Consider the following 72,089-nt stretch of genomic DNA (forward strand, 5'->3'; position numbering starts at 1 on the left):
CTTTTGCCTTTTTAAATTCAGTTGGGGTAATTTCTATAACATCATCGGAATTCTCGTCGGAATCCGATTCATCGGAGAATTGGTAATCCTCCTAATATTTTGCTTCCTTGGCGGAAACACCATTGACCATAATTAACCTTGGTCGGTTGGTTGAGGATTTTCTTTTACTTAACCGTTTTATTATTTCCCCCACCGGTTCTATTTCTTCATCCGGTTCCGATTCTTCTTCCGGTTCCGATTCTTCTTCCGGTTCCGACTCTTCTTCCGGTTCCTCTTCGGGAACTTGTGAATCAGTCCACGAATCATTTCAATTTATATTTGACTCTTCATTATTATTAGGTGAGTCAATGGGACTTGTTCTAGAGGTAGACATCTATCACATAATATCAAACGCGTTAAGAGATTAATATATCACATAATATTCACATGTTAGAAATATATAGTTTCCAACAAAATTTGTTAAGCAATCATTTTTCAAGTAAACACGGTCGAAGTCCAGACTCACTAATGCATCCTAACAAACTCGATAAGACACACTAATGCAAAATTCTGGTTCTCTAAGACCAACGCTCTGATACCAACTGAAATGTCCCGTTCTTATTGATTAAAAACGTTCCATATTAATTGATTTCGTTGCGAGGTTTTGACCTCTATATGAGACGTTTTTCAAAGACTGCATTCATTTTTAAAACAAACCATAACCTTTATTTCATAAATAAAGGTTTAAAAAGCTTTACATAGATTATCAAATAATGATAATCTAAAATATCCTGTTTACACACGACCATTACATAATGGTTTACAATACAAAAATGTTACATCGAAATCAGTTTCTTGAATGCAGTTTTTACACAATATCATACAAACATGGACTCCAAATCTTGTCCTTATTTTAGTATGCAACAGCGGAAGCTCTTAGTATTCACCTGAGAATAAACATGCTTTAAACGTCAACAAAAATGTTGGTGAGTTATAGGTTTAACCTATATATATCAAATCGTAACAATAGACCACAAGATTTCATATTTCAATACACATCCCATACATAGATATAAAAATCATTCATATGGTGAACACCTGGTAACCGACATTAACAAGATGCATATATAAGAATATCCCCATCATTCCGGGACACCCTTCGGATATGATATAAATTTCGAAGTACTAAAGCATCCGGTACTTTGGATGGGGCTTGTTGGGCCCGATAGATCTATCTTTAGGATTCGCGTCAATTAGGGTGTCTGTTCCCTAATTCTTAGATTACCAGACTTAATAAAAAGGGGCATATTCGATTTCGATAATTCAACCATAGAATGTAGTTTCACGTACTTGTGTCTATTTTGTAAAACATTTATAAAACCTGCATGTATTCTCATCCCAAAAATATTAGATTTTAAAAGTGGGACTATAACTCACTTTCACAGATTTTTACTTCGTCGGGAAGTAAGACTTGGCCACTGGTTGATTCACGAACCTATAACAATATATACATATATATCAAAGTATGTTCAAAATATATTTACAACACTTTTAATATATTTTTATGTTTTAAGTTTATTAAGTCAGCTGTCCTCGTTAGTAACCTACAACTAGTTGTCCACAGTTAGATGTACAGAAATAAATCGGTAAATATTATCTTGAATCAATCCACGACCCAGTGTATACGTATCTCAGTATTGATCACAACTCAAACTATATATATTTTGGAATCAACCTCAACCCTGTATAGCTAACTCCAACATTCACATATAGAGTGTCTATGGTTGTTCCGAAATATATATAGATGTGTCGACATGATAGGTCGAAACATTGTATACGTGTCTATGGTATCTCAAGATTACATAATATACAATACAAGTTGATTAAGTTATGGTTGGAATAGATTTGTTACCAATTTTCACGTAGCTAAAATGAGAAAAATTATCCAATCTTGTTTTACCCATAACTTCTTCATTTTAAATCCGTTTTGAGTGAATCAACTTGCTATGGTTTCATATTGAACTCTATTTTATGAATCTAAACAGAAAAATTATAGGTTTATAGTCAGAAAATAAGTTACAAGTCGTTTTTGTAAAGGTAGTCATTTCAGTCGAAAGAACGACGTCTAGATGACCATTTTAGAAAACATACTTCCACTTTGAGTTTAACCATAATTTTTGGATATAGTTTCATGTTCATAATAAAAATAATTTTCTCAGAATAAAAACTTTTAAATCAAAGTTTATCATAGTTTTTAATTAACTAACCCAAAACAGCCCGCGGTGTTACTACGACGGCGTAAATCCGGTTTTACGGTGTTTTTCGTGTTTCCAGGTTTTAAATCATTAAGTTAGCATATCATATAGATATAGAACATGTGTTTAGTTGATTTTAAAAGTCAAGTTAGAAGGATTAACTTTTGTTTGCGAACAAGTTTAGAATTAACTAAACTATGTTCTAGTGATTACAAGTTTAAACCTTCGAATAAGATAGCTTTATATGTATGAATCGAATGATGTTATGAACATCATTACTACCTTAAGTTCCTTGGATAAACCTACTGGAAAAGAGAAAAATGGATCTAGCTTCAACGGATCCTTGGATGGCTCGAAGTTCTTGAAGCAGAATCATGACACGAAAACAAGTTCAAGTAAGATCATCACTTGAAATAAGATTGTTATAGTTATAGAAATTGAACCAAAGTTTGAATATGATTATTACCTTGTATTAGAATGATAACCTACTATAAGAAACAAAGATTTCTTGAGGTTGGATGATCACCTTACAAGATTGGAAGTGAGCTAGCAAACTTGAAAGTATTCTTGATTTTATGTAACTAGAACTTGTAAAATATATGAAGAACACTTAGAACTTGAAGATAGAACTTGAGAGAGATCAATTAGATGAAGAAAATTGAAGAATGAAAGTGTTTGTAGGTGTTTTTGGTCGTTGGTGTATGGATTAGATATAAAGGATATGTAATTTTGTTTTCATGTAAATAAGTCATGAATGATTACTCATATTTTTGTAATTTTATGAGATATTTCATGCTAGTTGCCAAATGATGGTTCCCACATGTGTTAGGTGACTCACATGGGCTGCTAAGAGCTGATCATTGGAGTGTATATACCAATAGTACATACATCTAAAAGCTGTGTATTGTACGAGTACGAATACGGGTGCATACGAGTAGAATTGTTGATGAAACTGAACTAGGATGTAATTGTAAGCATTTTTGTTAAGTAGAAGTATTTTGATAAGTGTCTTGAAGTCTTTCAAAAGTGTATGAATACATATTAAAACACTACATGTATATACATTTTAACTGAGTCGTTAAGTCATCGTTAGTCGTTACATGTAAATGTTGTTTTGAAACCTTTAGGTTAACGATCTTGTTGAATGTTGTTAACCCATTGTTTATTATAACAAATGAGATGTTAAATTATTATATTATCATGATATTATGATATATAATATATCTTAGTATGATGTGTATACAGTTAAATGTCGTTACAACGATAATCGTTACATATATGTCTCGTTTCGAAATCATTAAGTTAGTAGTCTTATTTTTACATATGTATTTCATTGTTAATACACTTAATAATATATTTACTTATCATTTAACATAATTAACCAAGTGTATCAATATCTTAATATGATTCATATGTACCTAGTAAGACGTTGTTATAACGATAATCGTTATATATATCGTTTTCGAGTTTCTTAAATTAATAGTCTCATTTTTATGTATATAACTCATTGTTAAACTACCTAATGAGATACATACTTATAATAAAAACATGTTAACTATATATATAACCATATATATGTCATCGTATAGTTTTTACAAGTTTTAACGTTCGTGAATCACCGGTCAACTTGGGTGGTCAATTGTCTATATGAAACATATTTCAATTAATCAAGTCTTAACAAGTTTGATTGCTTAACATGTTGGAAACATTTAATCATGTAAATATCAATCTCAATTAATATATATAAACATGGAAAAGTTCGGGTCACTACAGGAAGGTTGTCGAATGAATCGGAAACTGAAGAGGTTAAGTCGATTAGAAAGTGATCATTTAGTGATTTTTTTGAATGATTCATTGTGAATGATAGAATTGTGAAGAACTTGCATGTAGATACCTTCTTTATAAAGGGAAGAGTCATTCAAGCATTTTTCCTTTTTGAAGTAATTAAATCATAGTTAAGAATGATAGTTTGTGTATGATATGATTCAGCCTATTGAATGCACACAAATCTTTGTTTGATGGATTTATTGTGCATTAAATTCTTCTTCAAAGAAACGGACAAAAAGATTGACAGGTAGTCTGCGGTGTAGTGACTTGAACTTTTCCGTGTTTATATATATTAATTGAGATTGATATTTACATGATTAAATATTTCCAACATGTTAAGCAATCAAACTTGTTAAGACTTGATTAATTGAAATATGTTTCATATAGACAATTGACCACCCAAGTTGACCGGTAATTCACGAACGTTAAAACTTGTAAAAACTATATGATGACATATATATGGATATATATATATAGTTAACATGATACTATGATAAGTAAACATATCATTAAGTATATTAACAATGAACTACATATGTAAAAACAAGACTACTAACTTAATTATTTTTAAACGAGACATATATGTAACGATTATCGTTGTAAAGACATTTAATGTATATATATCATATTAAGAGATATTCATATATGATAATATCATGATAATATAATAATTTAAAATCTCAGTTGATATTATAAACATTGGGTTAACAACATTTAACAAGATCGTTAACCTAAAGGTTTCAAAACAACACTTACATGTAACGACTAACGATGACTTAACGACTCAGTTAAAATGTATATACATGTAGTGTTTTAATATGTATTTATACACTTTTGAAAGACTTCAATACAATTATCAAAATACTTCTACTTAACAAAAATTCTTACAATTACATCCTCGTTCAGTTTCATCAACAATTCTACTCGTATGCACCCGTATTCGTACTCGTACAATACACAGCTTTTAAATGTATGTACTATTGGTATATACACTCCAATGATCAGCTCTTAGCAGCCCATGTGATTCACCTAACACATGTGGGAACCATCAATTGGTAACTAGCATGAAATATCTCATAAAATTACAAAAATATGAGTAATCATTCATGACTTATTTACATGAAAACAAAATTACATATCCTTTATATCTAATCCATACACCAATGACCAAAAACACCTATAAACACTTTCATTCTTCAATTTTCTTCATCTAATTGATTTCTCTCAAGTTCTATCTTCAAGTTCTAAGTTTTCTTCATATATTCTACAAGTTCTAGTTACATAAAATCAAGAATACTTTCAAGTTTGCTAGCTCACTTCCAATCTTGTAAGGTGATCATCCAACCTCAAGAAATCTTTGTTTCTTACAGTAGGTTATCATTCTAATACAAGGTAATAATCATATTCAAACTTTGGTTCAATTTCTATAACTATAACAATCTTATTTCAAGTGATGATCTTACTTGAACTTGTTTTCGTGTCATGATTCTGCTTCAAGAACTTCGAGCCATCCAAGGATCCGTTGAAGCTAGATCCATTTTTCTCTTTTCCAGTAGGTTTATCCAAGGAACTTAAGGTAGTAATGATGTTCATAACATCATTCGATTCATACATATAAAGCTATCTTATTCGAAGGTTTAAACTTGTAATCACTAGAACATAGTTTAGTTAATTCTAAACTTGTTCTCAAACAAAAGTTAATCCTTCTAACTTGACTTTTAAAATCAACTAAACACATGTTCTATATCTATATGATATGCTAACTTAATGATTTAAAACCTGGAAACACGAAAAACACCGTAAAACCGGATTTACGCCGTCGTAGTAACACCGCGGGCTGTTTTGGGTTAGTAAATTAAAAACTATGATAAACTTTGATTTAAAAATTGTTATTCTGAGAAAATGATTTTTATTATGAACATGAAACTATATCCAAAAATTATGGTTAAACTCAAAGTGGAAGTATGTTTTCCAAAATGGTCATCTAGACGTCGTTCTTTCGACTGAAATGACTACCTTTACAAAAATGACTTGTAACTTATTTTTCCGACTATAAACCTATACTTTTTCTTTTTAGATTCATAAAATAGAGTTCAATATGAAACTATAGCAATTTGATTCACTCAAAACGGATTTAAAATGAAGAAGTTATGGGTAAAACAAGATTGGATAATTTTTCTCATTTTAGCTACGTGAAAATTGGTAACAAATCTATTCAAGATAATATTTATCGATTTATTTCTGTACATCTAAATGTGGACAACTAGTTGTAGGTTACGAACGAGGACAGCTGACTTAATAAACTTAAAACATCAAAATATATTAAAAGTGTTGTAAATATATGTTGAACATACTTTGATATATATGTATATATTGTTATAGGTTCGTGAATCAACCAGTGGCCAAGTCTTACTTCTCGATGAAGTAAAAATCTGTGAAAGTGAGTTATAGTCCCACTTTTAAAATCTAATATTTTTGGGATGAGAATACATGCAGGTTTTATAAATGATTTACAAAATAAACACAAGTACGTGAAACTACATTCTATGGTTGAATTATCGAAATCGAATATGCCTCTTTTTATTAAGTCTGGTAATCTAAGAATTAGGGAACAGACACCCTAATTGACGCGAATCCTAAAGATAGATCTATTGGGCCTAACAAACCCCATCCAAAGTACCGGATGTTTTAGTACTTCGAAATTTATATCATATCCGAAGGGTGTCCCGGAATGATGGGGATATTCTTATATATGCATCTTGTTAATGTCGGTTACCAGGTGTTCACCATATGAATGACTTTTATCTCTATGTATGGGATGTGTATTGAAATATGAAATCTTGTGGTCTATTATTATGATTTGATATATATAGGTTAAACCTATAACTCACCAACATTTTTATTGACGTTTTAAGCATGTTTATTCTCAGGTGATTATTAAGAGCTTCCGCTATCGCATACTTAAATAAGGACGAGATTTGGAGTCCATGCTTGTATGATATTGTGTAAAAACTACATTCAAGAAACTTATTTTGTTGTAACATATTTGTATTGTAAACCATTATGTAATGGTCGTGTGTAAACAGGATATTTTAGATTATCATTATTTGATAATCTACGTAAAGCTTTTTAAACCTTTATTGATAAAATAAAGGTTATGGTTTGTTTTAAAATGAATGCAGTCTTTGAAAAACGTCTCATATAGAGGTCAAAACCTCGCAACGAAATCAATTAATATGGAACGTTTTTAATCAATAAGAACGGGACATTTCATGCGGTCCAGCCTGCGGTCGACCGTGAAGCTGACCGCACTGCATCTGTTAGATTTTCAAATCACTCAATCAACAATAATTTATCAAGTCAAACCATTGAATGTTTAAATTAATAAATAGTCATTACATCAACAGAAATCATGATTTTACTATCAGTGTTTTCGGCTTCCTTCTCCTACATACCTTGAATAGTTTACATCGTCATTCCTTTGGCATGATATAGCTTTCATCACCTTCTTTATCAACTTCTTGATCTTGGATTGGTACCTTTCCCTCTTGAGTTGGTTCAGGTAGATTTCTCCATTTTTGAATCGGGATCTAAACTATAGAATAGATCTCTTGATTCTTCCAAGATCTCTTCCTCGTCACTGTCTGATATGTTGTCTAAGTTGACACGAGCATTTACCATATCTTCATATACTTGCTCAATTATATCAGAATCATTATCTTCAGCGTGTCCTTCTGATTCGTATCTCATTCTTGTGATTATACCTCTGTAAGTAGCCAAAGAGACGGAGGATGATGATCAGGATGGGCGATCTTAAGATAATCAAATATCTTGTTGAGATGCATCCCAAACAGAAGTGCCCTAAACGTGTCCTTAGGAACGTCGCTCATTCATGTTGCCATGAGATAAGCCATGTTAACATGTTCCCCTTTTTCTAGACACCAGAGAAGGGCAATTTGGGTGGCATGAACATTCGAGTGATTTCCCAATTTGCAGTAGATGTTGTAGTCGATCACTTTATTCCAAATGTCATACTTTTGTTGCAAGTGTTTTCCAAGAACCCCACTCTCAAGTAGCTCATTTCTTGACACTCTCTTCAGACACAGCTTCTTAATTGCTTGGTCTACGTTTATAAAAGATGGAAGATAAGTAAGACTGTGGCCTGTATGGAAAAAGCATTTTCCATCAGTAGGCACTTCCAGTATGTTTCCAAAATCTTGAAGAGAAAATGTATGTCGGTGGTCGCCGATTCTGAATGAGACAACTCTTTCTTCAAATGTGAAGCTGGCATAGAAGTCACGAATCAAAGTAGGGTATATAGGTCCTTCTAGATTAAGGAATGCATTCCATCCCATGTTCGTGAATGCATGAATCATTTCAGGAAAATCTTCAATTTTGATTATCCTTCCTTCAGCAATTTTGATTACACTCGTCCTTTGTCCCAAAGCATCTCAAATATGGAAACTTGTACTTGATTGGTGGAACCAACATAACTCACCGATCTCTAATATAGATGATGCCATCGTCAACAATCAAATTTTCAGTTGCAACAACACCGGCTCTTTTTTGTGGCAAGCAACCAAATGGACCGTGTATTATATAATTTGGAAACATAGAAACTCCAAAGTCTTCACAAAATAAGATTGGACTCCCGCGACAATCATATCCGAAATCCATTCCCAACGTTATAGTTGGATATTCAAACGTTCAAGGAAAAATAAGCAAATTGAATGGCACCAATGGCTAATCAATCTATCCTTCTATGTCACGAATTCTCCTCATCGTGTTGGAGTTGGTTAAACCACATTCTTCTTATCCAGATGGCCAATGATCCCTATTTGTTTATTATGTGGGTTTGATTAATCGGGTTGTTTGTTTGTTAACTTTGTAGTCATTTTGTTCGACACTGTTAACTCCATTCCCCCGGCTTGAAGTCTCAAGTTCGATTATCCCCTATATCTAATAAATGGCTCTCTTTAGTTCATCCACGTAAGAAAATAGTTTCCTATTACTTGTAATCCCGAATATCATTTCTATAGTTACATATAGGTCCATGTAATCATGATTATTATTAATAATAACACTTTCTTGCTTTTAAAAAAAAATGACAGCTTTTAAAGTTTTCGTTAAAATACAAAAAAAAAATTACATTTTAAAAAATGTTTCATTAGAAAGTAAATATTAACCCATACATAAAACATAATAATGCACATTAACAACCGTCATAAGGACTTTTGTTAAATAAGTTCGTATACAAATTTAATTTTTTAAAGAAAAAGATAAATAAATATTATTATGTGCGCTTTTGATATGACTTTACACACTTTAAAATTAGATCTTAAAAGAGAATTATAGTTGAAATCTTTGAAAAAGTGAAACTGAAAAATAATACCATACAAAAGAAAAGATTGAAGAAAGTGAAAAAGAAAAGAATAACTAAAAACTAAAAAAAAAGAAAAAAAAAGAAAAAAAGAAAAAGGAACTCATTTGCAACCTAACCTTGTTTTCGATTGTTATCATGGGAACCACTTGTATTGCTGGGTGAGAGAGGGTGCTTGATAGGCGTGATGGTAAACTGCAAGATAATGGGTAGCGTGCTGAGTAGCGTGTTGCTGGGTAGAGGTGGGTATTTTTAATTTCTTTTTCATTTTTCTTGAATTTAATTTATTTAGTTATATTATTTTATAGTACAATTACTTTAATAAAAATCCTAAACACATAAAATTACTACTTATTAAAAGCATAAAATTGCTACTTATTAAAACCATAAAATTACTACTTGTTAAAAACATAAATTACTACCATTCAATCAATCGACGCACCCGATTCGGGGCTACTTCCAGAATCGAAAAGGACCGGATTAACTGTCCACATGCTTAAATCCACAAGTTACAACTGAATTCGATTACGGGTTACCCTGATGTCTTTCTTAAGCTTCTTCCAAATGTTATTATGGCAGCACAATATTTCATTCTTTTCTTCGTCTAAATACATAATATTCGACCTTGGGACACGAAATTTTTTTCTGAATAATTTTTCCAACTCTTTATAATCAAATTCGTTAATGTAGAAGTCGTTAAATAGCATTTTCTGACCGCCTTCATATGACTTCATGTTGGTCAATAGGCAACCTTCGTAATGAACAACGAAATTAGCTGTCATCGGTGCTATTTGTATGTGTAGATGTTTAAAGATTGGAGATGATGAGTATGTATGAATGTTTGAAGGTTGATGTTTGCATCTTCCTGTATGTGTAGAATATGTATATATATATATATATATATGGCAAAATAAAAATACATCCGTTGCACAAAATTATAAAATATATCCGTTGCATAACCAATTAGAACCAGTCACATCGACAGAATTGCTCCAACACGCTTGAAGTTGCTGCGTGTTGAGTTCCAGCACGCCGAGGTCTGAACCCTTCAACACGCCGCGTTAGTGCGTGTTGGAGGCGTGCTCCTTGCACTTGGGCTCCAGCATGGTAACGTTAGAGAAGGTCTTAGCGCCACTTTTACAACATATATTTTTGAAAAGGTTTTAATTTGATTTTGTTTTTTTGGTAATGGGTAGTAACCGATGAAAATATTAATTTGATTTTATTAGAACCCAAAAACAAATGCAGCTAGTTGATTGACTAGCCAATAATTTTTAGAGAAAGAATTCAGAGAAAATTAATTATTAGTAGGGATGGCAAAAATACCCGTACTCGATGGGTAAACCCGAAACCCGATATTATTGGTCCGGGTTTGGTTCGGGTATATGGGTTTAGGGTCGGGTATGGGTATAGGTTTACTTTTTTTCGCGGGTTCGGGTTCGGGTTTGGTTTTAAATAAAAACTCATATACCCGACCCGTATGCCCGACCCATATACCCGATAAGTTTATTCTATATATTACATTGAAAGTTACAAATAAATACTAAGCTGGGCTTATATCCTACTAGCCCACTTCATAAGACCCACCAAAATGGGCAAAAAAACATGCATACATTACATCCGAGTACAGACATGTAACTGAGATTAATCATTGGATGCTACTATGAACAAACTGCACAACAAGATTCTTTAACATTTAATTCTTTAACATTTTAATCTCAGTTAGTAATGTAGTTTGTAAATTCTTTAACATTTAATTTAATTTGATTTGAATTAAATGGTTACCCGATTATCCTTGGGGAAATCCGTTACCCGACGGTTAATTAGTTAATGGTTACCCGCCGGGTATAGTACCGGGTTTGGGAGTGAGTTTCTTAATCGGGTTTGAGTTTGGTATTGCCTATACCCGACCAAACCCGACCCGATGCCATCCCTAATTATTAGAGAGTACTCTTCATTAATCGTGTGATCTGTGTTGTATTGTAAATAGGGATGGCAATGGACCGGATATGAATCGGATGATGTCATATCCACATTCATATTCATTTAGTTTTTGCTCATCCATATACATATCCATATCCATTTAATTTCAGTTCATCCGTCCATATCTATATCCGATGGATAAGCGGGTTAATGGATATCTGTTGGATATCAAATGAAATGTTAATCTAACGACGATTCTATCAATTTAATATATATTATAACAAATGTAAATATTTAATCATCATGTTTTTGATTTGTTACACATGTTTTGATTATAACTAGAAAAAAATTTGACCGCGCGTTGCTGCGGTTGTATTCGACGCGCGGTCGAATTTGGATATACATTGTTTGGTGCTTAATATATCTAGTAGGTTGGGTTGTTTGTTGGACGTGTATGTATATGTATGTAATATAGGCCGAAATATTTTAGTGTTTTTTTAACGATGTCCGTTTCGCGTTGTGTTCGTAAAATTATTTCGAGTTAAATGGTGGTCTAGGAAAAATTTAACTCGCACCGAGCGAGAATATAGGGCCCGTTATCTAGTGTTTTTTTAACGATGTCCGTTTCGCGTATAGTTAGTCCCGTTGGGTTCTGCTGATTTTTTAGAGTTGAACGGTGGTCTCGAAAAAATTTAACTTGCACCGAGCGAAAAGATAGGGCCCGTTAAAAATTCGGGTGGAATTAGTTTCGTTTATTTTAATAAAATTATATATTTACACTTTCTACCCCTGAAAAAGTGTAAAGTTAAGGGGCCGTTTTGTAAATTAAGCCGAACTTGAGGGACCGTTTGTACTGTGATCGCAAACTCAAAACGACACTCTGGTAAAACTGAAACTACAAATTTTGGGGTGCTATTTAGTATACTAGACTTTAAGAGCCCGTGCGTTGCACGGTTGGCTCTAATATCTTTAAGTATTAATACATTAGGTATTGATGATACTATCAAAAGAACATTTAAAATAAAACCTCATAGTAGATATTGATACCAAACAGTGTTATTCAACACAGCAAATGCAATAACGTTTTTGTATGATTTTCCTAAACATCAATATAGGTAGAAAGCGCGTTCGTCAAAATAGTAGGTGAATATCCACTTTGTTCCATACTTTAAGCGATTTTCTTTTCTGAACAGATGAAAACCGTATGTAACTGATAGGTTTGGCTTTGTCTTTGAATTTTCCTGTTTCAACCGCCATTTATATTTCTTCCTTGCTAAATTGTAACATGAAACAATTTTTCCACTTCGTAGTCCAGGAAATAACATCAATTCTTTTGGAAGACGCTTAAAGCAAAAAGAAACATTCGTTAAATCTTTATAAAGTTAAATCTGATACATAAGAAAACAAAACTGCAATATAAATAATGTGTGTTAAATCATTTGTAAGAAAAATTGTTTTAATAATTATGTTGAAATAGTATAAAGATAAAAATGTGTACTTACTAATACACGACCTCGTGGTACCGTTATGTTGCAATCATAAGTTTTAATCTCATTTTGTAAGCAGTCAAGATGGTTTTGGCTGTTCTATGACATTTCTTACAGTCAATGTACGACCACATACTGTCTGGTTCAATTGCAATGATATCAGCTGCAACAACATAAACACCCTCCTATAGAAGACCAGATTTCTTCGTGATTGGCAAGAAATCTGTAATAAATGTATAATAACTCAATAAGACAGAATAATTTATATGAAAATGTATATACCAATATGGTAAAATTATAAGCATTTACAAATGTAGACTGTTTAATAATTGCTGTATTTGAAGGACTATATAGCAGGTTAAACTGTAATAAAAATAACCTTGTACTGAAGTCATTGACAATCGGTATGTTGGTGTCTAAAAACAATCTGGTGTGACTCTAGTCAAAACCAACAGTTAGCTGACCTGCAGTAGATATGTTAGGTAGTAAATTTAAAATCTAATCGGAACGTAAGACATAACAGTGGTTAAGAAATACATTTGTAAATGTGGAGAATTATACTTACGGTTGTATTTTTTGGTTCTTCCAAACTGAATAACCAGAATGACACACTGATTTTCATCGGTTTGTTTCATATGAGCAAAAAAGTCAACCATATATTTAGCAAACAATGTGCATGAGACAATGGATCCACTATAAAAACATACAATAATTATAATTAGTTTTGATATAAGACCAATAAGGACTTAGAAATGTGGACTAAAATATTTAAAATGAGGAATTTGTTTTAGCTAAAGATGTTACTGTATATCCGTTAGTTCAAGGTTGATGTATTTTGACTTTTCATCAGAGTTTGAACCATATATTTTGGGATCACGGTCATAGTAGTGAACTTTACCAATCACATCTGTGACATTTGTCAAAAAATATTAAAATAACAGTGGCAATAGTATATGATTTAAGACTAATGAGAAATCATTTAAAAAAAATTTAAAGATCGTAAAAAGAGAAGATTGATGATACCTACAGTGTGTTTTTCAGGAAGTTGACAGGTGATAAGATCTTCAAAAGGAATGAACCTAAAACCATCACTACCAGTCCATTGATTGGAGGGCACAGGCACGATTGTTGTTTTGTTAATAAAGATTAACCTTGTATCATGAGTCCAGTGATTCAGATTGTTATTTGTGAATCGTTGTGTGCCAACATTTTTAAGAACATAAATATTCTGCTCCTTCAGAATATCCTCATATTTGTTCTTATGATCATTCTTGAGGGTAATACCAATTCGGTAACCCTGTAAGAAGACATATAAACAGAAGAAATACAACATGATATAAACAAAGACTAAAAATAAAGTGACTGTATTAATACATCAATAGCATCATTAGGTATTAAGTATTAAGTATTAAGTATATCGTATATAGTTAGAATTTACCTCATTATCAGTAGCGATTACATCAAGGAAAGGCTTTCCTTGGTCAAAATTAGATTTCAACAACGTTTCAATACTAAGTATCCTAACCATTGTACTGACAGTCGGGTACCTTGGATTGATTGCTCTTACCATCAACAATTTTGATTTCATAGGTGACAAAATGAAGGTTATTGAATACAGAAAAAAGTTTGTATGATAGAGATTGTAATTTAGATATGAGTAGTTGATGTTGATAACCGTATATATAAGAGTTTTAGATAAGGATATGCCGTTACAAAATTTGGGGAAGTTATTTTTTAAATTGATTATGTGATAATGTGATTGACTACGTCTTTTTGGAAGTGGTTGTTTTCTTCCCTAAAAAATTGGATTGACATCATAACATGTAATTATCTATATTTACTATACAAAAATAAATGATACGCTACAAATCTTCTAATAAATTTTAAACAAATATATTTAAAACATCATAATTGAATTAAAAAAATCATATTTTATTAATTTTAATAACCAAAAACATAGGCAATTCTGTTTGCAGCGTTTCAAGTAGAGTGATTATTATTTTGCCTTTTCTTGTGTAGGCTATCAAGTATAACCATTAAAGTATGAAGTATTTTTAATATCAACTTTCAATTATGAAATTCAAATATGATATTAATAGAAGCAAGCAAGTAAGCAAATTAAAAAATTGTGAAACTGTAAAAGAAACATATCGAAAGTAGTAAATTACCTGTATTCGGAATTGTGTAAGTTCATCATCAACAATGATGAACAATAACATTGAAGCTTGATGCGAAGGTGTAAAGAGGGTTTCGGATTTCGTTTATTTGGAAAAAGATTAAATTAGGGTTTAATGAGGAGGAAGTGTAACGAATTGGGGCTAATTGAATGACGATTTGATATGTAACGATGGAGACATGAATAACCGTAATTTAAGGTTACTCAAACCATAGAAACCCGTTTCCGACAAAACAGCATCGTCTACCATGATATTAGGGTAGACGATGAACATCTTCTATGTATCTGTAGGTAATTTTATGAGCGAATTCAGAATTTCAGATGTTTTTACAAAGTGTCGTTGTTAGTTTTGTTCGCCAGACGAACATAAAATCGGAACTGTGATGGAGAGGTGAATAAATCATCGACCAAACATAATTGAGATTGGAGGAGAAACGTTTACTTTTGTTTTGGTAATTTTATAAAAAAAATATAAAGAAAATCAGATAGGCTATACACATGGCATGCTCTAAATTGAGTGAATGTGGGTCTGACACATTGGATGGGGACCCTACGCTTTATGTGAGGAAAAGGATAGGTATAATTTGTCGCTGGTTGTGAATTTAATTAAACAAAATACGTTATAATATAATTAAATATACGTGTAAACCAATCTAAATATGTAACTTTGAATACTGTTTGTAATAACTTAATAATTGTGACTATCACAACCCTTATTTTTATTAATAGTTTAAGAATTTGTATGTTATTTGTATATGTATATCGATATGTAGATGTTTATACATATATTTTAGAACGTATATATGTATACATAAATGTATTTCGGATGCTAATGGATATATTCGTGGATGATATATTATCATCCATATCCGATCCACGAAATATTTAGATCATCCATATTCATATCCATATCCGTTAATCGTCCATTTACATCATTCATATCCATTATAAATGGATCGGATCGGGTGAATGTCCATGGATGGAACATCCATTGCCATCCCTAATTGTAAGTTTGTATTACTACGTAGATTGTAAGTATGTAAGGTAAATATTTATTTGTTCTTTCAATTTCTCTCAAAATTAGTTTTTTCACAACTTTCACCCTATATATGACTATATATGTTGTCAATGTTAATGTTATATGTAGACGAAGATTGGATCTTAGATCAAACGAAAAACACTAGATTAAAGGCGGAATTTAATAACCTAGGTCGAGTCGAATACGATTACACTTCGAGATCGAATAAATCAACTAAATGTTGATTAGATTGACGCCTTAGTTTTGTATTCGGTTGCGGTATTGCTAGGGACATCTACAGAGTGCAATACGACGGATATGAGGTGTAGGGTTCGTAAACTAACAATGAAACCCGACACCTCTATTTATAATAATCTGCAGTGACCATCGGTCGATGGTCCTTGACCATCGGCCGATGGTCCACGTCCCTCGAACGTTGGTGCCTTTCATCGGTCGATAGTCAGAGTTGCCAACCAAATAACTCGAAACCATCATATGACCTTGGTTAAACACATTAAATAATAATAACGATACCCATATTAAACACACAAGTGTTCAAATTACATGATTGAATTATGATGAGTATCAACGATAGAACGAATAAACAATAGAACTAGAGTTTACATGCACCAATAAACTCCCCCTAAGACCTAGTTCTATCAAAAGTATTCAGTCATACTCTTCATTCGTGAGGATCCATAACCATGTTGTTAGAATAACACAGCTTCGCAACTTGTACTCTATTCTATCTGCGATATAACATCCGATTGTAATACAAAGTGAAGATATCAGTATCTATACGGTTTCTCATCCAGATTGGATCCAAAACACGAATGTTATCTGTATCACTCTCGGTCTTTCTCTCCAAGACAATCACAGCTTCCTCTGATCGGTCATTATAGTACCACCATCTGAATCTCTGACTAAAATTTTGCGGCATCCTTCTCAAAGGAACTTTCTTCATCATCTTTGTCCGCTTATACTTCAAAATCTTTCGAAGTTCACCTGTTCTAGGATCAACCCTATAGCTAATCCTAGGAAAACTTTGGCCTAAAACCTTCCCAATCTTTAGACCAAAAAGCATTCCTAATCTTCTTTACTAACAATGAAGATCGGTCATCAACACCACAATATAACATCCTTAGACTGGAAATCTACATAAGCTCACAATACGGTAACAACTTGAATTCATGACCATGTTTAATATAGTCAACACCAAACTCCCTTTTAATTGCAAACATGTTGAATTCTTCAATGTGTGCCCAGGTGACGATTCTTCCTTTTGCAAGTTTACCCTTTCTTAGATTAATCATCTTCAAATATTTTAGCTCAAGCTTTGACTTCTCACAATAGTTTCTAATACATAACAGAATCTTCCATTCATCTTCCAAAACTTCAACCTTCTCCTTATGAAACTTTACCGGCAAAAATCCCTCTGGAAAAACTTCAGTCTTTTCCTTCTCTTTACACCTTCTATTCAGCAACTCATCATCTGTTCTAAACAGTTCATCAAAACCAGGAAGATCTTCATTCTTATCATTTTGATAAGTTGGAAATTCTTCAGCAGTAACATCTTCAACCACATTATCAACATCTTTATCACTAAAACCTTTAGTGACCTCATGACCAAAAGAATCATCCTCAGATTGAGGATCATTGCATGATGTGTCAGCAACTTCTTTTTCTTCTTGCTTTAGACGCACCATTTCATCTAACTCAGACCTAGTGTAGTTGTGGGGGATCTCCCCTTCCTCTAAATCATCATAAACAATGGTAAGCTTCATCTCATCACGTTTAACAAAGAATTCACTAAAGCTATAATCAATTTTAAGATGAATTACAGATAGTGCAGTTGCTTTAGAAGAGCCAGGAGCTTCAACTATTTCATTTTTAGTTTCTCCTTCAGTAATCTTAACCAGTTCAAACTTTTCATCCCACGCATTCAACCTAGCTGTTGCTGCATCTGCCTGTACTTTAGCATCCGTAGTAGCCTTCTTTGCATCAGTTAGTAACAACGACTGATCGCCAACTTTCTTTTGAAATGACTCAACTTGCTCTCTCACCTTTACGACCTCCTCACACTTAGTTTATTTTCCTGTTATAGCTTCTCAAATTTATCTTCCATCTCCTTTCTTAATCTCAGTTGGTCGGCCATAGCTTGAACATACAGCTCATTCAATGACTGGATTGTCGAAGATCTGACACCAGCATCTGATCCAGTAGGAAGAGGTGCAGTAGGAGTAGGAGTAGACACAGTTTCCTAAGAAACTTGTTATGTATAGTTGGTGATGGTTGTTGGGTTGAACATTGTTGTTATCCTTGAAGTGGCGGTTGTTGTGGAGCCTGTTGAGTTTCTCCCGAGGATCCACTACCCTCTTTCAACATAAACCTAAATCTCTTTTTTAGTTTAAACTTGGTAGACACCTGTGATCTTTCATCCTCAATCAGCCTTCGTTTCTGAGTTCTCACAGCACTTGAATCACCAACATCAGGAAACTCATTTCCAGTTTCATCAATCAAACGTTTCACGCCCGAACTACCAACAGTCTGAGTATTCAGTGGCTGAAACACTTCATCATCACTATTCGCTATTTCAAAGTCAGGTTTTTTGTCAGAATTACTGTTCTCATTCCTCCACTTCTTTCCTGGTGGATACTGATAATATTCCCTTGTAAGATGACACACAAGCTTACCATCATTAGCACTTCTCTTCTGATTAAACTGATTAAAATTATGATCAGACATGTGACTCAGCTTAATTACATCCTTCCTCAACCTAGTCAGATTAACAGTTTGATTATTTATCAGGATCTTCAAAAACCTCGGATACACAAGATGTGATCTACTAGCTACATTCTCCACCATCAAGTCAAAGATAACTCCAGAGAAATTAAAATCTGCCTTCAGAACCAACGCGGAAAACATCCCCTGATATAGCTCACTTATCTCATAAAAACCTCCCTATAAAGGACTTAAGCATTGGAGTACCACGAGAGACAGATAACGATACGGTGGTGTGAACCCACTTCTCTTAATAATAGCCTTTGTGATGTCTCCAGTATACTTGCACCTTAACATACACCCAGTAATTTTGGTTTCAGATAACACCTTTGGCATATCATCAGAATCCTCAAAGAAAAATGTGTCACGAATCATCTGTTTAGTAACCTTCACCACCTGATCAGACACATCACTCAAGATGACCCTCTTTCCATTCTCGGTTTCAAAACTAGCGTGTTCCCTAGAACTCTCTCTGATGTGAATAGTAAGAATTACACGGCATAGTTATAGCAGCATAGATTCTAGAACGCCTTTAAAACTGAATAACATCCTTGTATTTCTCAGCACTGTAACCTCCTTCGTCTAAACATGCAGTCAAATTAGCATCCCTACACGCTTTCAGTCCTTGTAGATTAACAGCTTGAGGTCCACCACTTGATGACTCAGTGTCAGACCAGTGCATTACCTATTCTGGTTCACCTTGAATTCCTGACATATTTAACAATAACTTCAAAAACAACACATATGAGGAGCTAACATTCAAACAGAAATTTTTTCATAATCAACAAACATTAGAGTTATAAACATGCACACCATTATATATTGCAGATTATACATTACACTCATACAATTAGACATTAAATCTAAAGTTATTACAAATTCAAGTTTATGTCTAAATGCTAACAGGCTAGCATTTCAAATTCAAAATAAAAAATCGAGTATAGATCATTCAAACACAAACATCAATAGAAAACTATCCTACAATGGAGTCTTTGGATACTGATTTCAATGTGTAACAGTCCTGGATTAGGTCAAGCTTCTCGAAGAAATGATGTAACAAGACAGCATAAGGGAATGGACTGTCTGATTCCAAAATATCCTTCATTATATGAATGAGGATGTAACCTATGTTCACCTTGATACCCTTCGTAATACAGTACAAGAGAGTTGCTTCAGTACCAGATATCACATCATCGTGGATATCTCTGTGTGACATTTATTTTGATAATCCTCAGGTGAGGTACTAGATTGTCTCTAATGTCACTGACTCTAATCTCGAATCTACCTGAACTTATTGTATGCCCGGGTTTACATATCTGTGTCACTATCTCTAGGGCACTAAACTTGCTAGGCACCTTCCTCAGGTCTTTGCTAAGACAAAACCATTTGACTCCTCAGTATGTGAAAGGACCCGTTCATATACATTAAAAACGATTCACAATAGTTGATTACATCGCAAGGTATTTGACCTCTATATGATACATTTTACAAACATTGCATTCGTTTTTAAAAGACAAACTTTCTTTACAACGAAAGTTGACGGCATGCACACCATTTCATAATACATCCAACTATAATTGGCTTAATAATAATCTTGATGAACTCAATGACTCGAATGCAACGTCTTTCAAAATATGCCATGAATGACTCCAAGTAATATCCTTAAAATGAGCTAATGCACAGCGGAAGATTTCTTTAATACCTAAGAATAAACATGCTTTAAAGTGTCAACCAAAAGGTTGGTGAGTTCATAGGTTTATCATAACAATCATTTCAATATATTAATAGACCACAAGATTTCCGTTTATAAATATATGTACACTCGCAAGTGTATAAAAGTATTCTATAAGTTGTAGGCACCCGGTAACAAGCCTTAACGTTCATGTTTTACCCTCTGAAGTACACCAGATCAGGTGTGTTTAAAATAACCTCGAAGTACTAAAGCATCCCATAGTCAGGATGGGGTTTGTCAGGCCCAATAGATCTATCTTTAGGATTCGCACCTACCGTACATAGACAAGTAGTTTAATGTTACCAAGCTAAGGGTATATTTCTGGTTTAAACCCACGTAGAATTAGTTTTAGTACTTGTGCTATTTCGTAAAACATTTATAAAACAGCGCATGTATTCTCAGCCCAAAAATATATATTGCAAAAGCAATTAAAAAGGGAGCAAATGAAACTCACAATACTATATTCCGTAGTAAAAATACATATAACGTCATTTAACAAGTGCAAGGTTGGACTCGGATTCACGAACGTATCAATATTGAGATTCAATATTGCAGGAAAGTACGTAGACGCAATGGAGATGATAAACACTAGATTGACCTCACGAGCATACCCATGAACCATACCCATCACCTCCATAGCTATAACCCATAATTTTCTTAGCTTCGACTCATTCAAAAAATACTATTTTGAAATCACTCGGACAGCACTCCGTCGTAATATTTAATGTATACTAATAATATCTTGAAATAATACAAAGAAAATATATATATGTAATTCGATTGAGAGAGTTTAGAGAAATATATTTTCAAGTTTCTATGAAATAATGAAACCTATTGAATTCTATTTATAACAGATTTTTGAATTATTAAAGTGAATTATTAAAATATGAATTATTAAAGTGAATTATTAAAGTATGAATTATTAAAGTATGAATTATTAAAGTGAATTATTAAAGTATGAATTATTAAAGTGAATTATTAAAGTGAATTATTAAAGTATGAATTATTAAAGTGAATTATTAAAGTATGAATTATTAAAGTGAATTATTAAAGTATGAATTATTAAATTGAATTATTAAAGTATGAATTATTAAAGTTAAAGTAAAATAAAAGTAAAGTAAAGTTAAAGTTAAAGTTAAAGTATAGTAAAAGTATAAAACTATAAACGTATAATACGCGTATAAGTATATATAATATTAATTTAAATCTTTATATATATTTAATAAAATAAAATATAAATATCGTTATCTTTATCATACTGGTTAAGTAATGAGTTGTCAAAAGTGGTTCTAGATATTTATAAAAGATATATACGTTTTAATAATAAAGTTCTTTTTAAACTGAAAATGTTTTTTGTACTTTTGAAACTAAATTAATAGAATATTATGGAAACCAATTCTCCACTAACTTTTGTCTAACTTTCGTAAATGACACTTTTTGTTTTTATTTATAAATAGCTTTACAAATTATTCTGAATATCGTTAAGAGGAATAGATTTTCTCAAATCATAGTGGACCTCTCAACAGAGACTTGTAATCATAATTCAATGTTTCTGATAATTCAATCATTTAATATATATTTTTAATTTCATCGAAAATCATATTGAAACAAATACGTTCGTGTAAGGTATTATACGTTTAATACTTTATTAATATTCTCAAGTTATAATATATATATACATATACATATCTATTTATATATAACGGTTCGTGAATCGTCGGAATTTGGTCGAGGTTATAATGAATGTATGAACACAGTTTAAAATTCTTGAGATTTAACTTAACAAACTTTGCTTATCATGTCGGAATAATATAAAGGTTAAAGTTTAAATTTGGTCAGAAATTTCCGGGTCGTCACAGTACCTACCCGTTAAAGAAATTTCGTCCCCGAAATTTGATAGAGGTCGTCATGACTAACAATGAGAATGTTATTATAACGATTATAGAGTTTTATCATGTTCAAGAAGAATGGATAAAATAAATTGATTAATAGAAACGTGTGAGTGAAGTTATCGTAAATGAATGAAATAAGATAATATTGATTCGTCGTATCTTTTGACGTCATCACGATTGATCTCCGAAAAGAAAATCTTTGTAATCTATATTGGATTTGATTATTCGGTGATTAAGGAAATTATGATCCTCTTCGAATTAATGCGATAATCCATTTTGATTTCTCTGTCGGATATTTCACTATAAATCCACCTCATTTGTTTTCTTACAACTCACACCTTCTCAACTCATATTTTAAAGTATTTGTCAATATGCTTCATCCAGTGCTGATTCTTGATATACTCCTCACTTTCATATCTGTCGCTCTTCTTTTTCATCTGCCTCCGAAAGAATCTATTTACTTCTACTATACTCTTGGTTTTATAGTGTTTTTAGTTCTCCCGTATCTTTATATTGCTATATGCATTGATATATACGGTTTGTGATTTCTGGGTTGTTGTTGGGTTTTATATCTTCCCTTATATTTCAAAGTCCTTGCTTCTTCTATAATCATTGTCATCCCTAATTAATGCTCTCTTTTATTTGCTGCGATTTATACCCCAATTTCTATTTTGGAGTTTTGTCCTTTCGTTTCTTCTTCTTGCGATTAAGCACCGCTTGTAATGGTCCAGAATTCGCATATATGAATTTCGGAATGAACATTGTTAATGTTCTAAGAAGGAAATTGTAATGGCATGATCTTGACTTGTCAAATTACTAGAATACCTCGAAAAAGGCCGAATCATCAAGAAATATTTTTTTGATATTTTAGAGGTTAAAGAGAATACAAGAGTCGTGTAACATAGCACATGATGACGTTATGATCTATGAATCATCACGTTCCATTTAGAAACTCAGCATGACTTACTGTAATATAATTACGTTGATCAAGTGTCATTATATTATACTAGTTCATGCTTCAGTTCACAACACTACTTCAAAAATATTCCTATTTTAAATTCGAAAGTTTCAGAATTTAGAAACTAAAATAGTTTCTTTTATGATGTAATACAGACAGCACGAAGAGGTAAATGATTTCAGATAAGAATAATTATGAAAATATCTTTAGAAATATGGAGGATATTTATAATGAAAGATACGATGATATCTTAAAATTTCTAATATCAGAGGATGATGAAGAATATTGTCCGTAAGGGTTTAGAGTCAGGAGCAAGGTATTTGATAATGACTTCAGCAGACACGGAATCATTTGGATTCTTTGAAGGTAGATTTCGTCCTTGTGATTTATCCACAGCCTTCTTCATGGTTTGCTCAATCCGTATTTTTCAGTACCAAATATTCTCTTTTTCTGAGCTTTGCCAACACACTACTCTTTATCATCAAACTTTTTACTGTTAAGGTCATTTATAGTTTTTGCTGCTTCATCAGTATTTCGAGAACTAGTTCGTAGTTTAGGGTGTTTTTCAGAAACTTCACATTCAAAGTATATAAGTCCAGAAGATAGACACATATAATTGTTGGCGTAGACATGCTGCGAGATTTCAAAATACTGATTGCTAATTTTTGATGATTCGTATGGTAATTCTCGTTTCAAGATGCAGATGAGTAAATGATGGGGTTTTGATAAATATAAAGATTTTTCGGAAAGTCAAAGATTAATGAAGTTATTAATAAGTTTACTGCTAATGTGGCGATATATGAAAGGTTCCCCGGTAATATTGATGAAGAGGTAATCATTATAATAAGGCTTATTCGATTGAACAATTGAAGTTGGTTTGTTGGAGCTGTGACAAAACCGTCTATTTTTAGAAGGGATTGAAAAGTTATTTTAGCTAGTAAATGCCAAAAGGTCTGACATGGATACATGTTAAATTATGACTTTGGTTTCAAGAGTTTTTCAGGTACGTAACTGTGGATAACATGTGGTTGGATCATCATCTCGATTGTTCATTATTTGAAGTGTCTTCAGGTATTTCGAAGGGCTTGAACACAGATTATAATCGTTAATATACATACGATGTTCTAACACAGTTTTGAAGTTAAAGTATAGCTTTGAAAGATGTAAGAATCTAAGAGTGATGATACCGGTTATAACTTGAATTGAATTCGGCGATTTCAAAATCAGAATATGTAATTAGATTTTTGAATGAGTATGGTTGTGTTGATTTCTATAAAAGAATGTATATTGTTGTGAAAGTAGGGAGTATAATGGATGATTTGCTGAATCAGATTCGAAGAATGTAACATATTAATTGTGAATTTATAAATCTCTCGGGTATTACCTACCCTTTAAAAAAAATTGTCACAATTAATATTTTGTACAAAAGAATTTTATTACAGTCTTTATGGAAATATATGTGTATATTTCTTCAGATGTAATATTGATTTAATGAGTTAATATTAAATTAAACTCACTTAATTTATGGTTAAGGCTAGGATAGATAATTTCTAAACTTTAGAAATTACATAATCATCATAGAATGTTTTCCCAATGAAGTTATGAATCAATACTTCATCGTTGTGGTATTCCTTAGTATCTACAGGGCGTATGACGTCGATGCTCATGGGACAGATTGTGAAGTTGAGGTTTGCGATGCGGTTGTTGTTGGTGGTGGTAATGGTACTGTTGATGTTGTTGATGGTGGTACTGGTTATGTTGTTGGTGCTGCTGCTGGTGTTTGTAACCTTTGCACCATATTCTCCAAAGCCACTACCCAAGTGCGAAGCTCGTTGACTTCTTCTATTACATTGGGGTGATTGTCGGTTCGGACGAGCGGATAAATAAGATCTAGAATTTGGTGTAGTATATAATCATGACGAGATACACTGGAAATGAGAGAGAAAATGGTGTTTCGAATAGGTTCACCGGTAAGTGCTTCAGGTTCTTCGCCAAGAGGGCAATGTGGTGGATGGAAGGGATCACCTTCTTCTTGTCTCCAATGATTAAGGAGGCTACAAACCCATCTCCAATTCATCCAGAATAGATGATAACTAATTGGTTGATCCATTCCGGTCACACTGCTTTCGGAACTTGAGTGGGATTCCATTTCGTAATCCGAGGGACTTGAACTAATGACGAATTCCATTTCGTACGATTGAATAAAGAATTTTTCGATATGAAATGATTTTCCGGCTATCAGGTGGTATTCTAATTATATAGAGCAAAAGGTTTCGTAGATTACGGAGGAATTTACGAAATATGTCAGGCAAAGTTTACAGTAACAGATACGCTAAGATATGAATTAGCAGATACGTTAAGATATGAATTTTGTCTATACACTATTCATGCAATCAATGTAATAAGATGTGTCTAGACTAAGAATGATAAGCAGATAATTTCCGACAAAAATGATGAGCAAAACTTTTGACATGCAGACACGGTCGAAGTCCAGACTCACTAATGCATCCTAACGACTATCAGTTAGACACACTAATGCAGACCTGGTTCGCTAAGACCACCGCTCTGATACCAACTGAAAGGACCCGTTCATATACATTTTAAACGATTCACAATAGTTGATTACATCGCAAGGTATTTGACCTCTATATGATACATTTTACAAACATTGCATTCGTTTTTAAAAGACAAACTTTCTTTACAACGAAAGTTGACTGCATGCACACCATTTCATAATACATCCAACTATAATTGGCTTAATAATAATCTTGATGAACTCAATGACTCGAATGCAACGTCTTTCAAAATATGCCATGAATGACTCCAAGTAATATCCTTAAAATGAGCTAATGCACAGTGGAAGATTTCTTTAATACCTGAGAATAAACATGCTTTAAAGTGTCAACCAAAAGGTTGGTGAGTTCATAGGTTTATCATAACAATCATTTCAATATATTAATAGACCACAAGATTTCCGTTTATAAATATATGTACACTCGCAAGTGTATAAAAGTATTCTATAAGTTGTAGGCACCCGGTAACAAGCTTTAACGTTCATGTTTTACCCTCTGAAGTACACCAGATCAGGTGTGTTTAAAATAACCTCGAAGTACTAAAGCATCCCATAGTCAGGATGGGGTTTGTCAGGCCCAATAGATCTATCTTTAGGATTCGCGCCTACCGTACATAGACAAGTAGTTTAATGTTACCAAGCTAAGGGTATATTTCTGGTTTAAACCCACGTAGAATTAGTTTTAGTACTTGTGCCTATTTCGTAAAACATTTATAAAACAGCGCATCTATTCTCAGCCCAAAAATATATATTGCAAAAGCAATTAAAAAGGGAGCAAATGAAACTCACAATACTATATTTCGTAGTAAAAACACATATAACGTCATTTAACAAGTGCAAGGTTGGACTCGGATTCACGAACGTATCAATATTGAGATTCAATATTGCAGGAAAGTACGTAGACGCAACGGAGATGATAAACACTAGATTGACCTCACGAGCATACCCATGAACCATACCCATCACCTCCATAGCGATAACCCATAATTTCCTTAGCTTCGACTCATTCAAAAAATACTATTTTGAAATCACTCGGACAGCACTCCGTCGTAATATTTTATGTATACTAATAATATCTTGAAATAATATAAAGAAAATATATATATGTAATTTGATTGAGAGAGTTTAGAGAAATATATTTTTAAGTTTCTATGAAATAATGAAACCTATTGAATTCTATTTATAACAGATTTTTGAATTATTAAAGTGAATTATTAAAATATGAATTATTAAAGTGAATTATTAAAGTATGAATTATTAAAGAATGAATTATTAAAGTGAATTATTAAAGTGAATTATTAAAGTATGAATTATTAAAGTGAATTATTAAAGTATGAATTATTAAAGTGAATTATTAAAGTATGATTTATTAAAGTAAATTATTAAAGTATGAATTATTAAATTGAATTATTAAAGTATGAATTATTAAAGTTAAAGTAAAATAAAAGTAAAGTAAAGGTAAAGTTAAAGTATAGTAAAAGTATAAAACTATATACGTATAATACGCGTATAAGTATATATAATATTAATTTAAATCGTTATATATATTTAATAAAATAAAACATAAATATCGTTATCTTTATCATACTGGTTAAGTAATGAGTTGTCAAAAGTGGTTCTAGATATTTATAAAAGATATATACGTTTTAATAATAAAGTTCTTTTTAAACTGAAAACGTTTTTTGTACTTTTGAAACTAAATTAATAGAATATTATGGAAACCAATTCTCCACTAAATTTTGTCTAACTTTCGTAAATGACACTTTTTGTTTTTATTTATAAATAGCTTTACAAATTATTCTGAATATCGTTAAGAGGAATAGATTTTCTCAAATCATAGTGGACCTCTCAACAGAGACTTGTAATCATAATTCAATATTTCTGATAATTCAATCATTTAATATATATTTTTAATTTCATCGAAAATCATATTGAAACAAATACGTTCGTGTAAGGTATTATACGTTTAATACTTTATTAATATTCTCAAGTTATAATATATATATATATACATATACATATCTATTTATATATAACGGTTCGTGAATCGTCGGAATTTGGTCGAGGTTATAATGAATGTATGAACACAGTTTAAAATTCTTGAGATTTAACTTAACAAACTTTGCTTATCGTGTCGGAATAATATAAAGGTTAAAGTTTAAATTTGGTCGGAAATTTCCGGGTCGTCACAGTATGGAACTTGTAACAAATTCGAGAATTCATCCATGGTCCATCTAAAATGTTGTCCAAAGAAACTAGCATGGACATAATTCTTTTTACTATCCTCCAGTGCAATGCGGGTATAGAATTCCCAAACAAACTTGGGGCAGTAGTATCTCCTATGCTAAGGAAAACCAGACTATCTAAGTCTTCCCACAGCTCGTGTGTGGTGCAAGTCACAATGACTTTCGATTCCACTTGAATTGGACGATGTCAAGCCAAAACCCTGCTACGATTAATACTGAATATCTAGTTTCCGATAAATGATCCACCTAACATACTTAGATAAAAATACACATACACATATTAGATAAATTGAACTGATCATGTAGTTATCTGTTAAAACAAAATAATTTAATAAATTAAACTGTACCATCGATCCAAAGTATGGACGATCGGTCAATGGTGTAGACCATCGGGACGATGTTGTAGACCCTCAGATAGTTGGTCAAGACCAACTGCCGATTGATTCCATAGGTTCAAAGTAAAGACCATCGGCTGAAGGTACAGACCCCTGGCCTGAGGAGGGACTCCATCGGTCGATGGTCATAGGACCAACGACTGATGGTAGTTCATTAGTACTGAAGCCCCAATAATTCGATTTTCACGAATATGATGGTCTTTTGGCTAAATTCTATGCGAATAAGCACAAGACATCACCGATTAACTGTTTACTATCACCAATTTACACTAACAAACTCGAAATAACAGAGAATCAAATGAAAAAGGTTTTGTATATTTGAACCCTAAAATCAAGGATAACTTTCAAACGAATGAGAGTTATAATACCTCGTAAGTGGCGCTGTAATCACCTTGAAATGATGCACAAAAAAACACACACAAACTCCTTTCGCAATCAATTGAAAATTAGATGAAATTACGCTACAAAAACAAAAGTAAACTTACCCGATTGAGTCTGGGTCCCTTTTATACTCTTCAGAGACCATCGGTAGATGGTATCAACCTATACATAAGCTTCTATCCAATGGTCTAGCCCATGGGCCGATGGATACTCACCAACGGCCGGAGGTCCAGAACCATCGGTCGAAGGTCTTGTTTGCAATTTCAAAACATGAATTTTTCAGATCATATACATCTCATTCACCTTAACTCCCCCTAGGACGGATCTCTCCCATATAATTAATCACGTTTCGTTCTTTTAAGCATTACAATATCAAATTTCAAACTTGATTCACAAGATTCCTTTCACAATAGTCATTGAGAACTAAGTTGTAAAGCTATAGAACTTTGACTAAATGCACTTAAACACAGATGCAAATATTTTTTGGATTTTTCATATATCATCATGCAAACATGAAATGCAAAAACATATACAAGTGTCAATTATACATGAAGAACAATACCTATCCAAGCATATAGTGTAATAACTTCAAAATTTGTAATATTCTCAATTTATACATGCAGCTTTGGACATCTAATTCAATAAGCATTTGTCTAATCAAGAATTAAACGTTCACTAGATAAGCACAAGTATTATCATTCATCAAAAAAGCACAGATTATAACATAACACATATTTTGTGAGTTGTATAAATCATATTGATTAAATCATTTTGTTTCAGGGATCGGAACTGAACTATAGTGGTATGCTTTAAGAATTTTAATCAATAGTAACGAAGCATACACAGGACAATTTTTAGATTATTAGTATCAATCCTCATTAAAAAAATTACCAACTTTCATCCAAACTTCGATGATCATGTTAAATTAAATACTTTAGCATTTTGCAATACTAGTTAATGATCAAAGACTTAGTCTTCATTTGAGATCGCACGAGTTATTAGGTAATCAATTGAGCACAAATCTATTGACGCTGTCCGTTATCACATCAATGTACTTTCGATTTAATTGAACAGAATGCATTTCACAGTGTTTCTAGCAACCCTGGAAGCCATGAGCTTCTACCTTAAACAAATACTTTTCGTTTCAGATGACATAGCTTGTCTCAATTTTATTGCATACTCTGAAAGGACGCATTTAGGTACCAATCTCTATAAACCCCATTCTTGAACGGAAAGTATGATAATAGATGATTCTGATATATTTGAGTGATGGAATGACGAATATCCTCCAGAAAATGTCCTTTGCTATCTAGGCCAACTAGTATAAACCCATACCACAGATAGTAGATGAATGGACCTGCTAAGTGTTTGCATTGCTGAAAGAATGATTTGAGTTCTCTATATCTGATAATCTGATCATCTTCTCCCCCTCAGATGTAGATAACTTGATCCATTATGATAGAAACATCTCTTGTCTCAAACATAGATAACGTATGAAACCTTCCACCTTATTCAGTTCTCGATTAATGATCTTCGCATTATGGTGCATCATCTTTATTTACAAACACAACTTAATCGACATAACCATTTTTTTTTTTTTGGATTTTCTAGGTGTTGCCATTTTCTCATTGTAATCAAAACGTCACAAAAGATACAAACACGACGATGATGCCCCACAGTTTTGTCTTTTATTGAATCTCATAATGAAGTATCTGTATCCTCTGGTGATGAGGTCTTCTTCGTGGTGATGTTGCATGTTCAAATCATTCATTTGTTTGTGATACAAGATTGCATTGCCTGACCCGTTCATAGGGAGAACACCCCCTTTGAATACCCAACATTTAGTGTTTCATCTCAAGCATTAAAGGTAGATAGAAATTGGTATGCATCCTACACAGAGTAAACTCACCTCGTGGACATGGTAAGTCATCCTTCTCTACCGAGTATTAATCTTAGTATGGGAGACCCCAACCGTCTGTTGAGTTTCTGAACAATCATTTCTTGATACATTTTCATTGAAAATTAGGTGACTACCCTCAACCGCTATAAATCTTTTCATGATTTCCGTATCATGATATTTATGCGTTATTAGTGTAATCATCTCTATCTAGGATTAGGTCAGTAAGCCTACCAATACATTATCAATTATCCTGTACTACCTACTTATAGCAGAATACATGCCAACTCAGTAATGCAATCATCTCCCTAACATACAGACTAAGCAAATCATTTTTAAGATTTTCCATATTTAATGGATTTTCTATTTTTTTTTTCTGGATTTTATCATTTTTATGGCTTTTCGAATTTTAACTATACACAAACATACGGAAATAATCATGACATAAAATAAACATGCTACCAATATAGAAAAAACTATCATACATGCAGAAATAAACATGCAGTAACAAAGGCTATCATGCAGTTGTACATAAAATATACAAGTAGTTTTATGGCAGTTACTACTCAGTCTCTTTGTCAGGATCCTCTTGGTCAAGAACCTCTGTGACAGGAACCACATCAGTTGAGGTCTTAATACCTATCTCTTTTAACAAGTAATCAAAACGTGGTTTATCAAAAGCTTTCGTGAAAAGATCAGCCCTTTGGTTCGTAGTATCTATCTGCATTACATCCATCAATCTCTTTTTATAGTAATCTCTAATGAAATGGTATTTTATCCCCATGTGTTTGGTTTTAGACTGACTAATGGGATTTTTAGTGACAGCTATGGCAGCAGTATTATCAACACATATAGGAGTGTTAGAAATATGCAAACTGTAGTCACGTAGCTGCTGTTGGATCCAGATAACCTGAGATGTACAGCTAGTTGCAGCAATGTATTCAGCTTCACAAGTGGTTTGAGCTAATGTAGTTTGCTTCTTGCACTGCCTAGTAACCAGTCTGCTTCCAAGAAATTGACAGCCCCCAGAAGTTGACTTGAAGTCTTTCTTACATCCCCCATAGTGATAATCATTATCCGCTGTAAGCTCAAAACCATCATCACATGGATACCATAAGCCCAAACTTGGTGTATCTTTCAAAGATCGCAAAATCTTCTTGACCACGAGCATATGATGAACATTAGGATTCGCTTGATAACGAGCACGTAGGAAAATCGTAAACATGATATCTTCCTAGAAGCTTTTAGATACATCAGAGACCCAATGATTATCCTATACAAAGTCTGATCCACTTTTGCACCATCACAATCTGGTGAAATCCCGTGATTCACCGACAACGGAGTCTTGGCCGGTCTTTCTGCTTCCATTTGAAACCTTTTGAGAATATCAGCCACATACTTAGTTTGATGCAAAAAGATGCCTTTATCCGTTTGAGCAACCTGCAGACCTAGGAAAAACTTAATAGTTCCCATGGAACTCATCTTGAACTTCTTCTGCATGACCTTCTTGAATTCATCAACCATCGCCTGATCTGTTGACCTAAAAATGATGTCATCAACATACACCTGCACCAGCATGAGATGTTGTCCCTTCATCTTAATGAAAAGTGTCTGATCAATGACACCCCTCCTGAAACCGTTTTCCAGCATATAGTTAGACAAGGTAGCATACCACGCCCTTGGAGCTTGATGAAGCCTATACAGTGCCTTTCAAGTTGATAGACTTTCTCTGGAAAGTGTGGATCTTCAAAACCAGGCAGTTGCTCAATAAATACCCTCTCATTAATAATACCATACAAAAATGCACTCTTGACATCCATCTGATAAACTTTAAATCCCATGACGGATGCGAATGCCAAGAATATTCTAATTGCCTCCAGCTGTGCAACTAGAGCAAACACTTCATCATAGTCAATTTCAAGGATCTGTTAATAAACCTTCACCCCCAATCTAGCTTTATTCCTAATCACAATTCCCTGTTCATCCTTCATGTTCTTCAAAACCCAACGAAGACCATAGGATTTGCAACCATGAGGTGGATTGACTAACTTCCAGACCTTCAAATGTTTGAATTGTAACAGCTCTTCTTGTATAGCATTAACCCAATCATCATTCTGTAATGCCTCATAAACATCCTTAGGCTCAATCTGACAAACGAAACAGGAATGCGCATGTACGGAAATTCTCCCAGTCTTGTTAAGGGAAGAATAATAAGCTGTCACCACGTTTGCACTCAATGATTCTTGATGTTCATATGCACTCGGACATTCAGATTCATTCGGTACTTCACATGTAGTTGGAACTCTAGAAGTAGAAGCTTCATTAGTATAAGCATGTGGAATACCAATGTGATGTATACCCATCGCATCAACAAGATAATCATCCAGACATTTTGGCTGAATGATAATACGATTTGACCTGCGAACACCTCCTGCTTCAGTAGGTGGTTTAGCTACCCTTACAGTTGGTGGCTGATCATAAAGTGCTCTTAGCCAAATGAGTCTGGTTAACTTCCATTTCTGCTTCCAATTCACTGTCATCAACAGACTATACAATTCCTTCTACATATGGTTCTGTATTTTCTGGAATAACCTGCTCACTTGGAATTGTAACAAAATTATCAGTAGCATTTTGTGAATCAAACAACATCTGAGCAATAACATCCTAATCCATAACCTCGGGTGGAAGATTATTAGAATCAAACAGCTTATCATAATCGAATTGCCATGCGAACCCTTTACTAACACGAATAAGAGCATTACGAAGAACATCAACTTCAAAATGTTCTTTGACACATTGAGATTCTTAGTTATACACTCTTTTATTAGGAGTCCCATAGCCTAGAAATATACCAGAAATAGCTTTGGATTAAACTTCCCTCCAGTGTCCTGTATCATGATTGTACACGGTGCACCAAAATGTTTGATATTAGGCTTTCTCTTGTGCAGCAGTTCATAACATGTCTTCCCATATCTTTTAATTACCAGCACTCTATTCATCACATAACACATTGTACTCACTGCTTCACCCCAGAAAGTAATGGGGAAGCATGAGTCAGCTAACATAGTTCTTGCAGCTTCAATCAGTGTTCTGTTCTTTCTTTCAGCTCCACCATTTGACTATGGATTATATGCTGGACTAAACTGCTGTTGTATCCCCTTTTCATTACTAAAACACTGCATATGTTGATTCTTAAACTTTGTACCATTGTCGGTACGAATCCTTCTCACCTACAGCTTGTATAAACTTTCAAGCTTCAAAATCAAAAGTCTGATGTGTTCAAAATTATCAGACTTATTCTTCAACATAACAACCCAAGAGAAACAAGAATATTAATCTGTAACAACCAAGCAATAAGAATCCCCAGAGATAGTCTTGCGATTAATATGGCCGAAAAGATCCATATGAAGTAACTCTAGAGGAACGTTTATAGAATGATGCTTCTTGGATGCATGAGATTTCTTTGTTTATTTCCGTTTCTTTCATGGAAGACAACCCTTAGGAATTTAAAAACTCTTCACATTAACACCTTCAACCAACCCATTATGAACGAGCGTATTCATTTTCCTCAAGCTCAAATGACCCATATGCTTATTCCATGAGATTGACTTTTGTTCAGTAGCTTTGAATACAAAGGCCTGATGACCCACAACTGCTTTCACATGAGCCTTTCTTATATCAAGAATATATAAATATTTACACCTTGGAGCGGTCATTAGAATCATGTCTTCCGGAATCACAAACTCTTTACTTAAAATATAACACAATTTATCATCAAAAGCAACTGCGTATTTCTTGTCAGCAACATGTGAAACAGAAAGCAGATTGTTCAACATCTGCTTAACAAAATTAACCTTATCAAAACTCACACTTTCATTAGCGATCACACCCTGCGCAGTAATGTAACCACCCTCATCTCCTGCAAAAGATACCAGTCCACCATCTACTACCTTGACATTAGAAAGTAAAGACAAGTTTGATGTCATGTGCCTGGACACCCCACTACCAACAATCCATGTACTGCAGCGTGGATTATAGGCAACTGATATCGGTCAAAAAGTCACATTTTTACCCCTAATATTGAGCCCTAAAAACATAAAGTTCCAAAATTTGTTGCCAAAATAATCGCTTTTTTGATTAATTTTGTAGATTAAGTAATTACAAAGGCGATGCAAAAAGAATCAATTAAACGGAGCTAAAACGAAGAATCTAGAGCGAAAACGGTGAAAGAAAAGTTACGACCCAAGAAATCAAGTTACGATCCTAGAAAAACAGCAGACCAGAAGGGGCCATACCGCCTGCCATCCGGCCTGCCATACAGCTTGCCATGTATAGGTACGGCCTACCATACATCCGGGCACAACAAACTGCTCACCATGCCATACGGGCAAGGGGATTTTTGCATTCATTTTTAGACACACTCAACTTGTACTTCAATTTAGATTTTCAAGCTTTTTAATTAGTTTTTAGTAGTAGCTAGCTTAGCTTTTATTTTCCAGAGGATATCCCGGTGAGTTCCTGCGATCTCGGGCAGATTTCTTTGTCCTTTTCAGGTTTTTATCCGAGTACTTCAATTTAGATTTTCAAGCTTTTTAGTTAGTTTTTAGTAGTATCTAGCTTAGCTTTTATTTTTTGGAGGATATTCCGGCGAGTCCCTGCGATCTCGGGCAGATTTCTTCGTCCTTTTCAGGTTTTTATCCGAAACTCTTGTCTTATTAATTAAACATGTATTGTTATCATTTATGTTTAATAATGTGTTCCAATATTACCATGGTAGCTTAATTTATCTGTATGTTGCCATGATAGAAGTTTGGGCTAGCGTAGTTATGTTAAATTAGTACAGTTACTATCATCATATTGAACTTGTGATTCCGATAAATTTGTATGCTAGCATCTTAAGGATTTACCAACCTAGGTTGTGATCAGGACTTGTCCACCTATATGAACTTAGCTACTTCATAGGATTAAAACCCCTGATTATACCGCCTCTGAAGATTCTATGAACTCGGTATGGCCGGAGTTCCCGAGAGGCATCTAATGCGCTTTTAGGACACAGAACTTAGGAATTGAGACATGAATGACCTAGTATACCTATTGACTATTCGAAAGAGAGCTCTTAGGAGCTGTTAAGATCTATCTAGTGCCTTACCTGTATGACCCAAACCTATTGCATGTTCTTGTTTGATTGTTGCTCTAGGATTAAGTTATATAAACTGTTTAGGTATCTATTAAGTTTCTATCTGCTTTACTTTCAGTATGACAATTGTAATGCTGTATAATGTTTGGATTGGTATGATCTCATTAGCATGATGAAATGGTTGTTAGTTTACATTAAGGTTTTGTCAACTTGACCCGACGAACTCCTTCCGTTTGTGATCAGTGTTCACTCAACGCGGCACGTTGTTATTCAGTTAACCAAACTGATAACGAGGGTTAGGATTAGAACTCAACTTACTAATAAATCTAGTGCTTTACTGAAGATAACCTTCAAGGTATTGTTACCTTTCAATTATACAACCGTGTGACATACTTTTCACTACTCAACGAGAACTCCGAGAGTCTAGAAATAAGTAGGTCTGTGTAATTGGTTCATCCAACCAGATCTACACCATTCTAATCTTAGCTTTAACATAAACATAATTACCTTTCGCTTTCCCAAACTGATATCTTGGTCAATATTTCCTTGATCTGCATACTCCGGATATCCTTCCATCATCTTTACTTTTTCCGCAATTAGGACTATTAGCTTAAAACCAACTACTATCCTTTATCTAGGTAATTTAACCAAAGACAATTATCCACTTGATCTTCAATTCGTTAAACCATTCAAAAATATAACCCTAGGTTAACTTACACCTTCTACCTTAGAAAGTTAAAAGTAAATTTAGGCCCCGCAAAATATAAATAATAAACCACTGTTCTCCCTTTCGATTAGATAATTCTGATGCCTTGCGTCCTAACGACACCACATAAATAAAACCGTCCGTTTTGGTCATATCAGCGACCTGCACAAAAACATTAGGAGATTAGTTCGAGAGGGCAACCCATGCCCTAATGGTAGTAGGTTTCCCATCAACACCAACTACTTGAAAATTCTACCCATTGACCCTCAGATCCAGATGGACTTTCGGAGTTATGAACACCCCTTCCCTCTGAATTTCTTTTCCAAACAGCGTTTTTAGGTAATAGTTTCCTGTAATAATTGCTAGTTTGAAAACTATTACTATCATTTAATTTTACAGAAGGTGTATTGGACACAGGTGAAGATGATCTCTTATTAAAAGTACATTTAGGACTCAGATCAATCTTACTATGTGGTGTTCCATTAAAGGTTTTGCAGTTAGCAGCCAGATGTCCCGACATCCCACAATGAAAGAACTTAACTTCAACAAAACAAGTAGGATTATTATATTGATTTCTAGGAGGTGAATAATGTCTCCTAGGTAGAGTGGTCTGTTGTCTGGTCGGTGGGGGTGATGATACGTGTTGCTTCACAGTGTGTCTACGGCCTTGGGTAACATATTTCGACACACTGCTACCAGATTTAGAACTCTCACCTTTAGGTGGTAGTCCACCAGGAGGACCAACATTATATCTTCCTTTGCAGTATTATTCCCCTTTTGTAACTTAACTGGTGTCAGCAGTGTGTTCTTAGTTCTAGCTTTCCTAGGCCTCTCAGCACGTTTCTGCTGTGGTTTCTGACTATCACGAACCTTACGAGCATTCTCGAAATTTTTCTGTATAGTGATGGGTTTAGTCAGAGGTTGAAATGGTATGTTTTCCTTCTCAGTGTCGATAACAGTATCTAACTCTATTTCATAGAAAACCTTTACAAGTTTCTTTTCCTCTACCTTCTCAGTCTCAACAGGTTTTAGGGCGAGGATCTCACTTCTACACTTCTCACTAGGCTTATTGATGTATTCATTCTTAAACGGTGGTGGACATTGTTCATAGCCTAGGCCACTTTTATCATGTTGTTGAGTGTAAAATGTATAGTCTATAACATGTGACATACGCTGCCAGTCGCATCACTTTCATATTTTATCTTGAATGGCTCATTTTCAGTCTTAAGGTTTTCTATCTAATTAATATAGATTTTAATAGCCTTATCATTATCTATCACTCTGGCTTTCAAATCACCTACCTAATTCTCTAGGGTATGAATTACATCCACATATTCCTTTTTCTTATTTAGGTAATACACAGCATCTTCATAAGCCTTCTTATTTGCCGATTGTCTAAACCTAAGTTTTTAAGTTCAAACTTAAGTTTTGGACAATGTGCACAAGTTACAGGAATTTCACTTAGCTTAGAAATAACACACTCAAGTCTACCATTTTCATGCTCAAATTCACAAAGATTCGGTGTGTACCTTATCATTGCTTGACGTGTTGGCCATGAATGCATAGTTGCTCCTCCCATCCTGTGACTCAGAATCTAATTTCGACTCTGACTCTGAACTTGTGCTATTGATCGGTTCATAAATGCCGATCTTGTTTGATATTAAGAGATGTATTTTACGCATGCATTTGAGGTTTAAAAAGTTATTTTATAAGGTTTTCATAATGGGTAACGAGTCAAGACGAAATGCGAAAATGAGGTTTAAACGAGAAAAAGTCGCGAAAAAGGGGACCCAGCCACAAATTGCGGCCGGTGGGCACAAATGGCGCCTGGCCTGGGGTCAGGAATTTGTTCAGGTAAGAAACGGGCATAAGGAGGCGCCTAGTTTTTGCGGCTGGGCATAATTTGCGCTAGTTGAGCGTAAATTACGGCTTGACGTATTTTTGGATAGAATTTAGTGCCGAATTTGAGGGATTTCATGCTTGGGGAATACCCTACTTCATCCTTATATAAGGGAAACACTAGGCTACAAATTCCACACCTTTTCCATAAGTTTTTAGAGCCAAAAGCACACAAAATTACACCATCAATCATCATCAATCAAGGATTCTAGCTAGGATTCAAGGAGTGTTCATCATGCAACTTCAAGAAGCAACCATGATCATCATCACCAACATGCTTGGCTAGTTTCTTTCACTTTATTCCTTGCATGAACAATTATTGTATGCTTAGTTCTTCATCTATTTATGTGATTCTTGATTTTGTAATCCTTATGTCGTTTGGTTTATAACTTCATTGAATCTTTTGAATTATCAATTAATGCAAGTTTGAAAGTTATTGATTGTTGCAAGACAAGTGATTGTTATTTAACATCTTGTGCTTAATCCAACCTAGTTATAATTTAGTATAGGGATAAAGACAACGTGTGTAAGTAGCATTATTTGTACCCAAGATAATCATAAATTGGAAAATCGAAGAAGTCTTTTCTATGAAGTTTAGTTGATAATTTGATAGCATAAGGATTTGTTGAACTAGTGCATGCATAATTGGGATTGTAAAGGAATAAAGGCTTTCATCCAATTGATTACAACCTTTTCATTTAGTTCATTGTTTTTGCTTTTAAATACTCAAAATTTACACTTGCTTAGCAATTGTTAATCTAGTCTTTACTTTAGTTAATCTTAGTTAATCACAAACAAACCAATCTTGAAATTGCTTGCTAGTTAACCATAACTTTCCGTGGAATGAATCCTGCTTACCCTATCTAAAGTAGAGTAATTAGGCTATTTTTGATCGGCCCTTCAACACCGATCAGCTATCAGAATAAGCATCAGCATTTTCAACACCAGCATCCTTACCAACCAAGCCATTACCATTATCAACCTTTCCTTTTGTATCCTTACCCAAACCTACAGCTACAGTCTCTTTTTCTTTCTTAAACCAAGTTCCAACATTAAACTCCAAACCCTGAGCTTCATCATCATCTGAAGATTCAGAGGACACATCTGACAAGTCCTTAGCTTTACGGAACTTTTCAGATAAATTCCTTCGAATCCTTACCCTAAGAGCATACCTGATAATCTCTTTAGCTCTCTGTAACCTTGCTTCACATTTTCAAACATAGCATTTGCACTCATTACCCTTATCAATGCAACCAGCTTTCTCTCTCATAAATCTTTCCTGCTCAAGCTCCTTTTTGGTTTTTCCAACAAAGCCCACATTCGCTTTCTCATTCTCAGCATGAATAGACCAATCGTAGACCTCATTAGCATAAGCAGTAGTTAAGGCCTTGGACTGACCGTCTGCATTAGCCTCTTTTAAAACCTCTTCAATTGTAACAGTGTACCTTCGGTTGGCTTCAATATTTGATTTGTGGAATGGATTATGAAAACCAGGCTTTACAGGCCTTGTGCAGGTTCTCTTGAAGTGACCAAGTTCGTCACAGTTGTGCCATATGACCTTAGACTTGTCAAAACCAAACTTAGTATTCCTCTTAACGCTCAAGGCCTTTTGACCAGTCCTTTACAGATACTTTCCTGCTCTTCAAACAACACTCCTCATAGCCCAGAAGATATCCATTCTTTCCAGTTCATCCTCATCCATCTGATCATAATCTTCATTTTCTAGATGACCATTTACAACCTGTCCACTGATCATATCATTGTAAGAATTAACCACTAAAGCAGCAAGTGTCATATCTTCCTGAATCAGCTCTAGAGGTCGTTTCTTAATGTTCCCAGTCTTTAAAACAGGGGGTTTGAGCCTGTTGAACCTGTGAAATGTCCACCAACTGACTCAATGGAACTGGACTCTATGGTGGTGGTTGGTAGTATCCAGTCAGAACCGGTTGTGCAGAACTCTGAGAAGCGTTACATTAAATATAAGCAGTTTGCAGGGAGCATGACCCATAGATGAAGAAGCACCAACCTCAACACTCTTATATAATGTAGGATGTTGCGGGGTGCCAAGACGTCTCTTCTTAGCTTCAAGTTGAACCTAATTTTCCATCAGCTTTGAAGTGAAAGTAGACAAAGTTAATAGACGAGCTGAATTGGTAGTCCTATTCTGAATCTGTTCAATGATCGTATCCCACTGCTCTGGAAGTCCTTATTTCAATACCCTGATTGCCTTAGAATATGTAATTTCAATTCCATAATCAGTGAGCTCAGACATTAGGTGACGGTATCTCATTAAGGTCTGCTCCAAGTTCTCTGTTGGAAGAGCAGCAAAAGTTTTCCACTCAGTCTTTAACATCTTACCCTTCGTAGCACGGTAAGTTTCAGTACCCTCAGTAGCTGACTGAATAGAAACCCAAAGAGAATAAGAAGTCTTATTACGAGCTTTAAACCGATGAAATATTTCCTTAGACAAGGCCTGAGTCAGTTAAGCATAACACTTACACTCAAAATTATGCTGTTCTCTCTCAGTCAGGTTGAACTTGAATGTTTCTTTATTCTCACCATCCGAGCCCACAGGCCAAACAAACTCGGCCTCAATAAATTCCTACAACCTAGAATCTATTCCATTCAAGTAGATCATAAACCTGCTTTTCCACTTCGTAAAGTCCTTAAGATTCTCAAGTTTAGGCACCTTGTTGGAGGTACCTGATTCACTTTCAGCAATTAACAATTTTCGAATCCCAATTGTCAAAAAATAAGCACATTCATTAACAACAGCTTGATTAGTGACCGACATTTTAAAGTTCAAGTTAATTTTCAAAGTTTTTGTATTAATTGTCTGTCGGCCGATAGTAAGAGACGTCCGGTCGATGGTATGGGACGTACGGTCGATGGTCTGAGTCTAACGTCCGATGGTGTATTTTGATGATACGTTTGAATTCCGAGATACCTCCGGTCGAAGGAAAAAACACTCGATCGATGGTCTAAGATGAACGGTCGAGGGTTTATAGACAAATGATCGAAGGTTGGAACAAACGATTCAATGGTATGTCAATTACTCCCTCGGTCGAAGGTTGGAAGTAAGACCCAAATATTTTATTGTACATATGTGAAATTAAGTTATTCAAGTTGTGGGGTTTTCTTTGTATATTTTAAAAAGAGAAAAGAATTCTGCCCAGGCTATCTGCGCGCTGCGCCGAATTATGGCGCGCCGCGCCATTACGGGTTGATAGCTCATCTCTTGTTTTTAAATGAGATATTTTAAGGGCTTTTTGGTAAATTCACATGGGACCCGAATTTAAGGCTTGGGATCAGTTGTTGGAGTCTCATTAACTCCATTTCCATCTACTTCATCTCTTCCAAATTTATTTAGTGAGAGAAAGGGTTTTCTAGTGTGAGAGAGCTCCATTAAAGGAAGAAGGAGGTTGAATCGGGTCTTAGTGCGAGTTCTAAAGTTGTTCACCTAGTCGCTAGCTAGGTGGTGATTGTGTTGGTAAGTTATAAAACCTAATTTCTTACTTTAATTGTATTAAGGGTTAGGGTTTGGGTTAGGGTTTCACATAAATCCCATTTTGCTAGTGACTTGGGGGTTTAAAGTGAATTTGGGTCATATAGACTCAAAAATGACTAACTAGGGTTTTCAAAGTATCAATTTATGTTTGTGAGCCTAAATTGGTTAGTGAAATTACTAGCACACCTATATATATGTAAATGGACGTTGTGTGGGTTAGTGGATGACCCTAAATGGGTGTGTTGACTTTAATTGGTCAAATGGGTCAAAATAGACCTAAGTTAGTTAATGTTTGTGATTAATGCATAAACCTAGTGTCGAAATGTGTTTTAAACCTATCTTGGCTAATGTTAGGGTTTTGGGTGTGAGTTGGCCCAATTTTAGGGTTAAGTGTCCAAATGGGTCAAAATGACCTAGTGATGATGAGTGTTGTGAGTTTGACCAACTTGAATGGATGTTGATTATGTGTACATTGTAATAGGTGTGTTATCTTGAAGTTTCAAGCTTGGTTTATCGATTCATCAAAGGCGTAAGGTGAGTGGAATAATTATACATGTGTGTATATAATGTATTTACTTGTGCGAGATTCGATGTGGGTTTTAAGTTCGGGCGATTGATACCACATCGGGTTAATATATGATATGGGCTTTAAGTTCGGGCGATCGATACCATATCATTATGTGTGGGCGTAAAGTGTGGGTTTTAAGTTCGGGCGTTCGATACCACATTTTGCGTGACGGGTGGGTTTAAAGTTCGGGCGATCGATACCACTCCGGGGTTAGTGTTATAATTCGTTGTACGCTAATGGTTGTTGGGAATACCGATGGGAAATTCGAAGTACCATTCCTTTATACTATTGGTTAACCATGGTTATGTGCTTGTTGTGTGGCTTTTTATGTTATTCGAGTTATATGCTATCGTTCGTGCTAACTTGTGGTCTTGGAGATTAGCGTTATACCTTGCGTTGGTATGTCATTTAAATTGCTAGCATGAATGAGGAAATTGTGTATGTGATTGCAAGTAAGTAGGTTATGTATGTATGTGTATAATTATTGCATTTACTAAGCATTAGCTTACCCTCTCGTTGTTTACCTTTTTATTATCCGGCTTGGATAAGGGCAAAGGTATTCATTTGGATTAGTGGCTCACGGAGGTTTTAGCTTTTTGGAAGTTCGACCGAGAATTGGGTAGTTTAACCCCAAACACCATGCTCGATGTGTCGTTTGGCATTTAAACTTTTGTGGTCGGAACTCGCGTTATGTATTAAACTTGTATTTTGGGTCTTGTGGGCCCAGCTTCGTAAAACTAATTTTATCAATGGAACGTGTTAGTTTTACATGTATGAGTATGTGGTTAAAAGCGTTTTGTCTAATTATGTTGGGAATGGGTCAAACATTTTCGTGTAATTGACTTCCGGAGACAGCGGGCTGTCCAGGTGATTCTGGCGCGCCGCGCCACTAACTGAACAGCTTAAATTTGTTTTTATTTCACATTTTTATGCGGGTTGTTCGTGGTTTGGTTTGGGTTGTTACAAATGGTATCAGAGCATGGTCTAAGGGATTTAGGTGACTTGAGATAGGCGCCTAGACTTAGACTTTTGAGTCGTTGAACAATATACGAGACTTGTAGGATTACGGGTCGGTGCGGGTTTTGATTAGTTCTTTTATGCATAGGTGGACTAACTATGCTATATATATTGATGTTACTAATCATGTGTTATTGTTTTGAACATCGAGCGAGATGGTTGTGATACGTTTGAGCGTGGCATGGCATGTGAGCGTAATAGTGAGTCGCGACCACTATCACGGTTGCAAGTCAAGTCAAGCAAGGACGTGCGACAAGCATTGGGCTAGATATGGGGTGTGTATGATCATATGCGTAGGTATTTATGTGTATTAATTCGTTGGTGATGTCTAATCCATTCTTTAATCTTTAGAATGAAGACGAGAAACGGAACGGATACGAATGGCAACGGTGGTCCTTCTCATGTGAAGGAAACGGACGAGATGGCCGCCAAAATAGAGGCCGCTCTAGAAAACTATGTTTCGGTTTTCTCTCGAAAGGTTGAGCAAATTCTCGAAGAGTCAGTTTCGGAACAAATTGTCGATATGATTCAAGAACGAATGACCAATGCCGTTAAAGAAGAAGTTGAAAGGAGGTTTCCTAGACCTCAAATTATGGGCAAGTTGGAGTTTAGCTATAAGAACTTCTTGGCGACTAAGCCTCCTCACTTTCACGGGGATCCAGACCCCATGAAAAGTGCGGCTTGGATTTCCGATGTTGAAGGTTGTTTTCGCACGACCGAGTGCCCTCCCAAGAAGAAGACGAGGCTTGCTACTAGTTTGTTAAGGGGCCATGCTAAAGATTGGCTCGATGGTAAAATTGATATGGTGGGTGATGCGGCTTTTGTAGGGTTATCTTGGGCGGAGTTCAAGAAGGAGTTTTTCCTTGAATATCGTACGCAAGCGGATCTTTCCAAATTGCGCAACGAGTTAAGGAACATGCGTCAAGGGTCTTTGGACCTAAACACTCTCAAAACCAATTTTCTCGCCAAGGCGCGTTTTTGCCCCGAGTATGTGGGGAATGATCAATTGTTAATGGAAGACTTTCATGCCACCCGTAGAGATGATTTGAAGGGTAAACTTAGTATTGGTCATGTTGAGACTTTTGCTAAGCTTTTGGCGGTGGTAAAGGGGTTTGAAGTGCAAGCTCCGAGTCCGGTTAGTTATTCGCCAAGTAAAAGAAAGTTTGAAGCTTCTAGTTTTTCGAACAAGAAGAGTAAGGGAGCATCCGAAAGTGTCGGTAGCGTGAAGACGGGTGCTCCTAGTGGTCACATGGTCACATGTTTCAATTGTGGGCAAAAAGGTCACTACTCTCGTGATTGCCCAAAACCGCGTACTAATGTGATCACATGCTTCAATTGTCAACAAGAAGGGCACCGAAAGTCAGAGTGCCCCGAACTCCGAAATGATCAAGTTAAGAGAATAGAGAAGGCGGCAGGGTCGGCTAGGGGACGTAATTATTTAATGACCAATGACGAAGCTAAGCAATCCAATGAAGTCGTCTGAGGTACTTTCATGGTTAACTCTAGTCCGGCAAGGATTCTATTTGATAGCGGTGCAAATTTATCGTTTGTGTCTCCAAAATTTGTGCCTAAACTTAATAAACCATTAGCTAAGTTAAGTCGTCCAGTAGAAGTCGAAATAGCGAATGGCAAGACGGTGCTAGTGGTTGATGTGTGTAAGGATTGTAATGTTGTGTTTGGTTCCGAGAACTTTAAAATTGATCTCATCCCGATGACGTTGGGTGATTTTGATATCGTGGTTGGTATGGATTGGCTCGATCGTAACAGAGCCGATATTGTGTGCCATGAAAAGTATATTCGTGTGAAGACCCCAAGTGGGGGAGAGTTAATTATTCATGGCGATAAACGTAGAAGATCTGTACCGGTATGCACTTTTGCACGGGCATGTCGTTTCCTCGTTAGTGGTGGCATGGCTTTTCTTGCCCATGTTGTCGATACTCGTGATGAGCCACCACCTATTCGTGAAATTCCTGTGGTAAGTGAATTTGAAGACATTTTTTCGGATGAGTTACCGGGTGTTCCGGCGGAAAGACAAGTTGAATTTCGCATTGAGTTGGTTCCGGGAGCTACTCCCATTGCTAAAACTCCTTATCGTTTAGCGCCGACGAAAATGCAAGAATTGTTAAATCAAACCCAAGAGTTACTTGAGAAGGGTTTTATTCGACCGAATGCTTCGCCTTGGGGCGCTCCGGTTTTATTCGTGAAAAAGAAAGACGGAAGTATGCGTATGTGCATTGATTATCGGGAGTTGAACAAAGTGACAATCAAGAACCGTTATCCATTGCCTGGGATTGAAGATTTATTTGATCAACTCCAAGGTGCGACGTATTTCTCTAAAATTGACCTACGGTCCGGCTATCACCAAATGCGGGTCCGTGAGGAAGATATTGAGAAAACGGCTTTTCGTACGCGTTACGGGCATTTTGAGTTTGTAGTTATGCCCTTTTGGTCTTACGAATGCACCGGCAGCATTCATGGATCTTATTAACCGAGTGTGCCAACCTATGTTGGACAAGTCGGTAATTGTGTTCATTGACGATATTCTTGTCTACTCGAAGGGTATGAAGGAACACGAACATCATTTACGCTAGGTGTTGAAGACTTTGAGAAAAGAGAAGTTATATGCTAAGTTCTCGAAATGTGAATTTTGGCTAAGGGAAGTTCAATTCCTTGGCCATATTGTGAACAAGGATGGTATTCAAGTAGATCCGGGGAAGATAGAGACGGTGAAGAGTTGGGGATAACCGACTACGCCTACGGAAATCCGAAGTTTTCTCGGATTGGCCGGTTATTATCGTCGGTTTATCCAAGACTTTTCAAAGATTTCTTCTCCATTAACTAAGTTGACAAGGAAGAATACGAGGTTCAATTGGGAGAACGAGCAAGAAATCGCTTTTCAATTGTTGAAAGAGAAATTGTGTCAAGCTCCGGTCTTAGTGTTGCCGGAAGGTGTAGATGATATGACGGTTTTTTGTGATGCTTCTTTGAATGGGCTCGGGTGTGTTCTAATGCAACGAGGTAAAGTCATTGCTTACGCCTCTCGTCAATTAAAGGAACATGAAAAGAGATACCTGAATCATGATCTTGAATTAGCGGCGGTGGTTCATGCTTTGAAAATTTGGCGCCACTACTTGTATGGTGTCAAGTGTACGATTTATTCGGATCACAAGAGTTTGAAACATCTTTTTGATCAACGGGATTTGAATTATCGTCAACGTAGGTGGATGGACGTGGTGAAAGATTATGATTGTGAGATACTTTACCATCCGGGCAAGGCGAATGTAGTCGCGGATGCGTTGAGTCGAAAGAGTCAACATCCGGCGTTACGATTGGGATTGTTACGTATGATCATTACTAACGATTTTCTTGAAAAACTTGGTGTGATTCAAATAGAGGCTTACGTTCACAACAAGCATGCGGAACGAATTGTGGGGCAATCGGAATTCATTACTATGGGTTCACGTGGTTTGTTGTCTTTTCAAGGAAGAGTGTGGGTGCCTAAGATGGGTGATTTTCGAAAGGTGCTTCTTGATGAGGCACACAAGTCTAAGTATTCCATACATCCGGGTGCGACGAAGATGTACCATGATTTGAGGAAAGATTATTGGTGGCCGGGCATGAAACGCGAAGTTGTTAAGTATGTTGAGCAATGCGTCACGTGTTTACAAGTTAAAGCCGAACACCAAAATCCGTATGGTAAGTTGCAACCGCTAGAAATTCCGATGTGGAAGTGGGAGCATATTACCATGGATTTTATTACCAAGTTGCCAAAAACGGCAAGAACCCAATTTGACACTATTTGGGTGATTGTCGATAGATTGACAAAGAGTGCATTGTTTCTTCCTATTAAAGAAGCAATTACATCGGAGGCACTCGAGAAGATGTTCATTAATGAGGTGATATCGAGACACGGCGTTCCCGCGTCTATTGTTTCGGATCGAGACACGCATTTTACTTCTCAATTTTGGAAGAAGTTTCATGAAGATATGGGTACGAGGGTGAATATGAGCACGGCGTACCATCCTCAAACGGATGGTCAAACCAAACGTACGAATCAAACGTTGGAAGATATGTTACGTGCATGTATTATTGATTTCGGTGGTAGTTGGGATGAACATTTACCTTTGGTGGAATTCTCGTACAATAATAGTTTTCACACTAGTATTGGAATGCCGCCATATGAGATGTTATATGGTAGAAGGTGTCGGACCCCGATTTATTGGGGCGAAGTGGGTCAAAGGGAAGTCGGGAGCACCGACTTGGTATTGGAGACAAATAGTAAAATCGATATGATTCGGGCTCGTTTAAAGGCGGCGCAAGATAGACAAAAATATTATGTCGATAAATGTAGGCGACCGATCGAGTTTCAAGAAGGCGACATGGTGATACTTAAGGTTTCGCCATGGAAGGGTATTATCCGGTTTCGAAAATGGGAAAAGTTAGCTCCTCGGTTTATTGGGCCGTTTAAGATTTTAGCTCGTGTTGGTGAAGTTGCATATCGATTGGAATTGCCCGAAGAACTTGCAGGGATCCATAACACATTTCATGTTTCCCATCTTCGTAAGTGTCTTGCAGATGATTCCTTATGGATGCCATTAGACGAAATTGAACTAAACAACAAGTTAGAATATGTTGAAGAGCCGATTGCTATACTTGATGAGAAAGTGAAAATGTTGCGTAACAAGGAGGTGAGGACCTTTAAGGTTCAATGGCGTAGTAGTAAAGGTTCCGAGTTTACATGGGAACCCGAAGAGTTCGTGTTGGTTTATCTTCCTTCTTGTCATGCGGCTTGGATTGCGAGGACGCAATCTGAATAAGTGGGGGAGAGTTGTAAGACCCAAATATTTAATTGTACATATGTGAAATTAAGTTATTCAAGTTGTGGGGTTTTCTTTGTATATTTTAAAAAGAGAAAAGAATTCTGCCCAGGCTATCTGCGCGCCGCGCCGAATTATGGCGCGCCGCGCCATTACGGGCTGACAGCTCATCTCTTGTTTTTAAATGAGATATTTTAAGGGCTTTTTGGTAAATTCACATGGGACCCGACTTTAAGGCTTGGGATCAGTTGTTGGAGTCTCATTAACTCCATTTCCATCTACTTCATCTCTTCCAAATTTATTTAGTGAGAGAAAGGGTTTTCTAGTGTGAGAGAGCTCCATTAAAGGAAGAAGGAGGTTGAATCGGGTCTTAGTGCGAGTTCTAAAGTTGTTCACCTAGTCGCTAGCTACGTGGTGATTGTATTGGTAAGTTATAAAACCTAATTTCTTACTTTAATTGTATTAAGGGTTAGGGTTTGGGTTAGGGTTTCACATAAAACCCATTTTGCTAGTGACTTGGGGGTTTAAGGTGAATTTGGGTCATGTAGACTCAAAAATGACTAACTAGGGTTTTCAAAGTATCAATTTATGTTTGTGAGCCTAAATTGGTTAGTGAAATTACTAGCACACCTATATATATGTAAATGAACGTTGTGTGGGTTAGTGGATGACCCTAAATGGGTATGTTGACTTTAATTGGTCAAATGGGTCAAAATAGACCTAAGTTAGTTAAGGTTTGTGATTAATGCATAAACCTAGTGTCGAAATGTGTTTTAAACCTATCTTGGCTAATGTTAGGGTTTTGGGTGTGAGTTGACCCAATTTTAGGGTTAAGTGTCCAAATGGGTCAAAATGACCTAGTGATGATGAGTGTTGCGAGTTTGACCAACTTGAATGGATGTTGATTATGTGTACATTGTAATAGGTGTGTTACCTTGAAGTTTCAAGCTTGGTTTATCGATTCATCGAAGGCGTAAGGTGAGTGGAATGATTATACATGTGTGTATATAATGTATTTACTTGTGCGAGATTCGATGTGGGTTTTAAGTTCGGGCGATCGATACCACATCGGGTTAATATATGATATGGGCTTTAAGTTTGGGCGATCAATACCATATCATTATGTGTGGGCGTAAAGTGTGGGTTTTAAGTTCGGGCGATCGATACCACATTTTGCGTGACGGGTGGGTTTAAAGTTCGGGCGATTGATACCACTCCGGGGTTAGTGTTATAATTCGTTGTACGCTGACGGTTGTTGGGACCACCGATGGGAAATTCGAAGTACCATTCCTTTGTACTATTGGTTAACCATGGTTATGTGCTTGTTGTGTGGCTTTTTATGTTATTCGAGTTATATGCTATCGTTCGTGCTAACTTGAAGTCTTGGAGATTAGCGTTATACCTTGCGTTGGTATGTCATTTAAATTGCTAGCATGAATGAGGAAATTGTGTATGTGATTGCAAGTAAGTAGGTTATGTATGTATGTGTATAATTATTGCATTCACTAAGCGTTAGCTTACCCTCTCGTTGTTTACCTTTTTAGGATCCGGCTTGGATAAGGGCAAAGGTATTCGTTTGGATTAGTGGCTCACGGAGGTTTTAGTTTTTTGGAAGTTCGACCGAGAATTGGGTAGTTTAACCCCAAACACCATGCTCGATGTGTCGTTTGGCATTTAAACTTTTGTGGTCGGAACTCGCGTTATGTATTAAACTTGTATTTTGGGTCGTGTGGGCCCCGCTTCGTAAAACTAATTTTATCAATGGAACGTGTTAGTTTTACATGTATGAGTATGTGGTTGAAAGCGTTTTGTCTAATTATGTCGGGAAGGGGTCAAACATTTTCGTGTAATTGACTTCCGGAGACAGCGGGCTGTCCAGGTGATATACCTGGCGCGCCACGCCACTAACTGAACAACTTAAATTTTTTTTTATTTGACATTTTTACGCGGGTTGTTCGTGGTTTGGTTTGGGTTGTTACATTGGATTATAGGGTGTAGGACTCTAGACTGTAAGACCCGAATATTCGTAGTGTACATATGTGTATATGAGTTACTCAAGTTTGGGATTTTTGTTGCACATAATTAAAAAGACAAAAGATGCTGAACTGGGAGGGTCGCGCGCCGCGCGGCTAGGTGGCGCGCCGCACCATCTGTCTGCGACAGATTCTCCTCTTCTTTTAAAATAGATATTTTGAGGGCATTTTGGTAAAATCACCTTGGAGTCCGAATTAAAGGCCTTAGGATCAGTTTGGTGAGCTCATTACTTCATTTCTCAACCACCAAACATCATCCATTCATTCTAGAGAGAGAGGGGGTGGTTAAGTGTGAGAAAGCTTAAATCGGGGAAGAAGAAGCTCATTTCGGGTTAGAACTCGGGAGTTAAAGTTGTTCATCTCCTCCTTAGCTACGTTTTGATTGTTGTGGTAAGCCCTAAACTTGATTACCTTAGTTTAATGTGTTTAAGGGTTAGGGTTAGGGTTTGGGTTAGTATTGCACATAAAACCCATTTGTGAGTAATTTGGGGTTTTGGGTAAGTTTGGGTCATGAAGACCCAATTGGTGACTAACTTAGGGTTTTGAAAGGGTAAATGGTGTAAATGGGTCTTGAAGACCTAAGTAAATACTAATACACTTATAGTTAATGTTAGTGGGTGTGATTTGGGTTGTGGTCACACCAAATGGGTGTGTTGACCTAGAAATGGGTCAAATGGGTCTTTGATGACCTAGGTTGTCTTGCAAGTATGAAAACGAGTTAACTTTGTGGTTAAAAGTGTGTTAATACCTTAATTGGCTAAAGTTAGGGTTTTTGGTGAAGTTAACCCATTATTAGGGTTAAAGGTGCAAAATGGGTCGGGATTGCACTTAGAGTCAAAAGACTCTAGATTGTTAAGTGAGTTGCTTGACCGACTTGAGTTGTGAATTGATTATGTGCTAAAATGTAATAGGTACGTTACTTTGACGTTGCAAGTTCGGTTATCTTACACGAAGACTTTGAGGTGAGTGGAATAATTATATGCGTATGTATATAATGTATCTATTTGTTGTAGCGTGAAAGGTGTAGTTTCGAGGTGTTAAGACACCACGTTTCACGTGAAGAGTGTAGCATCGAGGTGTTAAGATGCCACTCGGGTGTAGCATCGAGGTGTTAAGATGCCACCTAGGAGTGTAGTGTCGAGGTGTTAAGACACCACTCCGTAAAATAATGAGTGAAGCATCGAGGTGTTAAGATGCCACTCGGGGTGAAGTGCCGAGGTGTTAAGGTGCCACCCTAGGGGTTAGTGGTGCGAGGTGTTAAGTGCCCTAACGGATGTTATGAACACCGATGGCGTTTTCGCGAGCGCCGTTCCCTTGTACTATTGGTCGACCATGGTTATTTGTGTTGTAAGCATATTATATTATTCGAGTTATATTTATATGCGGATGTTATGCTAGCTTGGGGGTATTGGTGAATTATAGCTTGTTATTGCGACGGTAAGCTAATGTTGTTTGCTAGCGCGTTTGCGGTTGTGTAAGTGTATGCAAGTAGGTATAATTATATATGTATTCATATAATTATTGCATTCACTAAGCTTTGCTTACCCTCTCGTTGTTTACCATTTTATAGGTTCGGTTTTGGACAAAGATAAGGGCATCGTTTTGGACTAGAGATCCCGCTTGATGCTAGGGGGACGCTTTTGGCTTTAGTTGCTCTTGGAGTTTGACCGATAGTTGGGTAGTTTAATCCCAAACGCCATGCTCATTGTGTAGTTTGGAACTTAAACTTTTTGGTGGTCGAAACTCGTAAATTGTATTAAACTCGTAAAACGGCCGATGTGGGCCCCGCCTGTAAAACATTGATTTTATATTTGAAACAAGTTAGTTTTACATATTTGGATGTATGGTAAAAAGCGTTTCGTCTAAATGTGTCGGGAACTAGTCAATCTTTTTCGCAATTTGAGACTTTCCGGACAGTCCACTTTGGCGCGCCGCGCCCCTATATGGCGCGCCGCGCGGGTATGCTGCACAGGAAATTTTTTTTTATTTTGTATTTTCGTGTGGTTTGGTCGAGGGTTGGTTTGGGTTGTTACAAGTGGTATCAGAGCATGGTCTAAGGGATTTAGGTGACTTGAGATAGGCGCCTAGACTTAGACTTTTTGTGTGCGCGTTTATGCGGGACTTGTAGGACTTTGGGTCGAATCGGGATTGGTTTGTGCATAGGTTTATGTAAACTAATCATGTGCTATTTGTTATGTATGTTTAGCGAGCATCGAGCGAGATGGACGTTGTACTAGCAAGTTAATGCGACGTGCTCGCGTAACAATGATTAGCTACCATTGTTACGGGCGCAAATCGTGTCGAACGAGCAATGTACGATGATTGTTGAGCAAGATGGGGTAGTGTGGTGTATATGTATATACATACGTGTTATGTCTTTTGTTTCGCCGCTTAACCTACTTCGTTTTATAGAATGAAGACGAGAAACGGACCCGATCATGATAACGGAAGTACAAGTGAGGACGCCGAGTTTTCGGCCAAGGTTGAGGCCGTCTTTAAAAAGTTAAAAGCGGATTTTCTTACGAACGTCCGAAAAGTCTTCCAAGATTCGGTCGATGGGCAAGTGACCGATTTGATAAATGAACGAATGAAGGCCACTATCGAAGAGGCCCTTGATGCTAGAAACATTTATCCTCGTGGTGAAGGAGGTGAAGGAAGGCGGGACTTCCACTACAAGAATTTCAAGGACGCTCAACCCCCGATGTTTAATGGGGTACGAGATCCTTTAAAAAGTACATGTTGGATCTCCGACATCGAGGGAGCTTTCCGTACCTCGGAATGTCCTCCCGAGAAGAAGGCGAGGTATGGCTCTAGCATGCTACGAGAAAAGGCTAAGTTATGGTGGGATGATAAAATCAACTTGTATGGTGAGGAACAATGTATGGGCTTGACGTGGGAAGAGTTTAAGAAGGATTTTTTCAAGGAATACCGAACTTCTTCCGATCTCGATAGAATCCGGGACGAGTTGCACCATTTGCAACAAGGTTCAATGGACTTAGTTACTCTTAAGTCTACCTTCTTGGCAAAGACTCGTTTTTGCCCGGAGTATGTTGGTGATGATCATAAGCTCATGAAGGATTTCTACCGTACTTTGAATGATGAGTACAAGGGGAAGATTAGTCGGGGTATGGCTAAGTCTTTTGATGAATTGTTCGAGTTGGCTCGGGGTTTTTAGCCGGAGGTTCCAAGAAAGAGTGATTTCATGTTTTCCAAAAGAAAATTTGAAGGTTTTAGTTACTCTAACGCCTCAAGCAAGAAGAGCAAGAGCAAGAAGGGGGCCGAAAGTATCAATAGTGCAAAGAAGGGCACTACCGGCGGGTTTTCTTATACGTGCTACAATTGTGGGCAACCGGGTCATATGGCTCGTGAGTGTCCGAAACCACGTTCCGGGAACAAAGTCACTTGTTTTAATTGCGGCAAAGAAGGGCATAAGAAGCCGGAGTGTCCCGACTTGCGAAACGACAATGTGAAACGGTTAGAGAAGGCGGCGGGTACGGCTAGGGGTCGCAACTATTTGATGACCAATGATGAAGCCAAACAATCGCACGAAGTTGTCTCAGGTACGTACATGGTTAATTCTAATCCGGCAAGGATTCTTTTCGATAGCGGTGCAAATTTGTCGTTTGTGTCTCCTAAATTTGTGCCTAAACTTAATAGACCGTTAGCTAAGTTCAGTCGTCCGATAGAAGTCGAAATAGCGGACGGCAAGACGGTGCTAGTGGTTGATGTGTGTGAAAATTGTGATGTTGTTTTTGGTGTCGAAACCTTTAAAATTGATCTTATTCCAATGACCTTGGGCGACTTTGATATTGTCATTGGTATGGATTGGCTCGATCGTTATAGAGCCGATATTGCATGCCATGATAAGTTTATTCGTGTGAAGACCCTAAGTGGGGGAGAGTTAATTATTCATGGTGATAAGCGAAGGAGACCGGTGCCGATATGCACTTTTGCACGGGCACGTCGTTTTGTTGTTACCGGTGGCATGGCTTTCCTTGCTCATGTTGTTGATACTCGCAATGAGCCACCACCTATTCGTGAAATTCCGGTTGTTAGTGAATTCGAAGACGTTTTTCCCTACGAATTACCGGGTGTTCCGGCGGAAAGACAAGTTGAGTTTCGTATTGAGTTGGTTCCGAGAGCTACTCCCATTGCTAAAACTCCTTATCGTTTAGCACCAACGAAAATGCAAGAGTTGTTAAATCAAACCCAAGAGTTGCTCGAGAAGGGTTTTATTCGACCGAGTGCTTCTCCATGGGGCGCTCCGGTGTTATTTGTGAAGAAGAAAGATGGTAGTATGCGTATGTGCATTGATTACCGTGAGTTGAATAAAGTGACGATCAAGAATCGTTATCCATTACCTAGGATTGACGATTTATTTGATCAACTTCAAGGTGCAACGTATTTCTCTAAGATCGACCTACGGTCTGGCTATCACCAAATGCGGGTCCGTGAGGAAGACATAGAGAAAACGGCTTTTCGAACGCGTTACGGGCATTATGAGTTTGTAGTTATGCCCTTTGGTCTTACGAATGCACCGGTGGCATTCATGGATCTTATGAACCGAGTGTGCCAACCTATGTTGGACAAGTCGGTAATAGTGTTCATTGACGACATACTAGTCTACTCGAAAAGTATGAACGAACATGAACATCATTTGCGTGAAGTATTGAAGACGCTACGAAAGGAGAAGTTGTATGCAAAGTTCTCCAAATGTGAATTTTGGCTAAGGAAAGTTCAATTCCTTGGTCATATTGTGAATGAGAACGGTATTCAAGTAGATTCGGGGAAGATCGAGACGGTGAAGAGTTGGGGACGACCGACTACGCCTACGGAAATCCGAAGTTTTCTCGGATTGGCCGGTTATTATCGTCGGTTTATTCAAGACTTTTCTAAGATTGCTTCTCTATTGACGAAATTGACAAGGAAGAATGCGAAGTTTGGTTGGGAGAACGAGCAAGAAATTGCTTTTCAATTGTTAAAGGAGAAGTTGTGTCAAGCTCCGGTGTTAGTGTTACCGGAAGGTGTTGAAGACATGGTGGTTTATTGTGATGCTTCCTTAAATGGTCTCGGGTGTGTTCTAATGCAAAGAGGTAAGGTTATCGCTTATGCCTCTCGACAATTAAAGGAACATGAAACGAGGTATCCGACTCATGATCTTGAGTTGGCGAAGGTAGTGCATGCGTTGAAAATTTGGCGCCATTACTTGTATGGTGTCAAGTGTACGATTTATTCGGATCATAAGAGTTTGAAACATCTCTTTAATCAACGAGATTTGAATTATCGCCAACGTAGGTGGATGGATGTGGTGAAAGACTACGATTGTGAAATACTTTATCATCCAGCTAAGGCGAATGTGGTCGCGGATGCGTTGAGTCGAAAGAGTCAACATCCGGCGATAAAAGTGGGGTCGTTACGTTTGATTATTACCAACGATTTTCTTGAAAAGCTTGGTGAGATTCAAATAGAGGCTTATGTTCACAACAAGCATACGGAGCGAATCGTGGGCCAATCGGAGTTTATTACTATGGGTCCGCGTGGGTTGTTGTCCTTTCAAGGAAGGGTGTGGGTGCCTAAGATGGGTGATTACCGACGAGTGCTACTTGATGAAGCACATAAGTCAAAATACTCCATTCATCCGGGCGCGACGAAAATGTATCTTGACTTGAAGAAAGATTATTGGTGGCCGGGCATGAAACGTGATGTTGTGAAGTATGTTGAGCAATGTGTCACGTGTTTACAAGTAAAAGCCGAACACCAAAAGCCGTATGGTAAGTTGCAACCATTAGAAATCCCGAAATGGAAATGGGAGCACATTACCATGGATTTCATTACAAAGTTACCTAAAACGGCGAGAACCCAATTCGATTCGATTTGGGTTATAGTTGACCGATTGACCAAAAGCGCTTTGCTTCTTCCCATTAAAGAAGCGATATCGTCGGAGACCTTGGCTAAGTTGTTTATCAAGGAAGTGGTCTCGCGACATGGGGTTCCTATATCTATTATTTCGGATCGAGATACCCGTTTTACATCTCGGTTTTGGGAAAAGTTTCATGAAGATATGGGTACGCAATTGAAGTTGAGCACGGCGTATCATCCTCAAACGGACGGTCAAACCGAACGTACGAATCAAACTTTGGAAGATATGCTACGAGCGTGCATCATTGACTTCGGTGGTAGTTGGGATGAGCATTTGCCTTTGGTGGAATTCTCGTACAATAATAGTTATCATACTAGTATCGGGATGCCACCTTACGAAATGCTTTATGGGCGTAGGTGTCGAACTCCCGTTTGTTGGGGAGAAGTGGGTCAAAGAGAGATCGGGAGTACCGATTTGGTTTTAGAGACCAATAGCAAGATCGATTTGATTCGGGAACATTTGAAGAAGGCTCAAGATAGGCAAAAGTCGTATGCCGATAGACGTAGGCGATTGATTGAGTTCCAAGAAGGCGATATGGTGATGCTTATGGTTTCGCCATGGAAGGGTATTATTCGATTTCGAAAACGGGGAAAGTTAGCTCCTCGGTTTATTGGGCCATTCAAGGTTTTAGCTCGTGTTGGTGAAGTTGCATATCGATTGGAATTACCCGAAGAGCTTGCGGGGATCCATAATACATTTCATGTTTCCCTCCTCCGTAAGTGTCTTGCGGATGATTCCTCATGGATGCCCTTAGACGAGATCGAGCTAAACAACAAGTTAGAATATGTCGAGGAACCGATTGCTATCCTTGACGAGAAGGTGAAATTGTTGAGAAATAAAGAGGTGAGAACTTTCAAAGTTCAATGGCGACGAAGTAAAGGTTCCGAGTTCACTTGGGAACCCGAAGAGTTCGTGTTGGTTTATCTTCCCTCAGGTCATGCGGCTTGGATTGCGAGGACGCAATCCGAATAAGTGGGGGAGAGTTGTAAGACCCGAATATTCGTAGTGTACATATGTGTATATGAGTTACTCAAGTTTGGGGTTTTTGTTGCACATAATTAAAAAGGTAAAAGATGCTGAACTGGGAGGGTCGCGCGCCGCGCGGCTAGGTGGCGCGCCGCGCCATCTGTCTGCGACAGATTCTCCTCTTCTTTTAAAATAGATATTTTGAGGGCATTTTGGTAAAATCACCTTGGGGTCCGAATTAAAGGCCTTAGGATCAGTTTGGTGAGCTCATTACTTCATTTTTCAACCACCAAACATCATCCATTCATTCTAGAGAGAGAGGGGGTGGTTAAGTGTGAGAAAGCTTAAATCGGGGAAGAAGAAGCTCATTTCGGGTTAGAACTCGGGAGTTAAAGTTGTTCATCTCCTCCTTAGCTACGTTTTGATTGTTGTGGTAAGCCCTAAACTTGATTACCTTAGTTTAATGTGTTTAAGGGTTAGGGTTTGGGTTAGTATTGCACATAAAACCCATTTGTGAGTAATTTGGGGTTTTGGGTAAGTTTGGGTCATGAAGACCCAATTGGTGACTAACTTAGGGTTTTGAAAGGGTAAATGGTGTAAATGGGTCTTGAAGACCTAAGTAAATACTAATACACTTATAGTTAATGTTAGTGGGTGTGATTTGGGTTGTGGGTGACCCAAATGGGTGTGTTGACCTAGAAATGGGTCAAATGGGTCTTTGATGACCTAGGTTGTCTTGCAAGTATGAAAACGAGTTAACTTTGTGGTTAAAAGTGTGTTAATACCTTAATTGGCTAAAGTTAGGGTTTTTGGTGAAGTTAACCCATTATTAGGGTTAAAGGTGCAAAATGGGTCGGGATTGCACTTAGAGTCAAAAGACTCTAGATTGTTAAGTGAGTTGCTTGACCGACTTGATTTGTGAATTGATTATGTGATAAAATGTAATAGGTACGTTACTTTGACGTTGCAAGTTCGGTTATCTTACACGAAGACTTTGAGGTGAGTGGAATAATTATATGCGTATGTATATAATGTATCTATTTGTTGTAGCGTGAATGGTGTAGTGTCGAGGTGTTAAGACACCACGTTTCACGTGAAGAGTGTAGCATCGAGGTGTTAAGATGCCACTCGGGTGTAGCATCGAGGTGTTAAGATGCCACCTAGGAGTGTAGTGTCGAGGTGTTAAGACACCACTCCGTAAAATAATGAGTGAAGCATCGAGGTGTTAAGATTCCACTCGGGGTGAAGTGCTGAGGTGTTAAGGTGCCACCCTAGGGGTTAGTGGTGCGAGGTGTTAAGTGCCCTAACGGATGTTATGAACACCGATGGCGTTTTCGCGAGCGCCGTTCCCTTGTACTATTGGTCGACCATGGTTATTTGTGTTGTAAGCATATTATATTATTCGAGTTATATTTATATGCGGATGTTATGCTAGCTTGGGGGTATTGGTGAATTATAGCTTGTTATTGCGACGGTAAGCTAATGTTGTTTGCTAGCGCGTTTGCGGTTGTGTAAGTGTATGCAAGTAGGTATAATTATATATGTATTCATATAATTATTGCATTCACTAAGCTTTGCTTACCCTCTCGTTGTTTACCATTTTATAGGTTCGGTTTTGGACAAAGGTAAGGGCATCGTTTTGGACTAGAGATCCCGCTTGATGCTAGGGGGACGCTTTTGGCTTTAGTAGCTCTTGGAGTTTGACCGATAGTTGGGTAGTTTAATCCCAAACGCCATGCTCATTGTTTAGTTTGGAACTTAAACTTTTTGGTGGTCGAAACTCGTAAATTGTATTAAACTCGTAAAACGGCCGATGTGGGCCCCGCCTGTAAAACATTGATTTTATATTTGAAACAAGTTAGTTTTACATATTTGGATGTATGGTAAAAAGCGTTTCGTCTAAATGTGTCGGGAACTAGTCAATCTTTTTCGCAATTTGAGACTTTCCGGACAGTCCACTTTGGCGCGCCGCGCCCCTATATGGCGCGCCGCGCGGGTATGCTGCACAGGAATTTTTTTTTTATTTTGTATTTTCGCGTGGTTTGGTCGAGGGTTGGTTTGGGTTGTTACATAGACGCTCGGGTTATGGTCTACGACACTCGACAGAGGGTCGATGACGCTTGTCCGATGGTAGTTTTTCTGCAAACTGGGCAGAAAACTAGGGTTTTCGATGGGATTTAGATCTAAACGCAGTTTTTGACACGAAAACCACGAACACTTACGTTGAAAACTTGACAACCACACACAGGAACCTAAAGAGACTTAAAACACAATAACCACACCCAAAAATCACAACTTTGATGACTAGAACCCGTTCTGACAAAACCGGTAAAACATAAAAAACAAATTTGACTCAAAAACGTTTGTATCAACAAGTCAAAGCTCTGATGCCACTTTGTAAACGAAGATTGGATCTTAGATCAAACGAAAAACACAAGATTAAAGGTGGAATACAATAACCTAGGTCGAGTCGAATACGATTACACTTCGGGATCGAATAAACCAACTAATTGTTGATTCGATTGACGCCTTAAGATTTGTATTCGATTGAGGTATTGATAGGGATGTTTACAGAGTGCAATATGACGGCTAGGATGTGTAGGGTTCGTAAACTAACAATGAAACCCGACACCTCTATTTATAATAATATGCAGCGACCATCGGTTGATGGTCCTTGACCATCGACCGATGATCCACGTCCCTCGACCGATGGTACCTTCCATCGGTCGATGGTCAGAGTTGCCAACCAAACAACTCGAAACCATCCTACGGCATTGGTTGAACACATTAAACAATAATATCTATAATCAATATTAAACACACAAGTATTCACATTACATTACTGAATTATAACGAGTACTAATGATAGAACGAATATTAAATAATAGAACTGGAAATTATATGCACCAACATTATACTTATTTAATCAATTACTATTACTATATACATTATGATGGTACATTCTATCCTATTAAGAAATATAAAGTCTGACCAGTCAAATACAACTAACATGGAATATAATCCGTTGTTGTTTAATCATTGAGAGGGTACTATTGGACAACGACCATTTTCATCAACTATTTTTGCTTTTATTATCCCTTTTGTTTGTATTTGTAAGTGACACTTCTCATAATACAATTGGACTATGATCCATGTAGTGGATACTTATTTCTTAATTATGACTTATGAGTAAAATTATGATTATTTACTGAATGATAACCATTTTCCTTGAATTGAAATTTTGATAATCATTGCGTTAAAGGTAATGGTATCATATTTAGTTAGGGATGGCAATGGGCGATAAAAAATTCGTGATCCGCGGATACCCGATCCGCGATGGGCGGGTAAATTCATTAAATCTTACCCGCGGGCACGGGTACGGGTAAAAATTTATACCCGCCAACGGGTCGCTGGTATATACTACCCGTCGCGGGTAAAACCCAACCCGTGAATACATGAGACTTTTCTTAATTTACCCGCGAGTTTATACTTACAATTATTAATTTTGAAAGTTAATTTACTTGTAATTGAATAATGATTAATAATTTAATATTATATACAAGTAAAAAACTTAAATTTCACGTCATTTTATATATAACTTGTACATATATTTTTATTATTAATAAAATTATTTGGGTTTTCTAATAAAAAGTTGTATATATTATTACCCGCGGGTTACCCGCCGGTCACGGGCATGGGCAAAACATTTTTATCCGCGGGCGGGTAACGGGTCTCAACGTGCAAAAAAGAAACCCGACGGGCGGGTTTCGGGTATATAGAACCCGTGCCCGTTACCCGCGGGCGCCATCCCTATATTTAGTAAATAAATACATCAAACCTTTTGAGTTAAGACAGAGAGTAAAAATTTGAAATTTTTTATTTTCTAGTTTTTATTGCAAGAACCACCTAAAAGTTTTTATTAAAATGGATAGTTCGCCTTAGTATCGTGTTTGTCAAAATTATGATATTGGTCAATGACTCAATTTGATAAATGTGTATTAACTTTTGATTAGAAAGAACAAAAAAGAAAATTTTGTAACACTCTTTCTACTGGATTCAACGTATCTTCTACAAAATAAAATGAGTGAGATGATGATTCAACATGTCAAATAAAAACCTTTGAATAAATTTACTCATCGAAAATGCTCTTACAATAATTGAATGAAAATAGATTCAAAATATATTTTAAAATTTGTTGATCTATAACTTATACTCCTTATCAAATAGAACTAACTTTATCAAAAATGAAGTATACATATTACATTTTTTTTAACGGCGATTTTTTGGCATCAGAAGATCATTTATTTCAACGACTCTCATCATTTACACGTAACACATACGTTCGGGTAAAATCCGAACCCGATCGACGGTACCCATGAACACATGCATTCGGGGAGTGATTGAAGTATAAATATTAGGGGGCGTTTGGTTGGAGTTTTTTGTGGGATTTTATGGGATTTAGAATTGAAATCCCTTGAAATGACATGTTTGGTTGGATTATTTTAGATTTAGGGGGATTTTTAAAACCGTGAACGAGGGATTTTAAAATCCTCTCACCAATGGAAGGATTTAAAATCCTTTACAAAAATACTCCGTACTCTTCAATCTCCACCACACATATTTTTTCCATCTAAATAATTCTTCTTCTTTTTCTTAGAGCATAGTTCTTCTTTCTTTCATTTTTTACTATAGATTATCAACTCATTCATCCAAAATAACATTACTTCTTCCTTCGATTTTTTTGTTCATAAAGTTTTTCCATTTTTTTTTGTTGTAAATATGTTCCTTATGTCGATCTGGTTTAAATGATGTCATCTTGCTTTGATTTGAAAAAGTCGGTGTTTCACCTTCAAGTTTTACATAGTAAGATTACCTATTTTTCTTATTTCATTTTATGTTTCTGCTTATTTATTAATCAATTTTTTCTCTTCCTAATTTCCTATTTGGGTACCTTTTTTTTTTTTTTTTTTTTTGTTGTTGTTGTTGACGGTGGTACTTTGAGTCATCTTCAACAATGAGTTAAATAACTGAGTCAGTAGTTTGAAACGTGTGCGTGATGCTATGAACAGACATCCTCCAGTGAATAAGGTTTTTAAATTAAATTAGAAAGTATATAATCAAATAAATAAATGGTGAATCAGGTCAGTTAAGATTAATTATAATGTGGGTAGGATGTCAAATGATGTCAACCAAACAAGAGAAAGGATTTAAAATGGTGGGATTTCAATTACTTTGGGATTTCAAATCCTATGGAATTTGAAATCCCGGGATTTGAAATCCCCGAATCAAACGACACCTTACATTATTTAAAGAAATTGAATCTAATACATCACATGATCCGTTTGGAATCATTCATGTCTTGGACTAACAAACAGCTTTAAAAAGAAGAAGAACATAAAAAAGAGAATTGTGTTCTTTTGCTAGATTCATCCACACATCCTTCCTAAGTCTTAATCATCATACAACACTAGCAAACAACAGAAAAGACAATTTTGCTGCACAAAACAAAATAATAAAATCTAATTTAGATCGTCAATAAATAAACAATAGAAGATAGTCCTCATCTCTTTAATCATATCCCCTTCACCTTTCTGCTATACATAATTAACATACTATATCTTTTATTATTCAAAGACAAACTATACTATAATTAGTACTACGTACTAATTTTTGTTACTGTTGACCACATACAATTACTGTGATAGTTGTCCAGCTGATAACCACTTACTATCAGTTACCTACTGATGAAAATATGCTTGTTCAAACAAACTTAATGTGTCCCCAATTTAATGTAATACTAGTACAAATGTATAGTTTTAGTACCAATGAGATAAGCGGAGATTACTATGAAAATGGAAAACATGGGCCAAAATTCAATATATATATATATATATATATATATATATATATATATATATATATATATATATATATATATATATATATATAAAATGTGTAATATTTGTTGTCAATTGAACAAAATATGTATGTTTTAACTAATGTTACGTTCAATAGTTTAATACTTTATAATGCATATTTATAAGGAATAATTTAACCAATATTACGTGTGATAGTTTAATTATAACGTGCAAAATATGTATTTATGTTTTTTTACAATCCATATATTAGAACATTTTGATTTTGATAGTTTTATAATATATATTTAAATTTAAATGTATTATTTTTAGTAAAAATGTATAAATTATACTTATATATATATATATATATATATATATATATATATATATATATATATATATATATATATTTCAAACGATAAATGGATATATCCGTGTCATCAATCCATTAATTTTTTACATATTCATATATCATTCATTTATATTATCCATTTATATCATTCATATTCACTTAAATGAATCATATCCATGTCCAACATCTATTTGTCATCGTAGTTTACATATTTGTTCAAAGTCATACTCGATGGAAACTCTCTCTGTACAAACCTCCCAACATCCAAAAATTAACTCAAATTCAAACCCTAAAACCACTTCCGTCTCCGTTTCCAGCACGACTAAAATTACTTCAAATCAACTATCAGATCAAACAACTCCTACTCCCAGTCCACTACCACCACCACTCACCCACTCGTACGCTGAAGCGGTTGGAAGAAATAGCCCTAAGAATAGTTACAACAATGGTAATACTGACCAGGAAAACACACGTCAACAGAAGAGTGGCATATCTACAGTGTTTCTGGGAAACATTAGCAGAGCAACGACGCCGATGGTGATTAGCGAAGCCTTCAGGAGATATGGTTGGATTCGAAACATAGCGTGGAGGAGTGGACGCAACTATACGTTCATAAAATTTGCCAATGGCGGTGAAGCAAAAGATGCAATCAATCAAATGAATTGGAAAGTACTGCAGGGTAATCGGTTAAGATTGGGTTTTGCCAAGTTTGAAAAAGGTTCACCACACATGAGAAAAGGTAACTGGAATTATGCAAGACAATCTACTCATGGGAGAAATACAACACATGAGAGAGATCATTATGATGATTTCCAGAATATGAAGTATTATAATAAAATGATCCAGCTTCAAGTAAATGAAGAAATTAGTAAGGGCATGAATATGATGGTTTTGATTATTGATAATGTTGAATTTTCAAAACCGAAACTTGCAGAGTGGTTAATATCTCGTAACGTTGTCATTGACAAATGCTATCTTTGGGGTAAATATGGTTGTATCGTTAGATGCTCTAATGATGAAAGCTTTGAAGACATTCGACATGGTCCCATTCATAGTAATAACAAAGATGAATTTTTAAAATATATCCCTATGAAGGATATATGTGCCAAGTTCTCAAGGGTGACTTGGGTGGAATTTAGGGGGATTCCGATTGATTATGGAGGTATGGATAACGTTGCAGCGGTGGCAAGTGATTTTGATGAAGTGTTATATGTTTCAAAGAGATCTCACGATTTAACCCAAGCAGAGTCCCTATTTGTGTTTATGGAAGTCAATCAAGCTTCATACCTTGATAAAGTGTTACTGAATTAAAAGATAAAAAGAAATCAAGTGTATGGGTACACGAAGTGGATAAAGATTTCAATCCTAATGATCATATTGATGCTGAAGATCATGATAATTTTATCGAAACCATTAATAATGCCATTAACGATTATGTCAATGGGACTCCTGAGAATAACAATATGAAAAATAACGATGACCCAACAATGGAAGACGAAGACTAAGGTGAAGAGGGTGTGAACTCGCCGAAAAAAGAAGCAGTAACGCCGATTCAGACTTCTGGTGGTGTACACGTCGACTTGTTTTCAAATTTTGAATTGTCTTCTTTTCCAACGGGCAAAAGCTTGTGTCCAGGGAGTATTGGCTCACTTTCCAACTCTAATTTGAATCTTGATGTTTATGAAAAGTACAAAGATTCTGTGTTAAAGAAAAAGTCAATGAGTGTACCAATTAGGATGACTGATTCCAATGCTTTTGAAAAGAGGTTGCCTAATAACCTTAAAATAAATTTAGATAGTACCTTTAAGGGTGTGAGTTCTTTGCACGATTCTGATGACCATCCAGATTTGAGATCTGCAAATCCTATTAGGTCCACCCTAATTTTGACAACCGTTCATATCGATTATAAACGAATTACAATAGTTGATTTCATTACGAGGTATTGACCTCAAAATGATACATTTTACAAACATTGCATTCGTTTTTAAAAGATAAACTTTCATATCCTCAAAAGTTGACAGGCATGCATACCATTCCATAATATATCCAAACTATAAATGATTTAATAATAATCTTGTTGAACTCAACGACTCGAATGCAACGTCTTTTAAAATATGCCATGAATGACTCCCAGTAATATCTCTAAAATGAGCAAATGCACAGCGGGAGATTTCTTTCAAACCTGAGAATAAACATGCTTTCAAGTGTCAACCAAAAGGTTGGTGAGTTCATTAGTTATCGTAAACATTCATTTCCATTATTTTAATAGACCACAAGATTTCAGATATTTAATTGTACACGTAACCCGAGTACAAAATAGTACGCATAACCTGTGAATTAAAAATCATTCATATGGATTGAACACCTGGTAACCGACATTAACAGAACGCGTCTAGAATATCCCCATCATTCCGGGATTCTCATCGGACATGATAAAATCGAAGTATTAAAACATCCGTAACCCGGATGGGGTTTGTTAGGCCCAATAGATCTATCTTTAAGATTCGCGTCAATTAGGGTGTCTGTTCCCTAATTCTTAGATTACCAGACTAAAAAGGGTGATATTCGATTTCGATAATCCAACCATAGAATGTAGTTTCGATTACTTGTGTCTATTTCGTAAAACATTTATAAAACAGCGCATGTATTCTCAGTCCCAAAAATTTATTTAAAAATGGAGTAATGAAACTCACAATACTGTATTTTTTAGCAATAATGCAATGATGGCACTGAACAAGTGCAGGGTTGATCTCGGATTTACGAACCTATATTAAGTGTGTGTGTGTGTGTGTGTGTGTGTATATATATATATATATATATATATATATATATATATATATATATATATATATATATATATATATATAATGGTCAATATCTGTCTAATAATTTAGGTCAAGTCATAGTATATCACAATCCTAATGCTCGAGATCGATATGCAAAAGTCAACAAAAATCAGTTTGATCCATAATGACTTTCTAAAATCTATATGTGTTTATTATATAACTTAAATATGGTCATTTTATATATTTAAATATATTTAACAGATTTTATTAGAGTAAATAATACAAGTCATTTATTAATAAAAATTTATGTTAAAATTTATATCTGATAAAAATATACTTTTATATCTTAAGTAATAAAATTTATAAAGTTCACTTAATATCATAAAAATATAGTAGTATGTATAATTAATGTAATTATATTACGTGTGGTAAAAATATCTTTGTATCACATAATTATTTGATAAAATAATATTGATAATAATAATAATAAGTAAAAGTTGTATTATTTTATAATAATATTAATTATTTTTAATATTAATAATAATAATAATAATAATAATAATAATAGCAATATTTATATTTACTAATGATAATAATAATCTTGATAATAAATAATAATCTTTTATAGTAATACAAATGTTATAATAATAATAATATCTTATCTTAATAATATTTACTATATATATAATTATTATAATAAGAATAGTAATAATAATGTTTTATAAAAATAATCCTATCAAAAATAATAATTTTAATAATAACCCTAATATGATATTGATATTAAAAATGATATTTTTATTAGAATTGATAATTTTAACAAACATGATAATTTAAATTTTAATAATACTTTTAATAATAATAATGATAAAAATAATAAAATAATAGTTTTTATAAAAATGTTATATTTTAGTAATAACTATAGCAATAATAATAATAATAACAATTTTAATGATAATACCTACATTGATAACGATAATGGTAATAATAATAATAATAATAATAATAATAATAATAATAATAATAATAATAATAATAATAATAATAATAATAATAATAATAATAATAATAAGATAATAATAACGACGATAATAACGATGACGTAATAATAATAATCATTTTTAATAATAATACTAAGATTAATGATAATTCAGTTGACTATATCTTTAAATCCGTTCATCGAAATTACACAACTTCTAAATGAAATGTTAATAATTTTTCGACAGCTTTTCAATGACATGCACATCATATACCTTATATCATTATTATATGTATTGAATTCATGATTCAACATACACTATATAACGACGAAATTAAATATTCAAGAATGCATAATCAAATATACTCGAGCACTAGTCAGGGATACACTATTAATATATAAAAGTTAAGTTATGAGTGCTCACGTATCAATATTGAAATTCAATATTGCAAGAAAGTACGTAGACACAACGGAGATGATAAACACTAGGTTGACTTCACGAGCTATATCCCCGAACCATACCCCTAACCTCCTTAGCTATAACCCATAATTTCCTCAGCTCTATCCCGCTCGAAAAACCCATTTTTAAATTACTCGAACAGCACTCCGTCGTAGTATTTTATGTATAAATAATAATAAAACTAATACTACTAATGCTAATATTAATAAGATTAATAATACTATTAATCTTAATAATATAAATAATATAAAATATAAATATAAATAACAGAGGAAGTGATTATGTATGTGTGTGTTTGTGTCGAACAGAACGAACGAGCTTTATAGATGGTTGCTGAAACTTGACCCCATGCGATCGCATGGGCTCACAGGCTTATTGCCATGCGATCGCATGGCCTAGCTGGCTCGCACTCAAATTCGTTTAAAACGTGGGCTGCGGAGTTTATATAATATTTTATATATAATATATTTAATTTTTATAATTATATATATATAATATAATATTCACGAGCATAGTTAAATTGTAATTTTCGTTCCAACGACTCGTACGTTGTCTCTCGACTTATGTTCCAGTTTCAGTTTCTCGAACTCATTTTCGTAAGTTGAGAAAACTTGTATTAAACGATACGCGACGTGAACCTTTATCAACAAATTGACTTAAATTTCAAATAAACTATATCACTTGAAGTGTAACTTGGGCAATCGAGTGTTGTGGTCATTTGCTTCTACAAATCAATGTCTCGTTATTTATCAAAGTATATTTAATAATATTATTTTAAATCAAAACGTTTTATGAGTAAGTTAATATTATATTCTATCACTTTGTAAAATTTAAATATATTTTTATTTAGAAATGTAATTTATCCATTTTAAAAATATTTATTTAGTAACATATTATTTAGTCTTTCAAAAGCTATTTATATTTCAAAGTATAATTTAAAATCGTTTACATAATAGAAAATATTGTACCATATAACGTTTACATTCTAAAACTTAAATAGATATAGTTCATTTGTATACTAGCGTTTACTTTAACTTCTTAACGTACTAATTGACATGTTCAAATATCAATCGAATCAATAAGCGAGTGTTATTTTTAATTTAAAATCATATATCTCATAAACACGTTTTAATATACGTTGAAGTTATTCATATATCTAACAACTAATATTCCAACTCTCGTTATTTAAACAAAGACATTAATAATCTAGTTCTATTATATCGAAAAACGTTTTCATACATTTGAAACTAAATCAATTGATAATTATGTAATTTAGTCTTCCACTAACTTTTGTCTAATTCTCGTTATTTGACACATTGTTTTCATGTGTAGATTACTTTATCAATTATTCTGAATACCGTTAAAAAGAACAGATTTCTCAAATCAACGTGGACCTTACCCCAAAGACTTAATTATAATATAACGGATAACTCAATCATTTGACATTATCTTCTAATTCCGTCGATAAATATATTGAAACAAATACGTTCATGTAAAGTATTATACATCTACTACTTTGTTAACGTTTTCAAGTTATAATATATATACATATAGATATATACATATATAATCATATTCATTTTTATAATGGTTCGTGAATCGTCGGAATTTGGTCGAGGTCAAATGAATGTATGAACACAGTTTAAATTTTTTGAAATTCAACTTAACAAACTTTGCTTATCGTGTCGGAGTAATATAAAGATAAAGTTTAAATTTGGTCAGAAATTTCCGGGTTGTCACAGTACCTACCTGTTAAAGAAATTTTGTCCTCGAAATTTGATTAGAATGGTCATGGCTGACAATAAGTATGTTTTCATTACGCATATGAGCTGAAAATTAGAGTTTCATCATCATTGAGTAATATAGATAAAACAATTCGATTTTGTGAAGAGTATGAGTGAAGTTATCACAAAAGAGTGAAACGAGTAACTGTAGGTTAGTTTTAACTGGTGATGTAGTCACGGTTGATTTTCAGAGTTCAAGGGATTTAGATAAGATTTGATTCTTCGAAAATTATGGAAATTAGGATCCTCTTGGTTAAATGTGATAATCTATCTCGATTGTTCTGTCGGATATCTCACTATAAATCCACTCCCTTCGTTTCCTTATTTCCACAGCTCACACCTTCTATTCTTTCTCTCCCAATTCATACTTCCAACATATTCATCAATATGCTCCATCCAGTTCTGATCCTTGATCTTATTCTGACTATCACAACAATCATCCTCCTATTCCAACTCCCACCGGAGGAGTATATTTACTTCTACTTCGCTCTAGGGGTAGTGGTTTTCATAATCCTTACTTTCATTTGTCTTTCCATAATTATTGACATCTATAGTTAATGATCTTTTCTGTTTGCTGCGATTTTTACTCCCCTTTCTATTTCAGAGCTTCATGCTTTTGTTTTCTTTTCGCAAGTAACGGTCCAGAATACGTAGGTATGGAGTTTCGAATCATCATAATATACAAGGTAGAAAGGGAAGGTAGTAGCATAATTTGATTTGTCAAATTACCAGAATATTCGGAAAAGACCGAATCATCAAGAAAATATTTTCTTGATATTTTAGAAGTTAAATAGAATGAAAGAGTTATGTAACATGGCGCATGATGACGTTATGTTATGTGAATCATCAGGTTCCATTTATAAATTCAGCATGACTTACTGTAATATAATCACGTTGATCAAGTGTCATTATATTATACTAACTCATGCTTCAGTTCCCAACACTACTTCAAACAGTCATATTTTATACTCGAAGGTTTTAAAATTTAGAAACTAAAATAGTTTCTTTTATGATGTAACACAGATAGCGCGAAGAGGTAAATGATTTCGGATAACAATAGTTATGAAGATATCTTCAGAAACATCGAAGATATTTATAATGAAAGATATGATGATATCTTAGAATGTCTAAGATCAGAGGATGATGAAGAATATTGTAAACAAGGGTTTAGAGTAAGGAGCAAGGTATTCGCTAAGGACTTCAGCAGACACTGAATCATTTGGATTCTTTAAAGGCAGATTTAGTCTTTGTGATTTTTCTACAGCCTCCTTCATACTTTGCTCAATCCGTTTTTCAGCACCAAATTTTTTTCGTTTGAGCTTTTCCAATCTACTATTCTTTATTATCAAACTTCTGACCGTAATTGCTGTCTACAGTCCTTGCCACTTTATCAGCCTTTTTTAAAACTTCATAGTACTGTTTCGTAAGTTGGGGTGTTTTTCAGAAACTTCACATTTGAAGTATATAAGTTTAGGAGATAGACGTTTTATATGTATATATATAACTGTTGAAGTGAAAATGCTACGAGATTCGAGATTGATGATTCCCGATAGTTAGTATGGTAATTATTGTTACAGGATGCAGATGTGTACATGATAGGGTTTCAATGAATAACTATAATGACTTTTCGGAGAGGCTAAAGTCAAAGGGTAATGAAGTTGCTGGTACATCTGCTGATAATGTGGTGGAATGTAAAAGGTTCTCTAGTAACAAAAGGGTAATTGTATATATCAGGGTTATAATAAGGCTACTCCGGATGAAAATTGAAGTTGACTTGCTGGAGCTGTGATAGAATTTGCTACTTTGAAAAGGAATCGCAAGGTTATTTTTGCTAATAATTGCCAAATAATCTGGCGCGGGTACGTGTTAAACTTTTACTTAGGTTCCAGAAATTTTCCAGATGCATTATTGTGGAGAACATATGGTTGGATCATCATCTCAATTGTTTCTTAATTGAGGTGTTTTCAAAAATCATGAAGGGTTTGAATGTAAATTGTAATGGATTTTGAATGATACAGAAATTGTTTTATGAGTTTAATGAATAGTAGTAATGTTCTAGCACAATTTTGAAGTCAAAGTATGGCTTTGAAAAATGTAGAAATCTAAGAGTGATGATATCGGTTATATCTTGATTTGGATTCTGATCTGTTAAAGTCAGAATATGTAACTGAATCTGAATGAGAATGGTTGTTCTGATTTCTATGTAAGATTGTATATCGTTGTGAAAGTAATACGTATAGTAGATGATTTGTGAATCAGAATCAGAGAGTGTAACATATTAATTGTGAATTTATATATGTCTCGGGTATTACCTACCCGTTAAAAAAATTCACAAGTAATATTTTGTACAAATGAATTTTATTACAGTCTTTATGAAAATATATGTATATATATTTTCTACAT

Source organism: Rutidosis leptorrhynchoides, chromosome 5 (genome assembly GCF_046630445.1).
Source record: "Rutidosis leptorrhynchoides isolate AG116_Rl617_1_P2 chromosome 5, CSIRO_AGI_Rlap_v1, whole genome shotgun sequence".
Classification (NCBI taxonomy): Eukaryota; Viridiplantae; Streptophyta; class Magnoliopsida; order Asterales; family Asteraceae; genus Rutidosis; species Rutidosis leptorrhynchoides.